Source organism: Lupinus angustifolius, chromosome LG09 (assembly GCF_001865875.1).
Source record: "Lupinus angustifolius cultivar Tanjil chromosome LG09, LupAngTanjil_v1.0, whole genome shotgun sequence".
NCBI lineage: Eukaryota > Viridiplantae > Streptophyta > Magnoliopsida > Fabales > Fabaceae > Lupinus > Lupinus angustifolius.
Genome location: NC_032017.1, coordinates 16,581,034 through 16,648,538, shown reverse-complemented (window position 1 = coordinate 16,648,538; position 67,505 = coordinate 16,581,034). Strand labels below are relative to the sequence as shown.

Below are 67,505 nucleotides of genomic sequence, written 5' to 3'. Positions count from 1 at the left end.
GCCCAGAAAGCGTTTGTACGACCTAGGTCCGGGTAGGACTGTTCCTGAGGGAACCGATCGATCTATTTTTACTTCCTTGCGAGGATATGTTATTTCGGGTGCGTACAAAAAGGCTTGGTATGGGACTTGTACTCTCGATTATTTCTGATTAGGATGTTGGATGGATATTAGTGTAAGGTGGATAATCATGACATATCATGCATACATTATTATTGTGGAAGTGAATTCCCACATGTGAGCTACAAGCATTGTGTATTCCTACGTTTATGCATGTGATATGGTTAAGAGTAAAATGTTGATTATATTATTTGATATATTGGTAATGTTGAAATAAATGGTAAGTTATGTATTACTTCATGAAGTCAATGATAGATGATGAATTATATGCTAAAATATGTTTTATGTCTGGGTGTGATATTCTGAGTAAGTCCACACCGTCAATGAATTTATGTTCATTAGATGTCTTACTCTCTCTATTGTATTGTTTTTGTTTGTGTGTATTCACTATGCAGATGTCCAACAGCAACAGTCACGTTCGAGGTTATCACTTCACCATGTCCCCGATGGGACAATGGAATAGTGATGGGCATAGATACATATACACAGGCTCCTGCAGTTTGTCGTTGCATATGATGTACAACGGGTCATCGATGATGATCCCTCAACCTGACACCTATATTGATGCTTCCTTCATCTTGCCGCCCAAGAGGCCGAGGTCTCCAGAGTTTGGATTGCGATACCCGCCAGTCAGGAGTGATGGCGTTGTTCCCTCCCACGGTCATCGGACATGGTCAGATTGTTTGGATGCTCCGTCATCCAGTAGAGCCCAGAGGAGTCGGGTTCTTGGAGGAGGTCCCTGCAAGAAGGCTCCGGTTTTGAGAATGTCATCCCCTCCGAATTATGCCGCTGGGTTATGGCATAATGAAGTGGAGGAGGACGAGGTCGTCGAGCTCATAAATGTAGAGAGCTCGGTAGAGGTGATCAACCTCGTGTCTGACTCGGAGGAGGAGGAGGACCCGAGTGAGGGGTCCAGCATTCCTGGGATCTTTTGAGTCAGCTTGTGGGCCCGTCGATGTCCCATTTTTGTTTTTGGTTGGGGGTTGAGTTTCTTTTTGATTTTTTATATGTTAATGGCGATGTAGTTTCCGCCTTTGTTGACCTAGTTTGTATGAACTAATTATGACTTAACTGATTATATGCATTGTGTTATTTAGGAAATTGTGAATCAGGTTAAGTTGTCATTCGATAACGATAAGTTGATTTTCCACATTTGAGTTACTTAAAGTGATGTCCCGGAAAAGAAAGGTTTGAAAAGGACGCAATTTTATATAACTCATTTCAAAAAAAAATTACCCATTTTTCCGCAATGTTTTTTAGAAGTATTTTTCGGGGCGTTACAAAATCATGTGAAACAAAGTCAATTAGGCATCAAGAATCATCAATCATGCTAAATTAAGGTTATGAATAGTGTGTAATATATTGTTCATCACCCTATAAGTATTAGAGTTGATGGTTCAACTTAGATATGTGGACTAAAGGGAGCATATCGGTAATTGTGTGGTATCCATACTTGTAGTGAAAATTATCAGGTTTATTTAAGTGTGAAGTCTCATATCAAATATGTGAGAAACAATTTATATGTAAAAAATAATCATCTAACCATTACTTTAAGATTTTTTTTTAAAAGACATAGTGTCTCACTTGTGTTTTTTACTCTTCTCATATCTTAGTAAAATGTGTCTCCTCGGTGGTTGGAGATAGGGGTGAGCATGAACCAACCATATCTTCACTCAGTTTAGCTATACCACGATCGGACCCGAATATGGTTGGCTTTCATCATGTATGAGGTCGATTCAATTTAATATTTAAATTAAAACTAGTTTTAATTAATGTAGTTTTAATATTTAAAATTTGATATTTAACATTATTGAAATGAAATAAATTTTTAAAGTGCGAGTAATGATGTAATACTAATATTTAAAACGAAATATTGACCGTTTCCAACTAAGTATTGGTTCTAATAAAAGGTTTGTAAAGATGATAGTGGATAAAGATTACTCATATGAAAAAAATTTAGGTTTACTCGTATGAGTTATTGGTATAAATTTTGTTTGTACAATAGAAGTGAAACAAACCCTGGTATGGTTTCAATTGGCCAATCCTATTTATTGCGATGAACATATGGAGCTGAAATTGTTTTGCTACTATCACAGCATGCATTATACAGCAGATTATGTGAATCAAATGTTCACAGGTGTTAATTAATACAACTTGCTTTTTGTTAAAGGAAGATTCTTTAACCAATGAGATATTGGTCTAAGAGTGTAAGACTCCACTAATTTCAGAGAATGAACAAAATGTCAAAAATTCGATTCCTGATAGCAACTCTTGTTAGAGACTGTTACATACTCCGAAAGAGATTAGTTCTTTAACAAAAGGTGAAAAATACCATTGATAGTACCATAAAAATTAAGCTTCTTTAAATATTTGTGGCAAATTTCCCAAAAAAATAACTTGATCCAATTAAGATATAAACATTGGAGGCATAAGATAAATTCTTTTTTAATATTAATAAATGAATATCTTGATTTCAATTTTCACTTACAACAAAATAGGGAAGATAAAAATGGTGTATTAAATAAAAATAAAGCAACACAAAAAATAAGAATTATGATAATTAGCAATTAAGATCAAATATTTTATTCAGAATATATTTTATATTCCTAATTTTAAATTTAATTATAACTTTCCTTACTAGTAAATAATATGTTAACAATATAATTTTTTACTAATAATAATGCTTATCCGTCAAAGTCTAAAAATATGAGAGATAAAAGATACTGAAGTCCATGCCTACCATATGCTAGTAAATAATGGTGCAAGTTACACTCCCGGTTATAATATTTAGAATTTTATACAAAAATTAATAAAATACTAAATCAAAATAATGATTAAAAAATAAATTTTTTGAAGTGGTAATTACTCCAATCAAAGTTGAAAAATCAGAATATAAGTATACTTACAAGAAAAGTAAAGCATAACTAACTACACTTTTTTGGATGTATATCAAAGATATTTTTTTTATAAGCAAAAGTATTGGATTAAAAACATATGGGTGCTAACCCATAAAATATAAAGGGAGCAAGACAATTATTCATAGCCTAAGATACAAGCCAAATAGTCAATACACCAACTATCAAACCAATAGAAATTACAAACTTTGTTGGAGGAAAACCATAACCAAGAACCAAGCTTAATAACATACAAGACATCTAATACATTAACCTCCTTGCTCTTAAAGATAGCCTCATTCCTAATAAGCTAATTTGACTAAGCCACAGTGAACCACAACATCCACCACCATTTTGAATATGGAAGATATTGTCCACTGCTTACATTGGAAGACTAATTTCCTTTGACATGTTATAGTCATCAAATTCAGTTTTTTTTGCCAACAAAATATTTTTTACATGGGAGAAACATCAAACTTCTGAAAAAAGCGTGCATAAAAAAACTCAGGTGATTTTACCTAATGTGTTTAATATTGTTGGAACTATAAATAGGCAATAAAACTATAAATATGAAATAATATGTGCAAGGACAATAGCACACTTATTATGTTTGGTGGTGGTTCATATAAAATTTGTAGGTGATATCAGGAAGCCAAAAACATATATAAGGACCTCATCCTTAAAATATTCTTATGGGCTCATCTAAAATAAATAAGTTTAATTTGATAAATTCTGATCATGTAGTAAAAAAAATAATGGTGCATATGAATGCTACAACTCATATATTTTCTTCTTATAGATGAAAATATGAACTTGTTCTATCAACATTTTATCCTAGATGAAACCAATCAATCTATCAGCTGTTTTTTATCAACACGTTATATTCATTAGGTTAGTGGACATAATCTTACATTCTTTCCCTTGAGAATAGGACTTTTTAAAGCATAAATCATTTTCGGTGCTAATAGTTACTGCATAGCCCAACTAAATTAACTCTTGAAACTATATTAGAATAAATCGATTTTTTTTGTACTACCAATGATATCTCTTCAAGTTTTCGGGTAAAGAACTAATCTCTTTTGGGGTGTATGGCTACCTCTCTCAATAAACGTCGGTCTTAGGAATCGAACTCTTGATTGTTTACATGTATAGATTAACTTATTTTGTTTTCAAAAACTAATAATCAAAACTTTGTCGAGAGATTTTTCTCTAAGAAATAGTTGTTTTCAATCACAGGAGTGAAGTTGATATGTAATATCAAGGTACCGGTGTCCTAGACAGGTGGTGGAAACGTTCTTTTAGGACTCTTTTGGGGCCGGCCTAGGCGGTGGGCCTTTATTGGGCCAAACCTTTTAGGGTGTTATCATGATACTAACTTTTCAGTGCCTGACCAAATACTATACACTCCCATCCCTTTTTGGTGCTTAAAAAAGAGAGGCATCAAATTTGATGATTTACATAGGAGCATGGCATTCCTGTGTTCAGATTAAGATCAGTCCAAAAATAAAGTTGAAATGGTAAAAATAGATGAAACCATATAAATCGAATCTGGTTGGATAGATGATGTTAGAATGATTTGTTTTAAAACGATCAGTTCGAGTATTTGTTTCAATATTGGGAATCAGACTGATTCAAACCAAACTAAATTTATGTTGCTGGTCCCCTTGTTGCATCACCATTTTTGTGTTTATTTTTATTCGGCTAGTTTTTAATTCTGTGGTGTTATCTTTATTTTATCCTAGCAGATTCTAATTGTTTCTATGCACCTAAAGTTGGTAAAATATATTAGACATAGACATGTCTATTATTTTGAAGCTGTTTAGTGCAATTTTTTTTATGCATAGTTCACGAGAGAATATGTAATACTTTTATATAAAAAATTTGATTAAAACTAAGTTGAAACCATATATAATTTTTTTATCGTTAATGTAAATTAATCAAATCGGATGGAACACATATTAACCATATATTTAGATCAAATGTGTGATTGCCTAAAGGCTAAAATCCGATACAAACACCCCTACATAGCAGTATAAATTAAGTTAGGGAAATATCGTCTTTAAAATATTAATTGTTATATGGTTGACCTTACAATAAGCATGATTATTCGTCCAAGTGTCTTACCCTTAAAGAAGTTCTTTGCATTTTCATCCTACGTGATAAACTTAAATTATGGAGCAAGTTAGACAAAATTGTCGGGTTTGCATTAAAATAAGCATTGTGTTGAAGAAAAATGGTGCAAAAGATTCTATCATTCTACTCACTCTCTTGTCCAAACATACCGATATTTCTAATGTAATTAATTACTAATTATAATTCATATTTCTCGGTATAAACGGGAAAAGTATAAACAGCTAAGCAATATTGTAATGTTGATCAAAACAAATCACTAGATTTCCGCGTGTTCAACACCAAATAACCTCTAAATATTGGTGAGGAATACATCTTCTATCTCATAAGATATGTGTCATTTTATTTTTATTGGTTAGAAAATATAAAGTCAATATATATCGAATTGTTGTTTATTTTTTAGCCAATAAAAAATAAAAGATACATGAAGTGATACATATTTTTAGGACATAAAATGTTTTGTACCAATTCACAGAAATTGTTCTCATTCATACAGAACTCAAGATTTTTTGTTTTGTTTGAAGGACATAAAGGTTCAAGATTAGTTGTATAAATGTATGGATAATGTAGCAACTAGTGCAAAAATGAAGTACACAGAACTTAGATCCACAATCTGCTGATGGAAATCGACAAATAAATAATCTATTTTTTTTATAAGCAACAAATAAATAATCATTGAGCAACTCTGCAAGATAAAAGTCAGAGCCAGCAAGAATATCATTAAAGAAATGAAACATTGAGGTATGGAAGCTTAGTTGGGAAATTGTCATAAATGGTTTCCATTACATGCAGTCCAAGTGGTCTAAGTACGTGGCCAATGGTGGTGGACCTTCATGAACAAATTAAGATTTCCTCCTCAACAATAAAAAAAGCAAAGAAAATAAAATAGTTTAGATGAGCAAAATCATCTAAAATGGAAATTTTAATTTATAACATACTAATAATTTGTTAGTTTAGTGGTGTAAGGTTTTACTGGAGAGATGACCACATACCCGAAAAGGATTAGTCTATTACCAAAAAATGGTGAAGAAATATCATTGATAGTACAAAAAAATTAGTAAATAGATATTTTAAAAGAAAAAATAGGTGACCATGGTAATACAAATTACAATGGTGTTACTTTTGACTAGAGTGACGAAAAAATATTAGCATTATTATAGAATAATCTTTAGGTAAGGTGATATTTCTTGACGTGTATTCCAAGTCATATTATATGATGCAAATATTTTGTTGCAAACCTTTCTAGGTTGGGATGATGAGCTCATAAGAAAATCATCTATATTCGGCAAATGTTAGAGTACCTTCATGTGATTATGATACAATAATGCATACATTATGGCCCATATCTGAATTATATTGATTAAGTGATAACTACAAGGGGGTATTTAAATCTTTTTCTTGTACTTGAATTAATATAAGAAATATTTGTGATTTAATTTTCTAGTATGTCCAGATCAGAGAAATTGTTTTCTTAATTTTTTCTACATACATCATATTAATTTAAGTCAGCAAAACCCTTAATAATGTGTGTGATGTGCCTCAAACTAGGAATGACAATAGGTTAGGGTTGCGTTTGCACATACCCAAACTCGAAATTGAAAACCCGAAATTGAAAACCCGAACTCAAACTCAATAGGGTTGAAAATAAAAATATCATCCCAAACCCATCGGATTTCGGGTAACCCGAACCCAAAAAACCCGAAAATGATAAAGTATTAAGGAAAATATGATATTATTTTCGTGTAATTTTTCTCTAACATTTCTATTTTCTCTTATATTATTTCATTTCTTTTATGTTTGAAGATCCAATAGTATGTAAAGTAAAATTAGAAATTAAAAACAATTGGCAAATGATAGAAATTTCAATTTTAAATCGAATTATCTTACTTCGGGGCGTGTTCGAGTTAGGGCCTTTGTTATACCGAACCCAAACCCAAAATTTAAACTCGGGTAAAACCCGAACCCGAACTCAATCACATCAGGTTTTCCCATTAAATTCGGGTTCGGTTCGGGCGGGTACCCACAGGTTCGGTTTTTATAGTCATCCCTACCTCAAACTCAAGTTGAATGAAAATAATCATCTCTATTATTGAAGACATACATTATTATTTTTGTATGTAATCACTTCTACAGTACTATAGATGATCCTAATGTTAGACTTTTAAAACTTTTATGAGTCTTTAATGGTTCATAAGAACCCCTTAATTTACGACCTTAACATTATGACATTCACATAAGATGAAAGAATAAAGTAAGAAATATCTTGTTTCATTTGTGTTTCCCTCTATGCACTTTCTGGTTACTTTTGTTCTCACTTCTCCGTCTTCCCTTTATGCGTTCATTGATGATTAGGAACTCAATTTCCTTCTTTCTCTATATGGCAGTGCACTTTCCTTACTCAACCACTAGTGCTTCTATAATTATCTCTTTATATTTCTATTCATGAGATAACAAAGAATGAAATGCTTTTCCAATGCATGAGCATCTCTATTTATAGAAGGGTTTAGGATGAGTTACTGGAGAAAGTAACTAGAGGGGAGGGAGTTAACAACACCCCTGCTAGTTTCATCCATCAATTGTCAACCATCGTCATATTAGACACTTTCATTCAAACTAGTAACTTCCAAGAACATAGACCACTAATTAGAATTAATCTAACAATCTCCCACTTGGTCCATGTGATGACCTGAAGGTTCATGATTTTAATTACGCACTTTAATTGAACCTTACAAATCATCGTTCTTAATTGAATTGAAATGATTGAATCATGGAAGTCGCATATTATATGAGGCAACCTAATCCATTCCATGTATCACAATCAACTCAAATCAACTCAACCAACTTTAATTTGAGTCTTCATTCGCCTTTCGAAAACTCACCAAGTTATCTCATTAAAACCATACAAGTACTTTCTTTAATATGGATAACTTAAACTTTAATTATGGAAATGAAACTTTCATTGAATTCAAATGTGTCATACAATGATAAGCAAACATCTATACATGTATATATACATAATGTAATATCACATTAACAAGGACTTATCTATAATGTCCATCCTTTCTACATGGCCAATATAAATTTTGGGCGGAAGTCCCTTAGTTAATTGATCTGCTATCATTAGATATAGACACTTTCACATTCCGTACTTCTTCTTTAACTGATAGGAACTTTAAATTTATTTGTTTGACACCTCTCGAATACCTGTGATTCTTAGAGAAGAATACAGTTGTGGAATTTTCACAATAAAACTTCAGTGGCCTAGCTACACTATCTATAATGCCAAGCCATGAAGTAAAGTTTCGCAGCCACAATGCATGATTTGTAGTCTCAAAACATGTCACAAACTCAGCCTTCATAGTGGACGTAGCAATTACAGATTGTTTACCACTTCTCCGTGAAATGGCTCCTCCACCCATTAGGAAAACATACCCAAATGTAGATTTCTTTGAGTCCACACATCCTGCATAGTCTGAATCTGAATAACCGATCACCTCAAGATGATCTGACCTTCTATACGTGAGCATGTGAATCTTAGTGCCTTGCAAATATCTGAGAACCTTCTTTGCAGCCTTCCAGTGGTCCATTCTGGGGTTACTTTGATATCAGCCTAATATTCCAACAGCAAAGCTGATATTCGACCGAATGCATGTCTGAACAAACATTAAACTCTCAACCACTAGTGCATAGGGAATTGATTCCCTTTCCTTACGTTCCAAATCATTCCTTGGATATTGCTTTTCACTGAATTTGTCCCATTTCTGGATTGCAACTATCCATGCGGAGCACTTTTCCATTCTGAATCTCTCTAATGCCTTATTGATATATCCTCTTTGATACCAATTGTTAGACTTTTAAAACTTTTATGAGCCTTTAATAGTTCATAAGAATCCCTTAATTTTGGGCCTTAACATTATGACATTCACATGTTATAAAAGAATAGAGTAATGAATACCTGGTTCTATTTGTGTTTCCCTTTATGCACTTTCTGGTTGCTTTTGTTCTCACCTCTCCGCCTTCCCTTTGTGTGTTCCTTGATGATTAGGAACTTAGTTTTCTTCATTCTCTATATGGCAGTACACTTTCCTTACTCAACCACTAGTGCTTCTATAATTCTTTCTTTATATTTTATTCATGATATAGCAAAGAATGGGATGAATGGAATGCTTTTCCAATGCATGAGTGCCTCTATTTATAGAAGGGTTTAGGAGGAGTTATTGGAGAAAGTAGATCCTCTATTTTCATAGAAACTACCCATGAAGTGAGAGGGGAGGAAGTTAACAATACCCCCACTAGTTTGATCCATCAATTGCCAACCATCATCACATTAGACACTTTCATTCAAACTAGTAACTTCCAAGAACATGAAGCACTAATTAGAATTAATCTAACAATCTCCCGCTTGGTCTATATGATGACTTGAAGATTCATGATTTTAATTGTGCACTTTAATTGAACCTTACAAATCATCATTCTTAATTAAATTGAAATGGTTGAATCATGGGGTCACAAATTATATGAGACAACTTAATCCCTTCCATGTATCACAATCAACTCAACCAACTTTAATTTGAGTCTTCATTCGCTTTTTGAAAACTGACCAAATTATCTCATTAAAATTATACAAGTACTTTCTTTATTGAATCATGGATTATTTCCAAACCCTTAAAATTAAAATACCAATCCTGAATTCCAAATTAAATCTACAAATAATTTCGCACTCCAAATAAACTCCTTGCGCTTGATTAGAAAATCAACTTATTTTCCATGAGTTAACTCTTAACTAGATTGTTTTGAATTTATGAAGATGATAAATTGATCATAAAGTTCAACTGATATTTTATGGATATGTTTGACATAATTGATTAATATTTTTAAATTGAATAAAATCTTTTAATTCTTAAATTGTAGAAAATTCTATATAACACCTTAATATTTTTCATGGATTTGCTTGCCCAATTATTTGCTCGCCCAATTATTTGCTCATTCTTTTCTAATCAACTATCCTTATCAAAATTGTTTTTTTTTTATAATTTCATTATAACTATTTTTTAAATCATTTTAAAGTAAATATTATTCTTTGCATTAAACATATCCTAATATACATTGTAATATATATAATTATTGATGACTTTCAACCTATGTGTTAGTATATAGATATTAAATGGAAATAAGGATGAACCCTTTAAATCCTAAAATCGAGCCGATGAAGTTTTATAAATTTTATCATGTCTAATCTTATTCATAACTCTCTAAATATGCCATTTAACATATCCTAAAATCATTAATATAAGCATAACTATTGGTAACTTTTAACTTACGTCATAGTATAATGATATGCATACTAGAAAATGTTATTGTAGAATCAACGGTATTTACGAGGACATCACAATTGTGTATTCATGCTAATCGTTAACAAATTAACCATGCCTAATTGCGTATTTATGTGTTCCATTTCTTTTAAGATTTACCGTGGTGTAATGCTAAGTGATATTTGTTGATTATTACGTTACATGAAGCGAAAATCATTTCAATAAAAAATGAGAATTAAAAACTTTAATGTTACTTGATATTATAGAATAATTTGAAATTGTATTAAAAAACATATTTGATACTAACAAAATGTTGGTGTAGTGGTATAAGATTTTGCTAGATATTCAGGATGACAAAAATGTAAAAGTTCAATTCCTTATAATGACACTTGTTATGAGAAATAATAACGCACCCAAAAAGAATTAGTTCCCGACCCACAAAGGGTGAGAAAATACCTACATAAAAAACTGAAGGGTTTTAAATTAGAGAAAAAGATATATGCACTAACAATGTAAAAGTTTTCTATACTGTCACTACATCATCCACCATTAATTTTTAGTTAGTATTGACTTTTAAATAAAAGTACTGCAAATAAATGGTGGATGATGCATTGACTATGTATTGTTAGAATGGGTAGTTAGTTGGTTTCTATTTTAGGAAAGTATTCAAAAATCAGTTTAGTTAGTTAATGTTTGAGTTGCTATAAATAGCTTGTTGAACAATTGATTGATAATCAATATACATGGAGTGTAATTCATTGAATCATTTTTCTTCTTATCTCTAACTAACCCACACTTAATTCACTCTCATTCTTTCTCTTCTGTTACTGCAACACACCTTCATATTCTGTTTTCTTCTTCTAAGTGCAGTGGCACTTTCTTTCTCCAACAATTGGTATCAAGAGCTAGTTAGATCATCAATCTGCATCACCTTCTTCTTCTTCTCCTCATCATCTTCATCTTCAATGGGACACACGAGTACAAGCTTCCCAGCAAGCTTACCAGTGCTTGATGGAAAGAACTGGAATAGATGGAACATCCAAATGAGAGCAATCATGGGATTTCAAGAAATTACAGACATTGTTGAATTCGGTTACCCTCAATTAGAAGCAGAACCATCAGAACAAGAACGAGTGGCATACAGGGAGAACAAGAGGAAAGATTGCAAGGCTATGTGTCTTCTACATCAATGTGTTGATGAGGCACACTTTGAGAAAATTGCCTCAGCTCAAACATCACAAGAAGCATGGATAATCTTGGAGAAATGTAACAAGGGAGCAGATCAATTGAAGAAAGTCAGACTTCAAACAACGAGGAGACAGTATGAATTGATGCAAATGGAATCAAATGAGAAAATTGCCCAATTCTTCAATAGGGTAATCTGTCTCACAAACCAGATGAAAGCATGTGGAGAAATCATGACAGATCAAGTTGTTATAGATAAAATTTTGAGAACTCTCACCCCCAACTTTGATCACATAGTAGTTGTTATTGAAGAATAAAAAAAACTGGAAGACCTCAAATTAGAAGATCTTCAGGGGTCCCTCGAGGCTCATGAGCAGAGGCTCATTGAGAGGTCAACTGATAAAGTTAACCAAGCACTGCAAGCTCAAACCTTCAAGAAGGGGAGATATCTTGGAAGAAACAATGAAAGAAACCGAGGAAGGGGAAGAGACTTCAGGGGGAAGAATTTGGCTAACTCAGAAGTGCAAGATCAAGAAAGAATTGATCTTGATCAAGCATCAAGCTACTCAAAGAGAGGAGGTGGTAGCAATTGGAGAGGAGGAAAGAAGAGACTTGATAGGAGAAGAATAAAATGCTTTAATTGCAGCAAGATGGGACACTTCTCATCTGAGTGTCAATCTCAGCCAAGACACTCAGATGCTAACAATAGGCAGCACCATGATGAAGCACACATGGTTAAGGAAGACAATGAGTATGCCAATGATGACTCACCAATTTTGCTGATGATGACTACAAGCCAAGGCAACAACAGTGAAGAGATCTGGTATGTAGACTCTGGATGCTCAAACCACATGACAGGACATAGAGAGTGGCTTGTTAACTTTGATTCCAGCAAGAAAAGTAGAGTGAAATTTGCTGACAATAGGACTATACAAGCAGAAGGAATTGGTGATGTTGTAATCAGAAAACAAGATGGCAAGAATGCTCTAATTTCTGAGGTACTATTTGTGCCAAACATGAGTCACAATCTGATTAGTCTTGGCCAACTACTGGAGAAAGGATTCTCTGTGAGCATGCAAGATGGTGAGCTTGAAATATTTGACTCCACCAGAAAGAAAATCATCAAGGCTCCCCTGACTCAAAACAGAACATTCCAGGTAAATCTCAATGCCCTTGAATCTCAATGCCTTAACACTGAGACCCTGAGTGAAGATGTATGGTTATGGCACAAGAGATTGGGTCATCTGAACTTCAAAGACATCAGTCTCATGAAAGCCAAGAATACGGTTCATGGTTTGCCACCAATTCAGATGCCAAACAAAATCTGTGATAGCTGCCAGATAAGTAAACAACCAAGGTCATCATTTGGCAAATTCACTGCCTCAAGGGCCAGTAACCTCTTGCACATTGTGTACTCTGATGTATGTGGTCCCTTTGAGACTACCTCACTTGGTGGCAATAGATACTTTGTCACATTTATTGATGACTTCAGTAGAAAAATATGGTTGCATCTGATTAAGTAGAAAAGTGAGGTGTTCAACATCTTTAAGACCTTCAAGTGTATGACTGAAAAACAATCAGAGAGATCAATCAAAGTATTGAGAACTGATGGAGGAGGTGAATTCACATCCAAGGAGTTTGAAGTATTCTGCACACAGAATGGAATCCTGCATGAAGTAACAGCACCCTACACCCCCCAGCATAATGGTGTGGTTGAGAGGAGGAATAGAACCATCCTCAATATGGTTAGAAGTATGCTAAAGACCAAGAACCTCACACATGGCCTATGGGGTGAAGCTGCAACAACAGCAGCTTATGTCCTTAACCATTGCCCAACCAAGAGACTTGAGTTCAAGGTGCCAGAAGAAGTATGGTCAGGAAGGAAGCCCTCTATCACTCACTTCAGGATCTTTGGGTCAGCCTGTTATAGACACATTCCTGATCAGAAAAGAGGGAAATTGGGGAAATTGGATGACAAAAGTGAGCTGCTAATGTTTGTAGGATACCATCCAACAGGTTCCTACAAATTGTTTAATCCTAAAACCAATCAAGTCTTGTTCAGCAGAGATGTACACTTCAATGAGGCAAGCACCTGGGCTGAAAATCAAGCCAAACCATCATCTACAATTCAAGTTCCACTAGAGTGGGATCCTACTGATCTTATGCCTACTGAGCTCATGAATCAGGATGAGGATGACACACATTCAGAGACTGGAACAAGTGCTAGTGATGCAGGTAGACCCTCTAGGATGAGAAACTTGCCAGCCAGACTGAGGGATTGTGAAATTCTACCTGATAATCTCCTCACAGAAGAAGGAGAACTTGTTCAATACTTGGCTCTCTTTGCAGATACTGAGCCAATATCAATTGATGAAGCACTTAATAGCAAGGTATGGAAGAAAGCTATGGATGAAGAATTGAAGTCAATTGTCAAGAATGAGACTTGGGAACTGGTTCATCTCCCTGAGAATCACAAACCAATATCAGTAAGGTGGGTGTTCAAGACTAAGCTCAATCCAGATGGCTCTGTTGGCAAGTACAAAGCAAGGCTAGTAGCAAAAGGCTTTATGCAAAGGGAAGGTGTTGATTTCTCTGAGGTATTTGCACCTGTAGCCAGGATTGAAACAATCAGACTAATAGTGGCATTGGCAACAAAGAACAATTGGGAGATGTGGCAGCTTGATGTTAAATCAGCCTTCTTAAATGGTTCACTGAATGAGAAAGTCTACATCAAACAACCTCCTGGATTTGTGATAAGAGGCAGTGAACACAAAGTCTACAGATTAAAGAAGGCCCTATATGGGTTGAGGCAAGCTCCAAGAGCTTGGAATAGAAGAATTGATGCATTCTTCTTAAGAGCAGGGTTCAGAAAATGTGAAGTAGAGCATGGTGTTTATGTGAAATGCTCAAGCAGTAATCATGTTCTCATCATCTGCTTGTATGTAGATGATCTCCTAGTAAGTGGAAGCAACTCAGATGGAGTTGAACTGATCAAGCAAGGCCTGAAATCTGAATTCGAAATGTCTGATCTAGGGAGATTATCCTACTTTCTGGGCATAGAATTCAAACAGATTGATGGAGGAATGTTTATGCATCAAAGGAAATATGTTCAAGATGTCTTGAAGAAGTTCAATATGACCAACTGCAATTCAACTGATACACCAGCAGAGCCAAACTTGAAGCTGGACAGAGATAGCAATGAGCCTGCTGCAGATTGTACAGAATTTAGGCAAATGGTTGGATGCTTGAGATTCATTTGTCACACCAGACCTGAAATCTCATTTAGTGTTGGCTTGGTTAGTAGATTCATGAGCAATCCAAGGAAGTCTCACCTTGTAGCAGTCAAAAGAATCCTGAGATATCTTAATGGTACACTTGAATATGGTGTCTTCTTCTCAAAGGACACAGAGAAATGGAGGGAAAAATGCAGGCTACAACTTTCTGCATACTCTGATTCAGATTGGTCTGGTGATTTGGTTGAGAGAAAGAGTACAATGGGCTATGTGTTCATGCTATGTGGCTCTCCTATATCTTGGTGTTCAAAGAAGCAAGAAATTGTTGCTCTCTCTACTTGTGAAGCTGAATATGTTGCTGCTTGTCATGCTGTCTGTCAAGCATTATGGTTGAGTTCTCTACTAGTATTGTTGAACTTGCTATTGACAACAAGTCAACAATTAACTTGGCAAAGAATCCAGTTGGTCATGGAAAGAGCAAGCATATAGAGAGGAAGTATCATTTTCTTAGAAGTCAAGTAGAGAAAGGGAAGATTTGTTTGAAGTATTGTAAAACTGAATTTCAAGTTGCTGATATTTTGACAAAATCTGTCAAAGTTGAAAGATTTATAATGTTAAGGAAGTTGCTGAGTGTGATTTGCTTGTAATGAATGATTTAGAATTAAGGGGGAGTGTTAGAATGGGTAGTTAGTTGGTTTCTATTTTAGGAAAGTATTCAAAAATCAGTTTTGTTAGTTAATGCTTGAGTTGCTATAAATAGCTTGTTGAACAATTGATTGATAATCAATATACATGGAGTGTAATTCATTGAATCATTTTTCTTCTTATCTCTAACTAACCCACACTTAATTCACTCTCATTCTTTCTCTTCTGTTACTGCAACACACCTTCATATTCTGTTTTCTTCTTCTAAGTGTAGTGGCACTTTCTTTCTCCAACATGTATAAATTTTACTGTCAATGCATATATTTTAAACTCTTTAAATTAAGAGTCCAAACTCCATCAAGTTTGGATATGATTCTTAATGTTAGATGTGTATAAGAGAACTAAAATAATGTCTTTATGACATTCAATATTAAAGTTATTTCTAAATTATCCATAATCCTAAAAAATGATATAAAATAGTATATCTCGGTATATTATGGATAAATTATCATAAGAAAAACTAGAATTAAAGATTATATCCTTTTAAGATATATTTATGATATATGGACACATCTGAAGCCGCCAAATTCTCAAGAAGATATCATCAACAATAAAAAAAACTTATGGAGGGAGGAATCCTATTACTTGTACCACATCTTAAAGGTAACAGTTGATTTGATTTGATGTAGATCCTGATTTGAGATAACATAATAACAATCTTATTTAAACTATTGTTTTGTTTATGTTAGTATTTTTTGTATTTATAAAAAGACACATGAAAAATCCAAAGGGAATCGTAAACAAATTAAGTATAATGAAGACGTTTAGAGAACGTGAAGAAAAAAAAATCATGATCACGTGAAGATAATTATAATGAATTTATCATCTCACTAACAAGTGTAAATCTTAAAGTAGAAGTAAACATAACATCTTTCCCTATCAAGAGTGGCCCTAAATCTATGCTAAATATAAAAATATAAATTAATGTTTTTATATTATTTGGTGGAATTTAATTGATTAGGGAAAATACATATTTTTGGAAACATTTTAGGGTATACATATATTGTCTCACGATGTGTATTACTTCATGTACCATGAATTTGTGATTGGTTATAAAAATATATTTAAATTAAAATTTAATTTATAAATATTTTTTGAACAATCACCACTTATAATATAATAAATGACATAAATCATGAGACAAAAATTTATAAGTTTATAGTAGTTTCCTAATGTAAAGTAACAATAAGACATGATCAGTTACACAAGTCACTATCTATGGAAAAAAACATAACCTTTATGTTTGGTTTTCTCCTTCAAGAACAACCACTTCAACCGAAAGTAAAATCTCTCATTTTCTTATACTAAAAAATCTCATTAAAATTTGTCAAAAGAATGCATTATACTTTAATTTCTTATTAGAAGGGTACATTTTTGAATGAATAACTATAATAAAGTAAATTATACACTTAAAAAAATAAGAACTTTTTTCAAAGAAGGCACCTTCGCATGCATGCATAAAGTTTTGCATACTGGACCCTTCTCCAGCTCAAAGAAAACGAAACTATTTTTTAATCCAACAATGATGGGGATATATAGTGGGATTATAGGGCCATCAACCGAATAAAATTTTCATCCATTAATGGTTGTTCACATCATGAGATGCCACCAAATCTCTCTCCACATGGTAGAATTATAAAGTATAACAACCACATAATTAGCACGTTGAGTTGTTTGGTTAAGTTAGGTAATTTTTGTGAGAATTTCATTACTTATTGCTTTACTACTTAAACCTAATGTATTCTTATTGATAAAAAACTAGGATAATATTTAAATTCACTTCCATATATTTATAAGTGTCACATGTATCAAATCCAACGTTTACATAGAAAACATTTGAATTTTCCCTAATGCATTCTCCTTAATTTTAGATTTTGATTTTGGTTCTCACATAAAAACATTTGGTTTTATATCTTTCCAAAATCTAAAATAATACTTTAAATGTTGATATTAAGTTCTTTTTCATTAGTGCTAAGTAATTAAAGGAAGTCTACAATACATTATCAAATATACCATAAGTGATATTAGTACATAAAATAACAAATTTCCATAGAAGGTACTATTTTTATAGAGAATGATAAACTAATTTCGTTTATATATAAATACCAAAATCAAAATTATTATAGAAAAAATATTTAACCTCAATTTTATACTATTCATGGACCATTTATTTTCTTCCATACAATTGATAATGATAAGAAAATCTCCTTGTTTACTTTTGCTTCATATTTTTTTTATATGCATTCTATCTGAATCTTCCCACTTGCATTTCTTCTTCTGTCTCTGTGTGTTTTTGGTGAAATGCTGAGAGACGTTGATTTTGATCAAAGGGTCATTAGTTGTCTGAGAACAAGGTGAGAAACATAAAAAAAAAACGTTTTTTTTATTTCTTTGGTTTCTGATAACAACACAATAAAAACCGATCCTTTTTGCTCTTTTGTGTTAAAACTTACACAAAGGAATCATACCCAGACGAACATGAACTCACAACATTCCATTCCACATCACTCTTCTTTTTTCTGATGCATCTATGGTTATAGGATTGTGTTTGGTGTGTCTTATCCTTTGTTGTTGTCTTTTTAGCTGAAAAGGAAAGAGGGAATGGAATCAGGTAGCGTTGATAAAAGTCTATCTTCATTGATCATGATGGATGAAGCTGAGAATCCACATCAGTTTTCTTCAATCGCTACCAAGCTTCATAGTAATGGACCCACTGCTACTAGTGTCCATGAGCTTCTTGAATGCCCTGTTTGCACCAATTCAATGTACCCTCCAATCCATCAGGTATGTGCTTTTTTCAATTTTACTTCATGGGTTGGGTTGGTTTCTCCAATTTTGTTCTTAATCTATGTTGACCTGTTGCCTGTTGGTACCTTGTTTCTTTGTTTTTTAAGGTATGATGATTGCTTTTGAAGTGTGCAATTTAGTTTAGGAATTATGGGTTGGGTTTTGTTCCATGGATCTTAGGTTTGGTGGCATTTTAGTTTGAATGATTTGGGCAAGTTTGAATATTATAGGGGAAATAAGAGTACTTGAACTTTACAGGGGTTCCTTCTCATCTTTGTTCATGTTTACATAAGGTAAAGATGTAGAGTGATATAATCAGGGATACATTGGATGGAGCAAAGTTTGAGTAGAGCTATTTTTCTTGTTCATCTAGTCCTTTTCTATTGGCACTGCTATAAGAATGCTTTGTGCCATTAGCTTCATTCAATTTTAGAGCCTCATTTTGTTCAAGCTAACTCATGTTTAGATTGCTTTGCAAAGTAAAAGGTGTGTCGGTGTAAAGGGTTGCTCCATGGTGCTTCCAACAATTGTCATTTGTGCTTCTGTTGGTGGTTTTGGTATGAGTGTGAAAAATAATATACAATATGATTTTGTTAACCCAGGGTGTGATGCTCTACTTGGATAACACCATTCTGTTGGATGAGACAATTTAAATGGCTTCAATGAATATAGTTATTACCCCATCCTCTTCATACCAGTGTGTGGTAGGGCAAAGGTATGGTGTGGGTAGTGACTCTGTAAACCCCTTCTCTATCTATCCAAGGGCCATACAAAGGTCTTTGGTGTCCCTTCTGGTCAAGAATTAAGGTCTCATGATGAATGTCAATATTTTTTTATCTCATATCTTTCTTCATTCATGGTTTGATATTGTGGTTCGTAGGCGTAGAGGAACCACACCAATCCATCCCAAACTTGGTGCTGTACTGCAGTGACAATATTGTATGGGATGTCTTGCAGAAAAATAGCTCAAAGAAGGCATTTTTTTTTACAATGCAGGACCTTTGCATGATGCAATTCAGAATTAAGGAAAAATTTAGTTCAAAGGCTATATAACTTATGATTATTCCCTTGAGGGCTTCAATCAACCTCTGTAGATCAACCAGGAACTTAGTTTAAGTTATCATGGCAATGGATACTCAGTCCATGGTTACGAGAGGAATCTATTGAGTGGTATTCTAAATAGGATGGTTTATTATATAAGGATATTAAAAATCTTACAGGACTAAAAGAAAAGCATGTTACTTGCAGCCATGGTACCTAAGTACGCTATCCAGGGAAAGATGGATAAGGCACAAAACCGACATGGAGATACGACAAAAGAAATATAGAATGTTAAAGAATATGGTTAGGACTTAGGAGTTCGACCAAATCTAATGATTTCTTTAATTTCAGGCTTAACTTGTGCTTAATTTTATTTCACAAGTGATTGCATCATGATTCATGACAGATTTTATCTTTATTTTTGTGAGGAACATTTTAGATATCAAGTTTCTTGTCCTCATAGGAATACTGGTAAGTAGATAAATTTGTGTAGTGATGCCTATAATACAGTGACTAATTCTCAAATCTCAAACCAATTCTTTTTTTCCCGCAGTGCCACAATGGACATACCCTTTGTTCAACTTGTAAGACAAGGGTAAACAACAGGTGCCCAACTTGTAGACAGGAACTCGGCGATATAAGGTGTCTGGCATTAGAGAAGATAGCAGAATCACTCGAACTACCTTGCAGATACAGCTCTCTTGGGTGTCCAGAGATATTTCCCTATTACAGCAAACTCAAACATGAGTCCATTTGCAACTTCAGACCTTACAACTGCCCCTACACTGGGTCAGACTGCTCTGTTGTTGGGGATATTCCATACCTTGTTACTCATTTAAGGGATGACCACAGGGTTGATATGCATTCTGGATGCACTTTTAACCATCGCTATGTCAAGTCTAATCCCATGGAAGTAGAAAATGCTACATGGATGCTAACTGTAAGTATATTGTTCTCTGAATGATACACGGGAGAAGAGAAGGAACGAAAATTGTCTGAGACTAGAGAGACAGTAAAACTATATAAGCTTAACTGTTTTAAGCAACCAACAAATGCCAAAGCTTCCTCTCCTTAGCATGATCTACCTCTACCTCCCTTTCATAAAAGAACAGTTATAAATTGCACATATTAGCATTTGGTGCCAGGACATAACCGGGTCGGACAGTATAGAACATGATGCACTGTTCTGTTTACAGAATACACCAATCACAGAATATAACCCATATCTTTTGTTTCGTCTTGTTCTGACATGTATAAGAAACACTATTGTTGATTTCTTATTTATAACTGTTTCATTGTTTCTGTTAGGTCTTCCACTGTTTTGGTCAGTATTTTTGTCTTCATTTTGAAGCCTTCCAGATTGGTACGGCTCCGGTTTACATGGCATTCCTCCGTTTCATGGGTGATGAAAGAGAGGCGCGAACCTATGGTTACAGCTTGGAGGTAGGAGGAAATGGGCGTAAATTAACTTACGAGGGCAGTCCAAGAAGCATCAGAGATAGCCATAAGAAAGTTAGAGACAGTCATGATGGCCTCATTGTATATCGTAACATGGCGCTTTTCTTCTCGGGGGTTGATAAGAAAGAGTTGAAGCTAAGAGTAACAGGAAGGATATGGAAAGAACAACAAAACCCTGAAGGTGGTGTGTGCATACCAAACCTGTGTAGCTAGATTGCTTGTTGATAATTTTGGAAAGTATTTATGGCTGGTGAATGGTAATGGAGTTTTCAACTTACAAAATAAGAAGTTGAACTCCCTTTTCTGCAGTTGTAACCAAGATACTTGTCAAGTCTTTGGTCCTACTACGTGTATGTGAAATTCTTGGAACAGTTTTTCTCTTAAAAGTGCTTAAATTTGGCATTGATAAATGGATTTTTTTGGTTTTTGTTTATCTACATGCTTTCTATAGAATACTTGTATTATCATTCTTTCCAACCATTTTGAAATACTGTGCTATTTGCTGCCTGAGTTTTCCTTCCATTATATCACTTCGAATATTTAAGGAGGTAAAAAGATGCAAGGAAAAAAGATATAAGAAGGAAGAGTGAGAAAGTGATTGGTGAGATGGTAATCAATTTCCATACCTTGGTTATCAGTTATCACAAAAGACCAAAGTTATGAACAAAGTAATCTCACTAGTGGCATTTCCAAATGCTTGATAACACAAGATTCTCACTTATCCTAAACCAATATTGTAATGTAAAATAAAGTACAATTACAAGTTACAACAAGTCTTAATCTTACTACATACACGTCTTAATCTTACTATATGATATCAATTATGAGTATCAAACGACATCATCATAAATATAAAACAAATTAGTGTAATCTAAAATAAATATTAGTATTTGTTACTTAGATTTTCTTAATACTCATTTTCCTTCCATATAAAGTGATTGAGTCCAATTTCAAAAATTAATTGAAAATCACACTTCTTTTATAGTGAACTCATTTAAATGTTTATTCAAACTGAAACCATATATTAGAAAATAAATCAAATATCAGTTAATTAAAATATTGTCCACTTACACCACCACTTCACTTGCAGATTGGCAACATTAAACGACGCCGTGGTGCGTGTTATCATGTCTTTCTGACACTCGAATGTTAACCCCAAAACCTCTTCATTCAGCTATGTTCACATCGTACCTTGTTCATCCATGATGCACATTCTCAATGTTTCAACCACCCCCTTCAACTTTTTCTGCCACCCCAAAACTCTCCACCCGAAATTCCCATCTTACCCTCACAAACCCACCTTCAGATTTCAAAGAAACACGTTCCCACGCTACTTATCAACCTCCACCACCGTAAAGTTTCAAACTTTAGCCCATTTTGGACGACCCACCAATCGCCGCAACTCTTTAAGGAAGAAGCTTCTTCATGATCATAACCAGGTACGCCCCAATCAAGTTGAAATCCAAAACCCATCTTCAATTGTTGACAATGTAGTTGAAAAGGTTGAAATAGAAGAAAAAACAGAACCCAAGCTTTTGGGTGAGTCTGTTTTGTTGAATAAATTAGAGAATTGGCTTGAGCAGTATAAGAAGGATATTGAGTATTGGGGGATAGGGTCTGGTCCTATATTCACTGTTTATCAGGATTCTTTTGGAAATGTCCAAAGGGTCTTAGTAGATGAAGAAGAGATTTTAAGAAGAAGCCGGGTTTTGAGAGAAGTGATTGATGATTTCCCCGAAGTGAGTAATAAGATTTTGTATGCAAAGAACATGGCTAGGGAGATGGAGAATGGTAATAATGTGATTGCTAGGAATAGTTCTGTGGCTAATTTTGTGGTTCAAGGTGAGGAGGGGAAGGGTGATTTTGTTAAGGGTATTCGTGGTTTCGTCGTTCAACCAGGATTTCTCCCGAAGGTTAAGGGAGTTGGAAGCAGGGTGTTGTTTGTCTTGGTTGTCCTGTGGGCAGCGAAGAATTTGTTTAGTTTTGGAGATAAGGAGGTGGAGCACACGGAAAAGGAGAAAGAAATGATGAGGAGGAAGATAAAGGCAAGGAAGGAGAAAGAGATGTTGGTCAAGGGTGCGGTTGAAGTTATTCCTGAAGTTTCGGAGTCATTGGTGATAGACATGAAAAAGCCTAATTTAGATAAGGAACAACTTATGAACAGTATTATAAAAGCTAAGGCTTCTGCAGATAAACTTGTTGTACAGGGTTCATCTGCTAAAGGGGGGAATCGACCAATGGATATGGACTTTAAAGTTCAAGAAATCAGAGAAATGGCTAGGGAAGCACGTAAAATTGAGGGAATAGATTGTTCTCATGTTAGTAGTGATACGGAAATGGATGACCCTGGGATTGAGGAATTATCCAATGAGATGGAAGTCATAAAAATGAATGGTGAACAACATAAAAGTTTAAGCAACCATCAAAATGAAGTTGAAAGGAAAACAAAGGATTGTAATTCAACTCTGCAAACAACATCTGTTGATGTCATTAAGGATATACATAGTTCAACCCTGCCTGAGGTGAATCCTACCGATGAATGCAATTTGCATGCTTCGAATGTCATAGTTCCAGGTGATAACGAAATTAATAAACAGGACATCGAATTTACTGAAAGTAGTGTGCACCTGAAGGATAGAGAATACAACCATCCCTCAGAAACTCCTATTAGTGGTTCCTCTATAAATGAAAGTTCCGTGAACAACAAACCAAGGATCATACGATCCGTTAAGGAAGCTAGGCATTATCTTTCAAAGAAACATGACAAACAAGATCCTGACATAGAATCAAAAATTGAACTTGTGAATGAAAACATTGCTGATTTGAGGTCTTCTAGTGAAATTGATTTTAATGATCGAAAGTGCCAAAATTTGGAGATGGATGCTGTTCTGTCTAGAAATGGTGCTTCAAACGGAATATCAGATTCTAAGCCCACGATAAATGCTTTTGAAGATCCTCATCAAAAGGATAAGGAATTTAGCCCAGAAAAGAATGGCTATGTCAGAGACTCTGCTGTTGAAACTGGACTAGGAGACCTTCAAAAGTCTGAGACCACTTTAGATCATGAAGTTAATGGCATTAGTGCAGATACAAGGCTATCTGTAAAGACAGAAAGTTGTCTAGAAAAAAACTCCCATGAAATTGAACCCTTAAGTAAGCAACAACAAAGTGATGCTTTAAATGGAATATCAGATTCTAAGCCTTCCATAAATCCTAATGAAGATTCTAATCAGAAGGATAAGGAATTTTTACCATCAAAGGATGACTACTTCAAAGACTCAGGTGCTGAACCTGGAGTGGAAGACCTTCAAAAGTTTGAGGCCACTTTAGACCATAAAGTTAATGGTGTCAGTAGTATGGAGACAAAGCTATCTGGAAAGACAGAAAATTGGCTGGAGAAGAACTTCCATGAGGTTGAGCCCATAATTAAGCAAATGCGAGCTGGATTTAGAAATAACTACATGGCTGCAAAAGAGAGAGTTGATCAACCTTTAGATATACCTACGGAGATGGAATCCGGATTTGATGAAGATGGTGGAGAATTAGACTGGATGCAGGACGATCATCTTACAGACATTGTCTTTCGAGTCCGCGAGAATGAACTGTCTGGAAGGGACCCGTTTGATTTGATTAATGCTGAAGATAAAGATGCATTCTTCAGAGGCCTTGAGAAAAAAGTGGAGAAAGAAAATAAAAAACTTTCTCACATCCATGAATGGCTCCATTCAAATATCGAAAATCTTGATTATGGCGCGGGTATTGCTTGTTTTTTAAAATTATATGCTTTAGATAATTTGATCAACTCTTCATTTCTTGTTTTTTTGGCAGTACATGAACATGAAAACATTGTTTGCGTGTTCCTGGATTTCTTACAAAGTTATTTTGTATGTAGTATTTAATTCGTAAGATACACTAGCTAGCGTTATCTTGGAATTTTCATGCTAATAGTTGTCTTTAATTCCTGTAGATGGCATTAGTCTATATGATACACCAGAGAAAATCATACCACGCTGGAAAGGGCCCCCTGCAGAGAAAATTCCTGAATTTCTAAATGAATTCCTGGAACAAAGAAAAACAATTTCCACCAGAAACACGAACCCAATAAAGAAGGATGAAAATGGCTTTGCTGAAAAACCAACTGTTTCCTCTTCACAAGAAAAGGTTGATGGTTCTAAAGCACCCATGAAGAAGGTGAAAAATCCAAAGACTGTTATTGAAGGAAGTGATGGGTCTGTTAAAGCTGGCAAAAAATCAGGGAAGGAATATTGGCAGCACACAAAGAAATGGTCCGAGGGTTTTTTGCAATCTTACAATGCAGAGACGGATCCAGAAATTAAGTCCACAATGAAGGATATTGGGAAGGATTTGGATCGCTGGATCACTGAAAAAGAAACAGAGGAAGCAGCTGATCTGATGAAGAAATTACCTGATAAGAATAAGAGTTTCGTGGAAAAGAAACTCAACAAGGTTAAAAGAGAGATGGAATTGTTTGGTCCACAAGCAGTAGTTAGTAAGTATCGTGAATATGCAGATGATAAAGAAGAAGACTACTTATGGTGGTTAGATCTTCCACATATACTGGTATGTACATAAATTGTATTCTTCGTTTCTACTAGTCTCCGGCAAACATGAAATTAAGGATAGAATATCAATGTTATGTCATTGAATGATAGTTTTGCTAGATCAGAGCTACTTTTACCTGTTGATGCTGAAATAATTTGTTTATTTAATGTCAGTGCATTGAATTGTACACAATCGAAGATGGAGAAGAAAGAGTAGGATTTTATTCATTGGAGATGGCTACAGATCTTGAATTGGAACCGAAGCCATACCACGTGATTGCTTTCCAAGATGCCGGTGACTGCAAAAATCTTTGTTATATAATTCAAGCACATATGGAAATGCTTGGAAATGGCAATGCTTTTGTTGTTGCACGCCCTCCTAAGGTATTTAGTTGTGCATTCTCACCAGTGTTAATTGCTCCATTTCCCGTGTCATGTCATGATGAGGTTTTATTGGTACGACACATAAGCAACCCTGCCTTTTAAATCTCCATTTATTCGGTCAGCTAGGACATCTTTGTTGTTTAATGATATTTTTTCATTCCAGTTTGGGATGTTTTCTGAACTTCTATTTACATGTTATAGGATGCTTTTCGAGAAGCAAAAGCAAATGATTTTGGTGTTACGGTCATCAAGAAAGGTGAACTTCAGCTCAACATAGACCAGACGCTAGAAGAAGTGGAGGAACAAATTACAGAGATTGGCAGCAAAATCTACCATGATATGATTATGAAAGAGCGATCTGTGGATATAAACTCAATAATGAAGGGTGTATTCGGTTTTAATGAAAGCACCACCAAGAGGTAATCATTTTATGTGTAGTTCAGTCTGCAGTGGGATATAATCTTGAGTGGCAACACATTACTTAGAAGTTTAGGTTTGTCGATTTTTATTTATCATTTTATGTGTATCCTCCATTTATTGATTTTGTTTGTCTCAATGAAAGGTTAAACCGAAAGAAGATGAAGAAACCAAGGAAACCCAGAAAGGCATGATGATGACTCCTAAAACCTTTGACAATGTAACCATTTAAAGGCAGTGATAGTCATCTACCTCTTCTGTTGAAGACAGCCATACATGTACTTCTTTAAAGCAGGAGATTTATTTTTTTTTTGCTCATTGAACACCTGCTTATTTCACGCTATTGATACGGGGAATTCGGTCTGTGGCCTTGTCAGCATTAAGTTATTGGCTGGATTTACTCGGCATGTGATGGACATGATCTGTATATATGATCAGAAGTTTGCAGGGTTAAACTGTTGAAGAAAATCACGTCATGCCCGCATGAGTATCTTTCTTCAAACTTGTAGTTTTTATGCTCCTGCACTCAAATCAGAGTTTTTTGTATTATATTAGCGTTACTCTAGGTCTACCTAGACAAATGATGTTGATGGCATACTGAAATTTTCTCAATAGGAAAAGTAAAAAGTAGGGCTTTTCTATTTATTTTACACATATGATTTTGCTTTTTTTTTTGGTTCAATGGCACTGAAGATGCCAAGAACCAATTATCTAAACCGAAGTTGTCATTCTTTGACTTTGTTTCCTGTATTCTGTTTGAGTTGCCAAAAAGGCATCGCAATGTGAAATAGTATCTAATTCCTTGTCCTACTTTTCTCAACTGAATATTATACATAACTTTTCGATAATTAAGTTGACAATTATCTATAGTGCTTACTAGGAAGGTACTATTTCATTGTGGAGATGGACAAATTTTATCTTACAACCACTTGCTCTGACTTTAACAATTGAGTCGTGCACATTTTTGAAGTACTAATTATTCTAGAGTCAAAATTGCACACAACCTATTTTCCCATATTTTATTGGTTGCTTTGTCACTGCCATGGAATAGTGCCAGTTGTCCTTGCCTTAATCCACGCACTACACAATTGTTCCAAGCAGCATCAATATGAGCCAGCTGCACACAAAAGAAGTATTAATTATTTTGCATAGCTACTATAATAATGTATTGTGTAGAAGTACCTTGTAAAATGTTTGCCAAAGCAAATAGAGCATTTGTTTGAAAAGAAAACCCAAGGGCAATTTTTATATGTGAAGGTGTTTTTTTTGTGTAACCAAGGGTATCTTTACTTATTGGTAAAGAATTAATTCATTTTTGAGTTGTGTGATTATCTCTCCCAATAAATAAGTTTCTTTATGTATCTTTTTTAAGAAGGTGTTTCATGTTTGATGTTTCATTTTCCAATTTCATTAATAATTACAAGTAGGCCACTTTCTTTTCACACTGTTTCTTGATTATAAAAAAGAATACAAATCTTTGAAAATAAGAAACAAGAAACATTTTCATAAATCAAACAGACTATAAATTTGCAATAAAATGAGTAATAAGGAAAAAGGATAGAAAATAACCATCTCTAAATTTGTTGCATCCAAGAACTGAACACACCTCACAATTCTCACATGCCTCATTTTACTTCAATAAAGAATTACACCAAATGGTCACTAAAACATAAGGATATTAAACTACAATAAAAAAGGTCAAGAATTTATACCATTAAGGGAATTCAAGGTTAAGAGGGAAATCAAAGCTTGGTGAAAGTATTCTGAAATGTAAGAAAACTACAACAAATCAAGAAAAAGGGACTTATGACTGTAAAAGAATGAAACAACAGTAATCTTGGAGTGACAGATATATACTACAACACTTGTATACAGACATTTATATACCAACTTCTATAGCAGAACTCAATTTCAATTAAGAGGTGGAATTGACAATCTCATCAAGGCGCTGTTCCATGATGTAGGAAACGGCATCGAGAAATGTAGCTTCACTTGTGCCAGGAAGAACAGAATCCAGTGCTTCTTGGACAATGCCCTCAATCACTGAGTCTTTGTTCAAGGATTCTCTGCACATCAGGCTTCCAATGGCAAAGGGGGTCATCCCTCTATCCACTCCTTTCTTCAGAAGCATGGTTGAGATTTGCAGAGTGCGGGCGCATTCAACTGGCAGATCCCATCCGTGAAACTTTAAAAGTGCAATATCTTCTTCAGCATCCAGTGATTTTATATAGTCAATAGTCTCTGGGGAGTATGGTTGGCGAGCTTGAGGCCAATAAAGCCATTCAAAGGTGCAATCTTCAAACTGTTGGAACAGAAAATAAAAACGCACAAAGGTTTAAGGTTTAATCAAGATTCAAGGAAAAACCAACGGGAACTATCGATATTCTGTAATGCAAGCGTCTACCACTCATAACCAAGAAGGATAAAATCAAACTTTACCCTTCACATCAAGAGAACAATAACAATTCAAAAAAGGTGGGAAAAATCGGATACAGGTAAGCTAAAGAAATTAAAATATCAAAGTGTCAACAGGCCATTTAAAAGAGGATGACTTAACAGTAATAAAAGTAAGTTGCTTACACTCGTGGGCAAGCAGTAGCCATGGTCAATTGGAATCAGAACAGCCTGATCATTTTCCTCCTCTTTGCTGATCAAAATATTCCCAGCATGCCTATCGGCATTCGCCAGTCTCAGGTCCAACACGGTAATTTTATGAACTTCGTTCACTGGGAAAGCCCCAGGGCCCATATCCTCACAACTTCCACTGTTCTCCATGAACAATTGCAAGGAACCGATCTTAGCAGTGAAGTTATCTGGATGGTCAAATCCTTTATGCAAGCACTTAACCATAGCAGTTGGGGGAACCCCAGCAAAGCCTTTCTCATCACCAAATAATGAACGACATCCACTGATTGGGTGGTCCAAAATATATGCTGCAACCTCCCTGAATGCTCCTTGGCCAACTCTTGTACCCTTTTTCAAGCCTTCACCATCTAATGACAAAGGCAAACCTCTAGGGTTATTCACAGCCATTGGCTCTTCATCAATAGGCTTAAAAATGGATACACACTTTTGCCCCGTGGAATCAAGCATAAAGTAAGCTCCTCCCGTACCCTCTGCAGATCTGATGGGATATTTTCCACTATCCAGTCCATCATATGAAGAGTTTATCATATTCCAAATCTCTGGAGCTAATTCAACTTTGGGGTTAACAATAACTGGCTCCAAGAGAATATTCCTATGAAGAGATTTTCTTGGCACAATTTGCTCTACCGGTTCATATTCCCTTGTATCTTCTTTACTGGCATCATATTTTCTCCGATAATTGTCTCCATCAACATCATTATTTTTCCTATCATTCAACCCTGTAGCCACAATAGACAACTCATCCATTCCTGTCTTAACTTCTGCATATTTCTCTCTAACAAAAAGATGTATCACTACATCATTATGTTTGCTGCAGATATCATCAATAAGCCACTGGTCCTCAAGAAGTTCCCCATTACACACAACTTCCTGCTGTTCAAAATCAGCAAACCGCTTTTCCTTTTCCGCAATTTGTTGCTTGACATACCCAACATCCCTACATCTTTCCACCTGAAACGAAAACTCCTTCCCGCAAGAAGTTCTCACATTGATGGTCTGAAGATCCGTAGGCCTGATAACCAAATGCAAAACATTCCCTTCTGTAACCCCATAGTCCTTGAGCAGAGAATTGCTCCGTGCTAGCTCTCGTCCACCGCATACCAATTTTTGCTTGTTTGTTAATGAAGGAAGCCCCTCACTCCTTTTGATTTTGAGTTTTACTGACTCAATGGTATCACAAGGTAGAACACGCATCGGAGTCAATGACCCCGAGAAGGAGAGGTATATGAAAATGGATTCATAATCCAAATCCAAGTGAAGTGGAGTATGAAATCCATTTGGAAACAACAAGGGCTCCCTTGGAACGGGGCTAAGAGTGCTTAAACCAGCAGATGACATTTTTACACTATTGAATAATGAAATTGAAAGAAAAAAACTAATGAAGCTTGAGGCTTTGAACCCTCAACTCCGAACAAATTTTCACAACAAGGTAGCCATATAATTTGTACAATTAGATCTACTGGCTGATAACAAACCTACCCAGATGAACAAATAATCTCAAAGGGTAAACTTTCACAAAGAGGAACAATCCTTTGAATGAAAATTTGCGAGAGAAACAAAAAACAGACCCCCAATTGCCCTAGTTCAGATTTTCCCCCAATTACAAGAATCGATCAAAATAATACCAAAGATTTCGAATTCGCATCACATCACATACGGGTAAAAATCAAATACTATTAAGTCATAAGAGGGAACAGATTCTTACCCCTGGAGAAGAAAAAGAAGATAATCAGAAATGAGGAAAATTAGGATATGAGTGGAAGGAAGAGTTTTCAATTTGAACACTTGGGGAAAAAGAGATAGTTGACTTTGACCAAGGAATAAGGATACGTGGGTGTAGCTGCTTGGTCTATGTATACGTAGCGCTACTCGTACATTGCTTATAACTGAAGAAAATGAGTATGTTTATACCATAAGAATACGTATCACACGGGAATTTTATGTTTTCTTATTCTTTCACACGGATTATTATTAATTTACGCGTATTAATTAATCCACGTGTCAGTTTTTGTATGTTATTAGCAGAGTTTTTTCTTTTATTTAACTACAAGATACCCGTGCATCAGCGATGCATGGGACAATACTTCTTTGCTGCAAGATTAATAACACATATTACATGTAAATTTATATGGTTAAGAAACATATCTTACTTGTGCATTCGTATTGTTAAGAACACACATGTGATCCGTGCATTCGCATGACTAAAAACACACATGTTACTTGTACATTCGCATTACTAAGAAAAGACATGTTACTCATGCATTCACATAGTTAAAACACACATGTTACTCATATATTCACATTATTAAGAATACACATCTTACCTATGTATTTGCATATTCAATCAAATAAGAAAAAGAAATGACAATTTTTAATTTGAATTTTCTAATGGAAATAACAAAGTGAAAGTCTGAAACATGATATCATATTATTTTTATTAAAATAAATAATTTAAAATTTATAGAAAATGAAATAATTTTTTCAATTTTAAATACCATTTTTTTAATGAAAAAATGGAAATCAATTCATTATACTAAATGAGTTTTTTTATTAAAAATATATTTAAAAGTTATAAAAAACTTCAATTTTGGAATTTGATTTTTCAATTATAATTGAGAAAAGTTAAAATTCAAAGAATCTGAAATATTAAAATTTAATTGGAAAAGTGTTACAAAACATTGATGAGGTGTAACAATGCAATTATTCTTATATTAATAGTAAACGTTAAATAATATACATACCTTAGTATAAAGAAATAGTTTGGATGTGAAAAATGATTTCAATCTCATCTAATGCTCAATGTTTACTATATTTTAACATAACAAAACATAGGTACAGTAAACACTCAATTTTGGTGGGGTGGCAACATAGACCAATTGCTAAAAATTGTTAACATATAAAATATATAAAAAGTAAGGATAGTGTGGAAATGTATATAGTAATAACATATGACATGAATGAGTTTTTTTTTAATAACTTAGAACATTTTAAGAAGCGAAAATGTGAGGAGAATGTGATATGTGGCATGAAGAGAAAACATGTGAGGATGATGTGACATGTGGCATGAAGGAGTTTTTTACATTTTAAGATGAAAAAATGTGAAGAGAATGTGACATGTGACATGAAGAGAAAACATATGATGATGATGTGACATGTAGCATGAAGGAGTTTTTTTTATTATATTATTAATAGATTTCGGAAAAAAAAAGGAGGAGGAGGGTTCTTCCTGGAACGTTGGTTCCAAAGATACCGTTACGTTAGAAAATGGAGCGGTCTCTCTTAATTTAATAATAATATTAACAATGGGCAGTGACTAACAAATGATAAGGACACGACTCACCACTTACTCATGTTCCCTCATGGCGTCATCATTATTTCAATTTTTAAAATAATACAAATTTGTTTATACTATAAAAACTAACATAAGTGAAGATGTTCTTCTAATGATATAAGATTGGCTAGATCTTTAAGATAGTCAAAACAATAAGGATTTGCTTTCTATAGTCACAAACCCTAAAATGAATTAATTCCTTATTCAAAATGTGAGAGATACTTTTGGTAGTACAAAAAACTAATGTATTTCTACTAACAAGATATTGGTCTAGTGGTATAAGGTCCTACTAGATCCATAAGATCATCAAAATATCAAGGTTCGATTCTTGCGTGCAATATTTGTTAGAAGAGACAATCACACATCAAAATAGATTAATTTCTTACCCAAAAGTATAAAAAAACTGACATATATCACTTACAAACTAATTAATAATAAGTAAAATATGATACGTATATTTAGTTTTTTTTATTGTGTATAAAAAATTTGTAAAATTATATTGATTTTCTTTTTAAACAAATTATCATTTTGACCTATGGGTTACACAGAAATGGGTCCATGTTATTCTTGTGTTAGTAATATTTTTGTACATGTGAGAAGAGTAATGATACTTACTTCTACAGAGGCATATAAATTTTTATGCTTTTTTTCTGATGATACATATTATTTTTACATACATGGAGAAGGATTTATAAAATAATTTTAATGGAGAATTTATCATTTTTGTTAAATGAAAATAATCACTAGTGCACAAGTAACACTAACATCACCCACAACCAATTTCAAAATAAAAAGTCACAACCATTAACAATGAGGATTATTTAATCCAAAAACATATTCCTAATTCTGTTTTATTCTAATAAAATTTGACACTTAATAAAAATTAACATATATATTTTCAACTACTCAAAATTAAGTATTATAATTTTATTGAATTAGAACATGGTTTAGTACAAAATTGATTACAACTAATATATGCATTCAACCATGAACTAGTCTATAATCCGTTAAATGAGTCTGGCTCTGTTTGTTATATAGTTTTCACACTTCCCTAATTTTTTATTTCATTGATACAACTTTACAAAATTTATTAAATATAATTTACAACCCGCCCTACCCATACACTTTATACATATTCCTTGTTTCAGAATTATTACAACCTTATATCAAGAACCAAGCCTTAGTCCTGGACAAATATAAGCTAAATTATATTCGTTCAAAATCACCAGCACCATCTTCTTCACCTATAAATGTTCATAAGTTTTCTGAGTTAAATTAACAGCAATTAATTTTATTTTTTTAATATAAGAGACAAAAAATGTTTCCAGGAAACTTCTGAGTTAGTTAATGCTATGCTTGAAATGTTCTGAGAGAGGAAGGACCTAGATTCATTTTGACAACACCTCATTCCTCATATAAGTTGATTCATGAATTATAAACCAATAATGTATTCAATTCTAAATTACTCTAACGACTCTTATCTATCCAAATTACATATTCAAATTCAATAAATAAGAAAGCAAAATGGTCCAACTAATTTCCTCCTCAAATTGAATAGATGTGAAGAAAACTTGGCTTAACGTATTAGTGGGGCATCCAAAATGGCCAGATTGTGACTTGTGATCATGTTCTTAGTTCAATATATCCACTATGTTTGTTAGACTTCTACTAATGTTTTCTTATGTTTATTGGTACTAACTATGCAAAGTTGTTGGTTTTAGCATACTCCCCCAAAACAGTTGTCATTAGAATTATACACATTCTCTAGGCAAAAGCAACATGGATATGCAGTCAAAAGTTAATCAAAAAATTTGGGAATATTTACATCTTCTCATTCAATATAACAAGTGTGATTTTAGATTTTTAGTCCTTCTAGTTTATTTTTAGTCCTTCATGTTTCCAACTTGTGCATTTAGACCCTCTATTCATCTTCAACCATTTAAGTCCCATGCTAGTAATATTTTCTTTATTGTTCATATTAACAACATTTATCAACCAGATCAAGATGTTGGTTTAGTGGTGTAAGACTCTACTAGATTTTCAAAAGATCAAAATGTCAATGGTTCAATTATTGTGAGCAACACTTATCCTAAAAAAGAATGGTTTCTTACCAAAAAAAGATGAAAGAATACATTTGGTAATACCAAAAAAATATTAACAACATTTGTAACTAATTTTTGCATGGTTCGTTCAATTCCTTTATCTATCACTTCTGAACACACTTACCAACCTATTATTACTTATAGTATTTTAATAATTATTAAACTCTAGATGCCAAATAACAATTTATTAGGTACATATGCATATTTTGTGACTTAAGTTGAAGATTGAAGTGCTAAAAGGAATTAAAATAAATGGGGTATTGGTGACACCATCATAGAGACAAAAAAATTACAATTATGATTAGGACTTCACTTTTTAAAAATTAAGGTAAAAAATTAGAAAGAAATAAATGAAGGAGAAAAAAGAATGTTGGTTAAGTAAGTTAAGTTTAAGTAATAACGAAAAAGGTGACGAACTTTTCAAACGAACAAACAAACATTGAAAATTTCAACCAGGAACAAGTTACCTTCTTCTTCTTCTTCTGATTCTTCATTTCCAGTTTTCAGCATAATCACCGAGTGAGGTCGAATTAATGGAGAATCTGATACAATTGGTGAATAAAATGGAAAGGATTTTTTACCTCGTGGATCTGGTAATTAATTTAGCTTGTTAATGCCTATTGCTATTAGTCTATTACTATATGAATGTATGTAATGTGCTTAATATATGATATGAAGTTATGAACTTGTGGATAGTAAACCTGTCACTGTTTTTTATGTAGGGATTGTTACACGGCGTCCTCTTGTTTTGCAACTTCATAAGATTGATGAAGGGAGAGAATATGGTGAATTTATGCACCTTCCAAAGAAGAAATTCTAGTAGCAACTAACTTGAGCTGGTTTTTGAACAAATGTGTCAAATGTTGGCGATGATAATATCATGACTTGTAGTAGTTTGTAACTTGTATTAACCAAGGAAGATTACATTGATATCCCGTGGCTTAATCAAAATTGATATATCCTTCTTATTTTAAAAGCTATACACATTTTCTATATAGAGTTCAATATAATTTCGATCACCTCTCAAGGGATAAGTCATAAGTGTAATAATAATTGAATCTTCAAGAACTAGTGTATCTTTTGAAACATTGAGAAGTCTAAACTTTAGATATGGCTTACGAAGTTTCTCGTATTAAATTTATGAATTTATGATCTTTATTTTGTCTACTATGTAGCTATTGTTAAGCAAGAGATCACTGATGTGAATGATAGAGAAACAGGTCGCTCCAAGGATATTTCTTCAATCCCTCAAGGTGAGATATAAACATAAGTAAATGTCATTTTATTTATCCGTAGGGTTGTGAGAATTAAGACCATGCATAATTGAGACAGTTTTTAATTTTTAACTTATCAGTTAGGGTTTAACTACCAAAGAGAGCAAATTACATGATTATGAATAATAAACAAAGAAAAGAAGATGAACAAAGTTCTAGATATTTTTCATAATCCACAGCAGTCAGTAGGTTGTAAATACAATAGAAACCCTACCTAGAATACTAGCCATACACTTAGCATTATCTTACTTAATATGTTTTTTTAATAAAGTAGGAAAATAAACAGAATTAGAACTTAGTAAGTAACATAATCGTTCATCCATCCTCGAACAATTTTGGCCCTTTTTGAATTAAGCCCAATTGAGTCAGTCATATTGGAGACTAGGTCCAGCTGCCTATCAATACCTAGCCCATTGAGACCAACCTTGTCCTCAAGGTTGATAGTTGAATTTAGACCCAGGGTAGAATTTGATGACCCGATTGGAGGACTTGTGTTGATTGAAGATTGAGTAGTTGTTGAGAGTGGATGATAATCCCTACGTGCCAAATCTGGATTGGAAGGAATGAATTGCATTGTATTGTGATAAGTTGGACCATTGTTAGTTGAATTTGCAATGGCTGTTGAAATGAGATAAGAACATGGACATGGCACATTTGGATTGGAAGGGATGTATTGCATTGAGGGATAAGAATTCCCTTCAATCTCCTACGGCTGGAAGCCCGTGTGAAGAGAGTGACGTGGCTCCGTTTGGTTGGTGGATTTGGCTGGTTCTGCAGGGATATTTTGTGGGTTAATGCATTGTTTATTTGTTTTGGGCAGTAAACCCATTGGAACCAGGAATGAGCATTAATGTTGGGTGAAGTCTGTGTAATTTGAATTGTAGTCCCCAAAAAAGTACCTGAATTTAATTTTGAGTTGTGGATCCTTTATGAGTACTTTCAAACACAGAGTTCAACACTTTAACTCCCTTTCTTTTTGTTTACCAAATATAGCACCAGTGACCTCCTCCCTATTTCTTTCTTTTGCCACAGTACTAGTGACCTTGTCTCCATTAATTATTTTAGCCAATGAACTCATTTTGTCCCTTTCATTCTGTAACGAGGCTGGAGAGATTCTATCGGAGGTGTACCCTAGAAGGGTCGAAGCTTCGAAACATGAAAATTTGGGTGTACTTGTGACCCTTTCGGTAAGGCCAACTCATAAGCAACCATGCCGACACGGTGGAGGACTTTGAAGGTTCCAAAAAATGTTTTTGTGAGCTTGGGAGAGACATGACAAGCCACTGTGTTTTGCCTATATGGTTGCAATTTCATACAGGCCCATGCACCCACTTCAAAGGTTTGGTCTTGACAACTTTTATCACTCTGAGCTTTCATCCTTTGTTGATCTTCGAATATATTTTGTTTTAGTTGAGTGATCAAAAGTTGTCTTTATTGTAGGGATAAGTCCAACTATGTGTCTATAGCTTTCCCTCGCGTGTAATCAATGATGGAGGGTGGGGATCGGCCATACAAGGCATAAGTTTTTAATTTTTGTATGTTACTATTGGACCCAAAGTATTGTCAACTTTTTATTTTTTGTCAAATAATTTCCACAATGATATAGTTGTTTTCTTCAGACTTAAGTGATGTAGTGAGAATTAAAAATAAATGTTTGCACAATTTTTTCATGGTTTGAACTTTCAAGTAATAACTTGTGATCTGCCGTCGTTGCTGGAGCACTTTGAGTACCCTCGGAACTAGAACCAATCTCGATGGTTGGAATGTTTTGTGTTGACCTAGAGGTTCGGATGCTCAAAGCTCCGTTGTTATTGTTGCTGTAAATTCCTTTCTGCAACAAATAAAATTTCGTACCCAACACAACTAGAAATAAACCTATTGCACATATATGTGGAAGTAGGCCTTTTCCAAAATATGCAGCATCACATTATGTTGTTGAATCATAACTGTTTCCTAGCCCGAACTGGACTGTCCCAGTCTCGAAAGGTAGGTTGATGACCTTGCCTCCCATAATCTGTGCTAGGAGAGTACACGTCATCCATGCAGCATATTTGCCGCAAAGGTATAGACTTTTCATTTTGTCGTCTTCAAAATGTAAATTCTCGTCCACAACCTTTTCCACTAACTTTAGGGAGCCAGTTGCGAAGAGGACGAAGAAAGTGAGCATCAGTTGAAGTTGTTTGTGGTCCACAATGTGAGTGCTCAAGTTTTTCATTGCAGAAAATAAAATAGCTATTGTTATCAAGGTTGTCATTACGGTAATGACAATCTTGATGGTTTGTGGTAGTGTGGTGTTGGGAAGGCTCCACATCTTCAAACTAAGAATGGGAATGATGCAGAAGCATATGTCAGCAGTCGATAGCATATACTTGCCTACGTCTATCATTTTCTGAAAAAAAAATATAGAAAATTGTGAGTTACATGGTAGGGTATATTTTTGCCTATAAGCTACAAACAAAATTTAAATATATAGAACATTGAGGGAATCAGGTTTTTGTGTTATTTGTGATGTCCAGGACTAAAAGGTCTAACACAGAAGAGCTATTTACAGAAATGAAAGAAAAAATAGTTTGTCTCCCTAGTTTACAAGTGAAACTGATTCATTAGCACCGATGCAAACGAAATGAACATAAGAGTCAACATATTCTCTTCTTTGTTCTCTACAAAGCAATTTTAACTATAGAGTACGTGGATATTAAGGCTTAAGACTATATATTCTTTTATTTGTTTTGGGCAGTGAACCCATTGGAAACCGGAATGAGCATTAATGTTGGGTGGAGTCCGTGTAATTTGAAATGGAGTCCCCAAAAAAGTATATGAATTTATTTTTGAGTTGTGGATCCTTTATGAGTACTTTCAAACATAGAGTTCAACACTTTAACTCCCTTTGTTTGTTTCCCAAACATAGCACCAATGACCTTCTCCCTATTTCTTTCTTTTGCCACGGTACTAGTGACCTTGTCTCCATTAATATTTTTAGCCAATGAACTCATTTCGTCTCTTTCATTCTGTAACGAGGCTGAAGAGGTTCTGCCGGAGGTGTACCCTTAAAGGGTTGAAGCTTCGAAACATGAAAAATTGGGTGTACTTGTGACCCTTCCGGTAAGGCCAACTCATAAGCAACCATGTTGACACGGTGGAGGACTTGGAAGGGGCCAAAAAATCTTTTTGTGAGCTTGGGAGAGACCTAACTAGCCACTGTGTTTGGTTGTATGGTTGCAATTTCATACAGGCCCATGCACCTACTTCAAAGGTTCGGTCTTGTCTACTTTTATCACTCTGAGCTTTCATCCTTTGTTGATCTTTGAATATATTTTGTTTTAGTTGAGTGATCAAAAGTTATCTTTGTTGTAGGGATAAGTCCAACTCCGTGTCTATAACTTTCCCTAGCATGTAATCAATGATGGACAGTGAGCATTGGCCATACATGGCTTGAAAATGTGTCATCTCTGTTGAAGAATATCGAGAAGTGTTATACCACTATCCATATTGGAGACTAGGTCGAGCTGCCTATCAGTATATTTCATTTACTATTATCATCTTATTCACTACTGTTTCATATTTGCAATAATCACTAGTTGCTTGCAAAATACAAAACATATAATGACAATTTTGTTCTAATTTGGTACTTCATAGATGCATAGTGCATAAGGTTTTAGTTTCTGTATGTTACTATTGGACCCAAAATATTGTCAACAACAAACAAATTATTATTTTTAAGGCTTAAAGACTAAATATTGTCTACAAAGCAATTTTAACTATAGAGTATATAGATATTAAGGCTTAAGACTATATATTCTTTTTCAACAACAAATTATTATTTTTAAGGCTTAATGGCAATCTTGATTGTCTCTTAAATTTAAATATATAGAACATTTTAGGTCAATAAAGAGGATTAAAAAAAACATTGTTCCAAAATGCCCTAAATTCGTCGAATCAAATCATATATGGGTCAGAAATAATGTTTATAAGTCATAAGAGAGAGAGAAGATTCTTACCATGGATGAAGAATAAGAAGATAATCGGTAATGCAGAAAATGAGGATTTGAGAGGACGAGGGTCTTTCTATTCCTAGTGTTACTCACAAATGACTAGGACATGCGAAGAACAATTGAAGGACCAAAAGAAGTCATAGATGTTATATTATATTCATATCTTTTAAGATTTGTTTTGTTGGGCTTAGCCCAATATTTTGTAATTATGATAAATAAGAGTTCTCCCTCAAGGATTGGACACATTCTTTACATTACAATTCTCTAATTTAGAATTTGGGATCTCTTCTACATCATGAGTGAGTAATTCCCTTTGTTTATAGGATTGGGGCTATGTCATTTTACATTCAATAAATATTTGTTCTTACTTCTATTTCATTGAGTGTTGTTATTTGAAACATTAAACTGAGTTTTATTCGTGTGAGTTGTTTGGCCAACAAATTACACCTCTTAGATACATTGGGGAAGGACCGAAAGGTGAACCCAGCTATCCGACCATTCAGTTATTCAAACTAGAATCATAATTCATGAAAGTGGTATTAGGATTCTCGGGGTTTCTGGAATTCACCTTGGGCTGCTACGAAGTGATTGGATAGAAAGATCCAAGTAAAGGATTTGATTGATAATTGTACCACGAGAGTGGGTGTGACTTCAATTGAGTACACGTGTTGGAGCTCGAGAGAGGATGACACATATCAAAGAGCAATTCACCCTCACAACTTAAAGTTCATGAAAAGGAGCAAAACAAGGATTTGCTAGTGTAAAGGCGGTAACCCTTATCCTAGGAATTCTTCCTAAATTAGATTTCAGTCTCTTTTGATTATCTTCGTAATTATTCTTAGCAATTGTTCTAAATTCAATTTTATTCCTTATTTGAGTTAAGTATAAATTAATTATTATAATTAAAGGAGTTTTCCAGTCCTCGTGAGATCGATATTTTATTACTTGACGACATAATCGTGCACTTGCATTTGCCCTATCACTACTCACAAATGACTAGGACATGACTCACTACTTACTCATGTTCGTCATCATTATTTCAATTTTTATATTAATACAAATTTGTTTATACTATAACAAACTCACATTCGATGGGAGGGATTGGCTAAGTGGTGTCCGTACTAGATTTTCAAAATTACTAAAAGGTGGAAAGTTTTATTTCTGTTAGCGATATTTATAGAAAGTGACAGTTACACTCCTCGATAGAAAATTAGTTCTTTACCTTAGGTAATACAAAAAAACTAACATGTCACTTATAACTAATTAATTAGTAAATAAAATATGATATTCATATTGTTTTTTATTGTGTATAAACATTTGTAAAATTGTATCATTTTTCTTTTTAAAGAAATTATCATTTTGACTTATGGGCTACACACAAATGGTTCCATGTTGTTGTGTTAAAGTGATATTTTTGTACTTACATATACTAAGAATAATGTTACTTACTCCTATAGAATTTGTCTATAGGATAACTAATTAGCAAATGATTAACAAAATAATAGATGAAAGTTCGGATGCTCAATGCTACGTGGTTATTGTTGCGATAAATTCCTTTCCGCAACAAATAATAACTCATTCCCAACACAACTAGAAATAATCCTATTGCACATATATGTGAAAGTATGCCTTTTCCAAGATATGCAGCAACACATTTTGTTGCTGAATCATAAATGTTGCCGCACGAACTGAACTGTCCCAATCTCGAAAGGAAGGTTGATAACCTTGCCTCCCGTAATGTGTGCGAGTAGAGTAAACGTAATCCATGCGGCATATTTGCCGCAAGGGTAAATACTTTTCATGACGTCGTCTTGAAAATATAAATTCTCGTCCACGACCTTTTCCACTAATTTTAGGGAACCGGTTGCTAGGAGGACGAAGAAAGTGAGTTTCAGCTGAAGGTGGTTCTGCTCCACAATGTGAGTGCTCAAGATTTTCATTGCAGATAGTGAAATAACGATTGTGATCAAGATTGTCGTTATGATAATAACAATCTTGACTATTTCGGGTACTGTGGTGATGGGAATGCTCCACATCTTCAAAGTAAGTGTGGGAATGGTGTCGAAGCATAGATAAGCAAGCAATAGCATCAATTTGTCTACCCCTTGCATTTTCTGAAAATAAATAATGGAAAATTGTGAGTTACAAACATAATTTAAAATGTAGAACATTAAAGAAATCAAGTTTGTGTTATTTTTAAGTATGTAGAACCAATGTAGGTCAATGATGAGGATTAAAATACTATTTTGGGGTTGAAATAAAGTTGAGAAGTCAGAGCGAAAAAATTCTTACCCTAGATGAAGACTAAGAAGGTAATCAGTGATGTGGAAATTGGGGATGTGAGATGATTAAAAAACTCAATGCCCTACATTCATGGAATCAAGTCATGTAGTAGTCAGAGATAAAATTTATAATTCATAAAGAGAGAGAGAGAGCGAAAAGATTACCATGGATGAAAAAGAAGATAAATAGGAAATGCTGAAAATTGGATTTGAGAGAAGAAGGTCTTCATATTTCTAGTGCTGGCAAATGACTAGGAAGGACTCACTTCTTTGTGTTTGCTAAAATGTAGAACATTAAAGAAATCAAGTTTGTGTTAATTTTTAAGTATGTAGAACCAATGTAGGTCAATGATGAGGATTAAAATACTATTTTGGGGTTGAGATAAAGTTGATAAGTCAGAGCGGAAAAATTCTTACCCTAGATGAAGACTAAGAAGGTAATTAGTGATGTGGAAATTGGGGATTTGAGATGATTTAAAAAACTCAATGCCCTACATTCATGGAATCAAGTCATGTAGTAGTGAGAGATAAAATTTATAATTCATAAAGAGAGAGAGCGAAAAGATTACCATGGATGAAGAAGAAGGTAAATAGGTAATGCTGAAAATTAGATTTGAGAGAAGAAGGTCTTCAGATTTCTAGTGCTGGCAAATGACTAGGAAGGACTCACTTCTTTGTGTTTGCTATTTTTTTTTTTTTTTAATTCAATAAATTATTTTAACATCCATTTCATGCGTTGAATTATTGTGTATTGTATTATTTTGTAACTGATCCCAAAAAAATGAATTTTATATTTCTTTATGACATTTAAAATATATTGGTTTAATTATTTATTTATCGATTTAATTAAAAGTGTGTATTAAGTTTCTAATGTTATAACCGTTAATATGCTCAATTAATCTTGCACATTATGAAATTCAATGAATCACGATAGATTGTAGCTTAATAAATCCAAATTATTGAATTCATGTAAAACATTAATGGATAGATATTACTCAATTAATTTTCCACAAATTTGTTAATTATAATTCAGCAAATTTATATTCCATTTTTATAACTGATCCATAAACTTAAATAAAATAAAATATAAATTGAATTAAATATTAATGTTCCGTAAATTTATTATTTACAGTTCTACAAATTTAAATGCATAATGAGAAATGCTTAAAATTAGTTAATCATAAATAATTTAATCAAATTAATTGATTATCACAATCAAATCAATTTGCTTTAATATTTTAATTGTTATATCTTATTAAAGATAAAAGAGAAATTTAATCCAAAAACATAATCAAAAATAAAATCACAAAATTAATTAAGAGAAACAACTATTCATTTTTGACACTATTTTTTTTTAATTTTATTGTTTCCTTATGATATTAAAAATAATATTATTTAATTATTTCTCTATAAATATAAATATAATATTTGTATTAAATTTTCAATGTTAAACTAACCGTGCAGTATACTTAATTAATCGTACATGTTGTGGAATTCAATGAATTAAGACAACTTATAGGTTAATGTTCCAAATTTAAACAAATTATCGTAAATGATATAAAATATTGATGAGTGGATATTACTAAATTAATATTCCGTAAATTTATTAGTTATAATTCTACAAATATACATTCCATTTTTGTAACTGGTCCCTAAATTCAAACAAAATAGAATATAAAGGAATAGATATGAATATATTCCGCAAATTTATTATTTACAATTCTGCAAATTTATATCTATAATGAGTCTAACTTAAAATTAGGGAATCATAAATAATTTATTCAAAATATAAATCAAATCAATTGATTATCACAATCATATCAAATTGTTTTAAGAGTTAATGATAATTAAAAATAAATTGTAGATGATAGACTCATAATTTGTAAAATTCTTAATTGAAGTTGAATATAAAACAATGATCAAATATACAAGAAAGTAACCTACATCATAAAGTGATACTTTATTTACTAGTGATTAATTAACCAGTAACAAATGTCACAAGAAAGAGTATTCAGATTTCCACAAATTGCTAATTTGCTACCTCTTGCCTTTTTCTACCACTCAACTTTAATTCTTGTTGTTTGAGTTTTATATATGTTCATTAGATAATATATAGCTATCTTTACTAAGCCTTATGACCCATGGAAAATACTTCATTGAGATTATTGGCCCATATAAAATAAAAAAAATGTTTTCTTTTATTTATGCATTGTAAAAAATGAGTACACCTTATTGTCATGATTATGACTCTAAAAATGGGTTAACTGGCAATTGATTTGTTATGAAGAGAACTTAGGTAATTGATAACAATCATATTGAAGCATAATGATAATTATTGTATCAGTTCTAAGGCATTAATAAAGGAAGGTACAATTTAAAGCACCATTGTAATCTGATACATAAGATTCTCTACTGTACATAAAACAAATCGGTCATATTTATTGGTTTAATACCTTAGAAGCAGCATAAAAAACACTTGGCAACAAAACATTACTTGAGTATCCTTCAAATTCTGACTTTACTATACAAAGGTGCATCTTTTTTTTTTGATCAGAACAAGAAAAGGATATGAGGGTCTTGAACAGGTAAATAAGTTTCATGGGTATAAAATCATTTCACTTATCAGCATTGATTCCGAAAATTCGGACCTTGTGCATATTGGGAAACTTTGCAACAACAAGCACAATCACTGCAAGGGTGTTGAAGAAGAGCAATGGATGTTGATAATCAGTTGTGTGAGAAGCTATCAAGTACCTAACAAGGACAAAACAACAACATTGAAATATTAAATAATAATTGACTTCTAAATCATATATACATTATCAAGATGATGAAACACATTGCCAAAGCTTATTATGGAAGTCTCCAGCAGAAGTATAATCATAGAGAAGCTGCAGATAAAAGTGATTGATTGAACTTTTTCCATATAAAGTGATTGCTTTACTTTAAAATTTTGAAGCTTTTTACTAACTTTAAAACCAAGATGTGTACACTCTTGATCTAGATCAGCTACCATCAACTTCAGGATTTTATTAGGCAATAAGAAGGGAGGGTCTTAAAATGAATAGGACGGGCATGCCCGAGACTCTCATCTAGTAGGGTCTGAGGATGGTAGATACAAACAGCCTTACCATCACAAGCGAAGAGGTTGTTTTTAGCATTTGTACCCATGACCTCGAGGTTATATGGCAAGCAACCTTACCATTGCGTTGAGGTTCGCGCTTAAGGTCTCTATGGCAATGTGCTTTAGTTTATATGCTAACCAATGAAGTATTTGGTATCCAAAATGCTGGTATTTTCAAGAATATCATCCAAGCAACAAATCTGAGATGGTACACGATCATCTTTTTTGGCCTCTCTTTGGTTGGTGCTCGCTACATAGTTTGTTCGTTTTTATTTTGTGCCTTTGTTAGGAAAAAAAATCGTATCCTCCTCATTTGTACTCTTTTCAACACATATCTAAGAATGTTTCTTCTAACAAAACGTTTTTCTGGAAGAACTAAGCACCTCTAGATCTTTAAAGTAGAAGTCAGGAAGCCAAGTGGATTGTCCCCAAAAGAAAGAAGATAACAGATCAAGTCAAGCCCAAGACACCATGGAAAATTCATTTTAAGATATCATAATAAGGATATAGGTTTGGGCCACCATAGAATGTTAAAATCGATCCAGTCTGAAGTCGTTATAAAAAGAACTAAAAAATCTAGGTTTTCAGAAACCAGGTCTTGTGCAGCCCGACCTGCATAAACAAACTTTTAACCGGTGCTCATCTATTGTTGTTTATATAACAAGTCTGCATATCAAAAAATCATATTCACAGCTTAACCTAGTTATTAGTAACAGACACACTTTTAAAATGAACAGTGATTCGAAGTCGAAATATAAAAATGCTAGCTTGCAAGTTGAATAACTTCCAGCAAGACATTATCAGTTTGACCTATGGGCTATAGAGTAATGGATCCCTTGTTGTGATAAAGTGATATTTTTGTATTAAAGAGCATCTCCATTCATACATTTTTTAGCAATTTTTATTGAATATCTTCATTCATTTGTTGATTTTTATTTATTAAGAATAATCCTTAAAGCCTATAGGTGTGCCACAAGTGAATTTGGATCCTCTCCATTACCGGAGAATCTATTACCATGTTGATATCATGACACGTGGCAAAAATAAAAATCCAATAGTCTTAATTTTAACTCATTTTTCAATAAAATAAATTATAACTATTGTTTCCCCTTAAAATCCAGTACTGGACTCTCCAGTACTGGAGAGGAGTTGGACTCGCCACAAGTGTGCTGCACATTGTCCAAAGTTAATGAAGGCTCCAAATATTGTTTATTTAAGCGGAGAAAATCTCATAAAAATGTGCTCTCTAATTAGTACTATCATTAAATATGAAAAAAAAGTATATATTATATTCTCATGAAGCCTCTATTATTCAAAATTTATTGTATAAATATTACATAATTAAATTATTTGATATCCGAGTTTGGTATAATTAAGGTAGGGGCTAAATTTTTTCTCACTCCAAGTCTACAAAATCTCAAGATACCCCTGACAAAAACATTCTTAGGCTTATACCTATAAGAAAATGTGGGGCCCAAATATAAAGGAGAATAGAAAAACCATTTGTTATTATAAAAGATAAAAGTGTGAGTAAGTTATGAGATTCAAATAAAAAAATAATATTTGTTATTTTGAAAAAACTAAATATTATTCTTACATGTTAGAAGAAAATAATAAATTATAAAATAATTTTCCAGCTGCTCTTACATGTCAGAAGAAAAATGATTCCTATTAAATTTGTCTATAATAACTAATTAGCAAATTATTAACATTTAATACATATTATTTTTACATGTATACGGAACGATTCATAAATTGATTCTGCAGAGAATATATCATATTTCTTAGATGAAAAATAATGTTAGTGCACAACTAATTAACACCAATATCATCCACAACCACGTTTCAAAATTAAAAAGTCACAACCATACTATAGTATATAATCTCTTAAATGAGTCTCTTATTATTTAAGTAACTTGCCTAATTTTTCATTTCATTCATACAACTTCACAAAATTTCTTAAATATAATTTACAACTCGCCCTACCCATACAGTTTGCACATTTTCTTTTTTCTCTTTACTTTTAGTATACTTAGTGATCATATTCTTAGTTCAATATCCACTATGTTTATACACATTCTCTAGGCAAGAATAACATGGATATGCAGTCAAAAGTTGATGAATTTTTTTGGGAATATTTACCTCTTCCCATTCAACATAAGAAGTGTGATTTTGGTCCTTCTATTTTATTTTGATCACTTTTAGTCCTCATGTTTCCAACTTGTGCATTTAGTCCTTCTATTCATCTTCAACTATTTAAGTCACAAAACTTAAGTAGATAGTACATTCCCACTTGATGTAGAAGTAGGGTGCTAATATGATTATGTATTCATATTAGAGAAAAAGATATATACACCGGTAGTACAAATGTTTTTTATATTGTCACTACATTATTCCTCATTGGTTTTTAGTCATTATTGACTTTTAAATAAAAGTATTGTAAATGAATGGTGAATAATGCACTGACTATATATAAATTTTTACACTGTCAGTATACACATTTTACACTCTTCATATTAATATTTTTTAGTATAACCAATGGTATTATTTACTTTTTTTGTAAGGAACTAATCCTACTGAGTTAATTTCTGGGATCAAGTGAGGCCTTATCATCCTATTAATACTTATTATAGTATTTTAGTTTTATTATTTTAATAATTAACAAAGTCTAAAGGCCAAATAACAATTTATTACCTACATAGGCAAATTTTGCAACTTAATTGGAATAAAGGCACTAATAATGTCTAAGTTGAAGAGTTGAGTGCCAAAAGGAATCAAAATAAATGGGGAATTAAAGTCACACCATTATATAAAAGATTAGTATAGACACAAATTTACAATTAGGACTTAAATACCGAAGTTGTTAATTTCGAAGAAGTGAAGGTAAAAAATTAGAAATAAATGAACGAGAAAAAAGAAGGTTGGTTGTTATGTTTACGTAATAACGGGAAAGGTGACGAACTTTTCAAAGGAACAAACATTGAAAATTTCAACTTGGAACAAGTTACCTTTTTCTTCTTCTTCTGATTCTTCATTTCCAGTTTTCAGCATAATCACCGAGTGAGGTCGAATTATGGAGAATCTGATACAATTGGTGAATAAAATACAAAGAGCATGCACCGCCCTCGGTGATCACGGTGAAGAATCTGCATTGCCCACTCTCTGGGACGCTCTTCCCTCCATCGCCGTCGTCGGTGGCCAGGTCTCCTTATCTTACATTATCCATTTTATATTTCATGTTTTCCTAACCTTTTATTTTAATTCATTCCTATTATGTCCGAACATATGATATAACATTATCGCGTCGTTCTGTGTAGCCGATCTTACCTATTGAGATTTATGCTTGATTATTGTTGTTGTTACGTTAATAAATTTATTGATATTGCAGAGCTCTGGAAAATCTTCAGTTTTGGAGAGTATTGTTGGAAAGGATTTTTTACCTCGTGGATCTGGTAATTAATTTAGTTTGTTAATGCCTATTGCCATCATTAGCCTATTACTATATGAATGTATGTAATGTACTGAATATATGGTATGAACTTGTGGATAGTAAACCTGTCACTGTCTTTTATGTAGGGATTGTTACACGGCGTCCTCTTGTTTTGCAACTTCATAAGATTGATGAAGGGAGAGAATATGGTGAATTTATGCACCTTCCAAAGAAGAAATTCACTGATTTTGGTATCATATCTGTCTACACACTTTTCTCACACTAATAGCATTATGTGTATTGCACTTAACATCAGTCTAGTAGCAACTAACTTTATCTGGTTTCTTAACAAATATTGATCATAATGATGTGTAGAAGTGTGTGTTAATTTTTGTGTGTCAAATGTTGATGATGATAATATAATGACTTGTAGTAGTTTGTATTAACCAAGGAAGATTACATTGATATCCCTTGGCTTTTAATCATACTTGATATCCTTCTTTTTTCAAAAGCTATACTTACATTTCCTTAAGAAAGGTCCATATGATTTAATCACTTCTCCATAGGGGATAAGTGTAATAATGATTGAATCTTAAAGAATGAGTGTAGTTTTTAAAACAATGAAACTACTGAGTGTAATTAATCTAAACCTTAGTTGTGACTAATGAAGTTTCTCCTGTTAAAAATTTCTGAATTTATGATCTTTATTTTGCCTGCTCTTAGCTGCTCTTAGGCAGGAGATCGCCGATGAGACCGATAGAGAAACAGGTCGCTCCAAGGGTATTTCTTCAGTTCCCATCCATCTGAGTATCTACTCCCCTCATGGTGAGATATAAATATTAGCAAGTAAATATTATTTTATCTATAGGTTGTGAGAATTAAGACCATGCATAGCTCAGTCATTTTCTAAGTTTTAACTTTTTAGGTTACATTTCATTTCATATTATCATCTTGTTGACTACTGTTTCTATATTTTTATTAATCACTGCTTACTTGCATAATACAATGATGCATAGTGCATAAGTTTTTTTATTTTGGATGTTGCTATTTAAGTCAAATAATTTAAATAATGATGAGTAACAAAAATAACTAGAGTTCAGTAGCAACAAGGCTTATCTTTCACTTCCGTATACTTACACTCTTGTCCCATGAGACATTTTCCAGATAGACAATATTTTGGTGGTGGGAAATAATTCCTTCTCCACATAGAGCTTCTTTGTGTTTGCTATTACTGTTTTTAAATTCAATGTAAATATTTAAGCACCCATTCATGCATTGAATATTTTAACTTTTCAGTTGTAAATCTTACATTGGTTGATCTTCCCGGGCTTACAAAAGTTGCCGTCGGTGAGTTTCTAGATTGAATTTTTGCTTTGCCGTTAAAGATAAAATTAAATTTCCAAGTACAATTTCATCATAAATACAGAGTAATGGCATAATGTTGTTGGGGTATTGCAGAGGGTCAACCTGATAGCATTGTGCAAGACATCGAAAATATGGTTCGGGCCTTTATCGAAAAGGTAATTATTCTTATATACAACAAGTGAGTGCAAGCTTGCATAAGTTGCATGCATACATCCAGGAAAGGTTTGATGCATATGGGAACATATTTGTTTGCTATGAGGTTTAGAGAAGTTAAATGCAATGATTATATCAAGTTTTGTATAAAAACATTTGCTTAATGCTCATGACATTATATTCAATTTCAGCCATTCATACCGGTGGCTATAAAAAGCTCGTCTAACTCTAAAAATAGATAAATCCTTCTACTATGATTTATTTATTTATTTAGATGAATGAGCACCTATGGTACAAGCTAAACTTCCATAGCATGACATCACTGAATGCAATACTTAAAGCTATCACTTATTGCAGCCAAATTGCATTATTTTGGCAATATCTCCTGCCAATCAAGATATTGCTACCTCAGATGCAATTAAGATTTCCCGTGAAGTAGACCCTAAAGGTATGATGCTGAACATAATTTGTTTTTGTTTTTTATATAGTATTGGAGCTGAGGAAATGTGTATACGAAGTTAGCTGTATTAAGTAATTTCATAAGTTAGCTAAAGCTTAAAGACTTGAACTATAGATGATAAAATTAAAATTGTAGGAAGGCTTGCAACATATTTTTCTATTGGGCCTCTTTGATCAATAAATTATCATATCTACATAGAACGCCAATTACAATTTTCCTTGATACACAATGATTGGCATTAAGATGGGTAAATTCAACTTGATTGAACACCAAGTTATGTGACTGAGATTCTAAGCAATTATTTTCTTCAGACTTCAGAGATGTATTGAGTATTTTCTTCACAATCTTTTCATGGTTTGAACTTTGAAGTTATAACTTATGAGAAGATGGTAAGACTTCTTGATGAATTTTCTGAGACATGGTAGCTTTGTTTCTTAAAGTTTATACCGTTGGTTATTTATTGAGCATATTCAAATTTTTGGTCACTTTCATGCTTCTTGATTGTGAATGATTCAATGTCAGTATATCTTGGCCTTTATATAAGGAGACAACTCAAATATTTTCAAGATTAGTTTACTAGTGATTGGATTAAATTGTAGCTTAAGATCAATTGTTTTTCAAGCATTATGGCTTATCAAAATTTTCAGGTGAAAGGACATTTGGAGTTTTGACAAAGATTGATCTTATGGACAAGGGTACTGATGCAGTTGATGTAAGCATTCTCTTCCCCTTCTCAAATACAGAAATAGTATGCTGCAGTGGAAGGTTTACATCATGCAAAATTATTTCCTTCATGTCCTCGAGTCGACGTTTCGGTATGGGAAGAGTTATTTTGTAATCACATAAAAGCAGTATAAGCTAAGATTGTAGTATACACATAAACTTAAAATTATATGGTAGAAATGTGGCGGAAAATCTTTTTTTTCCTTATGTGTAAGCATCATGCTACTTAATGGAATGGAAGATGGGAATAATATCATCTTGCACTTGTTTAATGAGATTTATGTTTTGGCTTATATTTTCCCTTACATGTCTTAACATCAGTAATTAAATTTTAGAATCACACAATCAACTGTTTCCCTATTGGTAAAACTTCCTTGTTTCACCTTTTCTTCTTGTAAGCTTAAATTACTAGATTCAAATTTGTCGAGTTCATGAAGTGACTTTCCACTTAATGTTTTCTCTCTTCTGTTCCCTTTTCTAGATGCTTGAAGGGAGAGCATATAAGCTAAATTTCCCTTGGATTGGTGTTGTTAACCGCTCTCAAGCTGATATCAATAAAAATGTTGATATGATTGCTGCTCGGCGTAGAGAGAATGAATATTTTGCTAGCACACCAGAATATAGACATCTTGCTAGCAGAATGGGCTCTGTGCATCTAGGAAAGGTGCTATCTAAGGTATGCTGAATTGCCAACCTCTTCCTGATGTAATACTTGAAATTTTAATGACATTGATTTTGGAGGTACTATCATATTGCTGAGTTGATTAAAGTCCTTTTCTTTTATTGTTTTATCAAATATGGTTTTAAATTTTCAGCATTTGGAATCTGTCATCAAGTCTCGGATCCCTAGCCTTCAGTCACTTATTAGCAAGACTATTATTGACTTGGAGTCCGAACTTAGCCGTATTGGGAAACCGATTGCTGCTGATACTGGAGTAAGCTAATTCCTCCAACTCTTCACCCATACCCTCCCTAACAAGTAACAACTAAAGAAATAAGAAGATTTTTAATTTGCAAATTTTTTACAAGTGCAAACTGCTCTTCACATATAGGTTGTCCTGTTTTTTTTGTTGGTTTGTTTCCACACCTCACTGCCTACCATTTGCATTTACAAGTGCATGAATAATTAATGTTCTTTCTCCATTTTCAGGGGAAGTTGTACGTGGTAATGGAAATCTGTCGAACTTTTGATCAGATATTTAAAGATCATCTTGATGGCATGTATGTCCGTTTCCCCTGTTGTGTAGTCTATATAACAAATTAAAATGCAATTCTTCCATTCAGACAGATCCATTTTGATCTTGGAAGTGATTGAATGTATACAGACGTCCTGGCGGTGAGAAAATTTACCAAGTATTTGACAATCAATTTCCAGCAGCTCTAAAAAGACTGCAGTTTGATAAACATCTGTCACTGGACACTGTGCGAAAGCTAATAACTGAAGCAGATGGATATCAACCTCATCTCATCGCTCCCGAGCAAGGATATCGTCGCCTTATTGAATCTTGCTTAGTATCGATTAGGGGCCCTGCTGAAGCAGCTGTAGATACGGTATATATTTATGCACAAAAAACAGTGATTATTTTTCAAAGAAATGCATTTTGGAACATGTTCCTTTAAAGAAACTATGTGTGACAAATCTGTATTTATCTCTAAAATTTTAGTCTGGACTACTTATTATAAGACAAAGATGAAGCTAATTTTGGAGAATTGTCTTCAGAAGATTTTAGTTTTAGCGTTATGAGTTATTCAGTTAATAACTTACTTGTCTAATGTTTCAGGTTCATGGAATTTTGAAGGATTTGATTCAGAAATCTATGAATGGGACAGTGGCAAGTAGCAAAATTCTTATTTTTATGTATTTCTCTACATGTTTAAGCCTGCATAGCTGTTTTATTAACTTAGCAAAATGTCTAAGTTAGTACATTGTTGTTTCATTGTCTTAAATCTTAATGGTTGCAGTTTTCTCTTAATTGTAGGAATTAAAACAATATCCCACCTTGAGAGTAGAACTTGGAAGTGCAGCTGTTGAATCATTGGAGAGGATGAGAGAAGAAAGTAAGAAAGCGACTCTGCTGTTGGTAGACATGGAAAGTGGTTATTTGACTGTTGAATTTTTTCGCAAACTTCCCCAAGACGCGGAGAAAGGAGGAAATCCAACTCACTCACTATTTGACAGATATAATGATGCTTATCTTCGTCGAATTGGTAAGTAGTTGAATTTAGCTAAGAATTACACCCCACGTGTTCACATTTTATGTCTTATAGCTCTACCAAGTGAGTTACGCATACATGACTTATTTAATCTTAATGGAATAATTCAAATAAGAAAGAAGTCCAGTAATAGCCTATGATAGTTGTGTTCATCATATTAAGTACATTACCCAACATATGTTCATGAAATTTGAAGCATTGTTTCCCTCATTCTTTCCTTTACTGATATTCTTTGAAATACAACAGCCACTACTGTCTTGTCCTATGTGAACATGGTATGCAGCGGCCTGAGGCATACTATTCCCAAATCTGTAGTTTATTGCCAAGTGCGTGAGGCTAAGCGCAGCTTACTTGATCATTTCTTTACAGAGTTGGGGAAAAGGGAGGTGAGCTTTTCTTTAATTTTTTTCTTCAGCAATACAATAGCCATGTTTCGAGTATGAGCCTCGGCTTAAATATAAGGTTGTTCACCATGTGATCTGGATGTTATGTATTCAAATCCTGAATACATTTTTTGTTTGTGAGAGTAAGACTATTTATTGTACATGCATTCTCCCCATACCATATTAAGAAGGAGCCTCATATATTGAGCCACTTTTTTAATACAATAGTCATGTTTTGCATGTTCTTCATCTCACATATTGATTTTGCAGGGAAAACAACTAGCTTCATTGCTAAATGAGGATCCTGCAATCATGCAGCGACGAACGAACCTTTCAAAGAGGCTAGAGCTATACAGAAGTGCACTATCAGAAATTGAGGCAGTTGCATGGGATAAATAGGAAGCACCGGTGCTATTTCTCAGAGTTTGAATTTTAGTTTTATGGGGACAATTTTTATTTTCTTTCTAATTCATGATACAATTCTTTATACGTTGACAAAGTATAGTTTTTGACTAGGATCAGTGAAAGTCACTTTCATGCTCACGGCTCATGAGATGGTTGATTTTGTAGATCCATTCACTTTACTAGCTAGTTAATAATAAAATTATTAAATTATTATTCTCTATGCTTATTCTATCTTTTTGTGGTTGAAATAATGGTATGAAGAACCTCCTTGAAAAGACTGAATAGATGCAAGAGTAAATAAGAGTTCAAAATTTTAACATCTATTGATTCAGCCTCTTAAAAATAAAAAATCTAAAATGTTTCTAAAATATATTAAGTGTATGTTGAATAAATTCTTTTTAGTATGTTTTATAACACTCAATAAAGATTATTTTGACTTTTACTAGCTGTTACTAATTCAGTTTTGTTTAGGATCAAATTACTTTACATGAAATTATTTATGCACTTATTGGGTATGCACTCTAGATGTAATAATAATAATCAAACAGACAATCTGATAGGGAGGCAAACATATATGTATTTTTTTTGGTAAAACAAGCATATGTATTTTTTTTTTTGGTAAAACAAGCATATGCAATTTTTTTTGGTAAAACAAGCATATGTAATTTTTTTTGGGTAAAACAAGCATATGTGTAATTTGTTTTGGTAAAACAAGCATATATGTAATAATGGTAATGGAGAATATTTCGATACTCCAAAGTTGTAGTAGCCTTTGAGGATTCTTTATTCCAGCTTTTCACTTTACCGCTCATCAAAATTATAACAGTGGCCTCGTTAAAATACATCTTAATTACTTTAAGATTTAGAAGAAAATAAAAAACAATGGAGATGCGGGGAATCGAACCCCGTGCCTCTCGCATGCGAAGCGAGCGCTCTACCATATGAGCTACATCCCCACTTTGATATTTTAACCAATATAAAACATCTTTGGCTTATTAGAAAATAATATAATTTACATAATAACGAGAAAAGGTCGTTCAAACGTTGAAAATTTTCAACATGCTATTCTTGTATTGTGATTCTACATTTCAGTTTTACCATGATCAAGGAGTGTGAGGATAAATAATAAATTATATGAACTAACTAGTATGTCTTTACATGTTTTAGGTAACTACATTTCACTTCATTGATCCAAACAAGCAATACACATCAACATGAAGGAAGCTGGAAGAAAGTGCTAGAAGAATATGGCCAGTAGTAGTCTAAGTTGCTCCTTGACATCAAGTGCTTACTCCTTGACACCACAAGCACCACAAGCACAAATGCCTTTACTCAATCTCATTGTTTTGGCATTGGTTTATGCAGCAGAGTATTTGTTTCATATAATCAGACGTGCATAATGCAATTATGCACATGTTTCACATTATGCTTGTGTAGTTAAGAGTTAGTTTAGAGTTAGTTAAAGGCTATTACTTTGTATTCTTGCTTTCTTGGTTTCCTTCCTATTATAAAAGGAAAGCTTGACTTTGTAAATCATTAAGCAATTCAATCAATAAAAGTAATATACATTTTCTTTCTATACATCTCTGAAAACAAGAATAAAAGGTCATGAACTTTTCTAATAAACAAACAAACATTGAAAATTTTAACATTGAACAAGTTACTTTTTTTCTTACTCTGATTCTACATTTCATGGTTCACCATAAACACTGAGTGAGGTTAAATTAAGAGAGAATGTGATGCAATTGGTGAACAAAATAGAGAGAGCATGCACCGCCCTCGGTGGTCACCGTCAAGAAAATGCATTGTCCACTCTCTGAGACGCTCTTCCCTCTATCGCCGTTGATGGTGCTCAGGTCTCTTTTCTCATTTTCTCTCTTATTTCATCTTACATTATCTATTTTATATATAAATTCATGTTTTCCTAAGATATAATTTTAATGCATTCTAGTTATATTTAGACATGATTTATGACATTGCATGGTATAGTTTGATGTGTTTAGTGAGTGAAATTAAGATTTGATTATTGTTGTTATTTTAATTATTTATTTATGTTGCAGAGTCCCTAGAAATCTTCAGTTTTGGGGAGTATTGTTGGAAAAGACTTTTTACCTAGTAGATCAGGTAACTAATTTAGTTTGTTTACTATTTAACAAAATAAACTCTCACCACCTCATCAATTGTCACATGACATCTTCTCCTACACGTCAACTCATCAATTGCCACATGTCATCCCCCTTCATTTTTTCCTCCTCTTGAATGGTTCCATAGTGTTCCTATCCGGCGAACCAAAGGTCATGTTTAGACGCCGAGGTGGCCCCATTTGTTGGGACCACCGAAGTTGACCCAGGAGACAACATGCCTTCCGTACTCCACCAACCTACCTGCCAGCGCAACAGACGGGTTGCAGAGCAGGCTAAGAGACAAGAAGGGCACAGTGTACGACCCAACAGGCCGCCTGACATGGGAAAAGCAGCTCCAGACAGCACCTTTGGTCGGCCACGCGTCGCACCACCAGCCAAGAGCCCAAGGTCAACTCTCACTCCTATAAATAGGAGTACCCACCAACAGGAAGTATCTTAACTTCAACTCCTAGACTCTCTAATATTATTCTTCTTGTCACTCACTCTCTACTTCATATACTGACTTGATCGTCGGAGAGCCTTTTCAGGTACCTCCACCGGCGGTCCAACTCTTTGCTGCCTTCAGTCACCTTGACGATCGCTTCCTACCTCTTCATCAACATCTGACTCACCATTGTCCGTACTCTTGTGTTCTGATAAAGAACACATAGTAATCATGTGTAGCTTCTCACACAATATTTGTCTTTTCTTGACAATTATTGCATTTTTATGGATACATCTTAAATTTCATTTTGAATTGTCATTGAGGTCTATGTCTCTCTCTTCCAACATTTTTTCTCTCAACAATCTTTTTCTCCAGATTCATTTCCTTATGTCTCTTCATTATCATCATCTTTCTTTCTCTTTCAATCATCCTCTTTAAAATGCATTTTTTATTACATTTTCATTGATTTTTTTGTTTATTTTGTAGATCTGCTCTTATTTTATCATTGATTTTTTGTATATTTTTTTATTGATTTCCTTATATTATAGATGTGTTCTCACTAATTTCATTATTTTGTAGATATATTCTTCCAACAATTTTCTCCTTTAGCGTCTGATAAGCAAAGGTATCTCCTCAATACCTATTACATTTGTATGGTATGTACGCAATCTCCATTGTATTATACATATATTCGCTTACAATATTACATTTATTTGTCTATTTATTTTTGTTAATAATATATTTATCTCCTCATCTTATCTCATTGTTATCATTCTCTTTTTTTATTTATAGTTTGCTTCTCCACTGAAACATCTCTGCAAGTTAATTTTCTCATAAATACCTAGAGTGTATCATTCTCTAAAATAGGGTAAAAATCATGTTTAGTTATTGGTAACTTCATTTTTTGCTTCATCATTAGTTATTCAATCACTTATGAGTGTTTTATTTTATTTTCTCTATTCAATGATTTTTATTATATATGTTGTTTAATACACTCATCTTGGCTCAATATTTGTTGTCTTGGAAATTTTACTTAAACCTCATTACCTTATTTAATTGTTTGCTTAGAAATTTGTATTGTTTGAATTATCAACAACATAATAAAATGTATTTGTTATTTGTTTCTCAATTTTTAGCATTCATATATATGAAGAAGAATAATGTCTTCATTTTTATTTGATTTATATTTTTTTAATTTAATTATGATTTCCAAATTTTAAGCAATCCTTGAACATAAATTTTCATAATTATAACTAATAAATTTTTATTGTGATAATCAATTAGTTTGATTTATATTTTGTTTAAATTATTTATGATTTCTAAATTTTAGGTAATGTTAATTATGTAGATAAATTTGTAGAATTATAACTAATAAATTAGTGCAATAATAATTAATTTCATTTATATTTTATTTTGTTTGAACATCATAAATAATATAACATATGATTCAAAACTCATAAAGAAATAAAATAGTTTGAATTTTTTATAAGTTAAAGAAGTAGAATATAAATTTGTGAATCAGTTACAAAACAGAAAGAATCAGTTACCAACATATATCAAAACAGATTAGAAATAACAGTTATTATAAATTTACTTATGATTTTCAATTAATGCTAATAATATCCTCTTTATTAACATTTTTTTGTTGCCTAGATTTTTTATTTTGTGAGTCACCTTAAAATTAGGCATTAAAGTTGAAACTGAATTATTCTCTTGGTCGTTGATCAAGGAGGAAAACGGATTAACATCTCCCAATTTAATGCTAATAAATTTTTATTTTGTGAGTCACCTTAAAATTAGGCATTAAAGTTGAAACCGAATTATTTTCTTGGTCGTTGGCCAATGAGGAAAACGGAATAACATCTTCCAAGTTTGAATTTTTTTTTAAGTTATAGAAATAAAATATAAATTTACGAATCAGTTACCAACATAAATCAAAATATATTAGAAATAACAGTTAATACAAATTTACTTATGATTTCCAAATTTTAAGCAATACTCATTATGAACATAAATTTGTAGAATTATAACTAATAAATTTAGACTGTGATAATCAATTGATTTGATTTATATTTTGTTTAAATTATTTATGCTTCTAAATTTTAGACAATGTTAATTATGTATATAAATTTGTAGAATTATAATTAATAAATAGTCCAATAATAATTAATTTCATTTATATTTCATTTTGTTTGAGTATCATAAATAATATAACATATGATTCAAAACTCATGAAGAAATATAATAGTTTGACTTTTTTTATAAGTTACAGAAATATAAATATAAATTTGTGAATCAGTTACAAAATAGAAAGAATCAGTTACCAACATAAATCAAAACATATTAGAAATAACAGTTATTATAAATTATAATGTAATATAACGTAAATCATTCGTTATAAACATGTATTAATTATGATTTAGTTTCTACTTTAAAATTATGTATTAAAGTTGTTATGAAATTTTGAAAATTATCTTAAATACATAAATGAAATATGTTGTAATTATACATTTAAATAGATCTTAAAATGTTATCAATTAATATCATTTAATCAATTTTAAAACATAAATAGTAGAAAACTAATCTTATCTATTACCTATATAATAATAAAAACTTCATCATGACATGTGTCAATCTCTCAAGCTCTCATGACATGTGTCAACCTCTCATCAAAACTCATGACATGTGTTAATCTCTTATCAAAATCAAAGCTCCTCATGACATGTGTCAATCTCTCAAGCCCTCATGACATGTGTCAACCTCTCATCAAAACTAAAGCTCCCTCATGACATGTGTCAATCTCTTAAGCCCTCATGACATGTGTCAACCTCTCATCAAAACTCAAGGTCCCTCATGACATGTGTCAATCTCTCAATCAAAACTTTCCCTCCAAAACATGTCAATCATTCATTTTTGTTCATTGTACAATTTAATTCTAATAATTAATGAGCTCATTTGTTTTTTATTCTATAAAAAAATTACATCTCACAATAAGGGGGATTGAATCCTTTTTCACATATGAATTACTTCTCCACCATTATTATTTCATATTCCATATTCTTCTCTCCCTTTCATTTAATATTTCTCTCTTCTTCTCTCACATGTCTACAATCCAATGTTTTATTTGTCAATCTTCATTTCATTAAACTTAATATGATGGCTTCTGTATCCCGATACTAAATCTTCATCATTGTAATTTGTTCTTATTTTATAAATATGTTGTTTAAAGTGTATTTTTTTGATTTTTTCATTCATTAACTTCATCATTGTAGATTTGTTCTTATTTTATAAATATGTTATTTAAAGTGTATTTTTATCGAGCAAGATGTTAAACCAGAAGAGGTCCCATATTAAGTTTATCCGATTTAAACAGTTAAACCGTATGATTTTATATATAACTAATATTTTTAACAATATGAATACAGTGGTAACATATATGGTTTTAGTCATGCGAATGTAAGAAACATACATATTCTTAATCATAAATGCACATGTAATATGTCTTCTTAATCATGCGGCAAAAAAATACCGTCCCGTGCAAATGCACGGGTAACTTGCTAGTTACTAATAGAAAGAATAAACTACGATATTATAATTAATATGGAAATTTATTGAAAATTGACTTCACATAAAAATGATAGATAATGAATTTATTTCATAAAAATAACAATTTTTAATACTAATTATAAGAAATGTAGATAGTTCTCTTACGTTTTTGTAATCAAGGAATTTGGGGCATTAATAACGAAATAAAGAATTTGGAGCAATAATAACGATGTTTGAGAGTCGTATGATGACATGGTGGTTAATGTGAAAGAGTTTAAGGAATGAACTCGATGAAGTTGTGGGTTCGAGCCTCACCCATAGCAAACTTAAAACAATAAAAAATGAGTTACAATGTGGTTTGATTGTTAGGGATGGAGTGAATGAGATTTAAGGTTTAATTATCACCCACAACAAATGTTAACATACTAATTATTATTAATTGAAAGAATGTGTTATCATATTACAATTAATAAGGGCATCTTTTGTTATTATGTCCGGCATAAAAATGATAGACATTAAATTTATTTCTTAAAAATAATAATTTCTAATATTAATTATTGAAATAGATTTTAAAACATTCTCATTTAATTATTTTTATAAACTTTAATATCATAAATCCAATATTTATTAATAGAGTGAACTATGATATTAGAATTAATAAAGAGATCTCTTGATATTTAATTTATTTCATAAAAATAATTATTTTTAATATTAATTAGAAGAAAAATTGATAATTCCTAAATGTTCTTTTTCCTATAATTAAGGAATTTAGGACACTAATTATGTTGTGAAGACTTACTTCGATACTTCAAGAGTAAGTTTTTTCCACTTACTCCTCATCCTAGCCATCAATTGAAAGGATAACTAATGGTTTAGATATACTCACCAAATCAAACCATTGAATTTCTCTAGAATTGATGGCTAGGATGAGTAGTAAGTTTAAAAAAACCTAAGTTCTATTTTTAACCCTCTTAATTATGATGATTTAATTTCTATTTTAAAATTATATATTAAAGTTGTTAGGAAAATTTGAAAACATATTTTAATTATAGTAAATTGAGTATGTAGTAATTACACATTTAAATAGATATTAAAACATTCTCAATTAATATCATTTATTCATTTTATGTGTCATGTATCATTCCCTACATATCATTAAAATATTATTGTAGAAAAATTATATGGACGAAAACATATAATCAAGACAATGATACAATTTGAAAATATTATAATAAAATATTGTAATTGTACATAATCGCTAACACAAAAAACATAATCATTAGGATGTATTAGTTAAATTATATTATTTATTTTTTCTTTATAATTCTCGTATCTACATCATTCCATGCCTAATGACATATACATTTGTTAATTTTGATAATACAATAGATGTCATAGTTCAAACTTCAAAGTACTTATCTAGATCTACAAGATCGCTAAAAATGAAGAATTTTTATAACCAAGGATAATATTTGCATCAACTATTGAAATTATTGAACAAATAAATGAATTTTTTAGTTTAATTCCAAATAAAAAAATTTATAATTCAATTCAATCACTTCTTAATATGAAGCAAATATTTGTAAATTTCATGATATTATGTAATAAAAATGAATATAATAGTTCTGATTCTATTAATATGTGTAATACTAATGAGGGCCAAAATTCAACTTATTAACTCATTAATTTTTAAATACATTTGCAATTTTTGGTTTTTCTAATCATATAATCAAGTTTTTCCATAATATGATATTGTGTATATTTAATATTTGTGAGGTTGAACAATGAAGACTATTGAATTTTGAAAGATATATCAATTTCAAAATAAAAAAAATTGAAGTTGTTTCTTATCTTAACAAAACAATATAGATATAATATATATGTTCTTAATCATGTAGTTAAAAAGTACCGAAATGCACGAGTAACTTACTAGTTATTAGTATATGAATATATGTAACGCACTCACTAGATAATAGGATTTGTATCTTTACCAACAATTATCAACAACTCAGAAAACACATAAATGCTCAAATGCACCAACATTAATGAGTGAATCTGAGTTATTATCACAGTGAGAGGGAAGACGTATCATCCAATGGTTGTGATTGAGTTGGCGCTAAAAAACACTCCTTCAATGGACACTAAGAATAGGGATAGGTTGTACATTTTTTGGTGTCTCATTGTATCCCAATCTAATAGAAATTTGACACATTTAAAAAGAAAATTAAAAAAATATATAAAATAATATTTTGGTATAATTTGGTGAGATACGATTAGTTTGATACATGAGAACGGAAAACTTTTAGGACATATGATCTTGATTCAGGTATTAATGCAGGGTTGTTGGGTTTGGCCAAACATTGACTTTGACTGCACGGTTCATTGGGAAGCGTGTTGTACTGTCCAAGGACTGCTCCTTCAATAATGTTGCAACTGTGTCCAAATCATCCAACAGATATGAAGTCAGCGACACATCTAACGACCCAGAGTGAAAAGGGCTGTTAACTCCCTTTGTTGGCACGTGATAGCCCACTTTAATGGGTTCAGAAATCCCTTTATAATTCCCATCCACAACTACTTTCTCATCTCTGTACTTTTCTCTTCATGGATTTTTTTCTTTTTGCCTGTATACTTTTAAGACTCTCTCCGTGGCATGTAACTCCAAATTCATGAGCACATTCCCGTTTGTATCAACCAGTGTATCCACCTTCTTTCCATCAAAGGATGGTGAAGATGAAACTTGGAACTCATTAAACCGGCGCAGCAAGGAAACGTGATGTGTTTTGGTCGTGATTGGAAGGACGATTTCATATGCCACTTGCCCCCATTAAATTTTGTTTGTAGCTTATAGGCAAAAATATACTCTACCATGTAACTCACAATTTTCTATTTTTATTTTCAGAAAATGATTGACATATACAAGTATATGTTATCGACTGCTTACATATGCTTCTGCATCATTCCCACTCTTAGTTTGAAGATGTGGAGCCTTCCCAACACCACACTACCACAAACCATCAAGATTGTCATTACCGTAATGACAATCTTGATAACAATCGCTATTTCATTTTCTGCAATGAAAAACTTGAGCACTCACATTGTGGACCACAAACAACTTCAACTGATGCTCACTTTCTTCGTCCTCTTCGCAACCGTCCCTAAAATTAGTGGAAAAGGTTGTGGACGAGAATTTACATTTTCAAGACGACAAAATGAAAAGTCTATACCATTGCGGCAAATATGCTGCATGGATGACATGTACTCTCCTAGCACAGATTATGGGAGGCAAGGTCATCAACCTACCTTTCGAGACTGGGACAGTCCAGTTCGGGCTAGGAAACAGTTATGATTCAACAACATAATGTGATGCTGCATATTTTGGAAAAGACATACTTCCACATATATGTGCAATAGGTTTATTTCTAGTTGTGTTGAGTACATAATTTTATATGTTGCAGAAAGGAATTTACATCAACAATAATAATGGAGTTTTGAGCATCCGAACCTCCAGGTCAACACAAAACATTTCGACCATCGAGATTGGTTCTGGTTCCGGGGTACTCAAAGTGCTCTAGCAACGACGGCAGATCCCAACACCAGAGATAATCTTTAGACGACTTTACTTTATAATTAATGCATAGGCAGTTGGTTTAGATTGCAAACTCTCCCTAGCATGTAAATGATGTCAATTCAATCGTCTAACCATCTTCTCACAAGTTATTACTTGAAAGTTCAAACCATGAAAAAATTATGCAACCATTTATTTATTATTTCTCACTACATCACTTAAGTCTGAAGAAAACAACTGCATCATTGTGGAAATTATTTGACAGAAAATAAAATATTGACAATATTTTTGGTCCAATAGTAATATCTATGTTTGAAAGTACTCATAAAGGAACCACAATTCAAAAGTAAATTCACTAGATTCAATGGGTTCACCCAAAATTAACGCTCATTCTGATTTCCAATGGGTTCACTGCCCAAAACAAATAAAATAATATATAGGCAAAAATATATCTTACCGTATATCTCACAATCTTCTATTCTTATTTCCATAAAATTATTTTCAATAGATCCACTAATGTATATGTATGAAACAAATATGTTCCCATATGCATGAAATCTTTTGAGTAAAAGCCCCAATAATATTGTCGATAGATACACAATAGAATATCAATAAAAATAAGTGCAGAAAAGAAAATACACAGTACTATGGTCCAACAATGACTTTCCACTTAACGTTTTACTATCTTCTGATCCCTTTTTGTATGTGCTTTAAGAGAGAGAATATAAGCTAAATTCCCTTGGATTAGTGTTGTTAACCTCTCTGAAGTTGATATCAATAAAAACGTTGATATGATTGCTGCTCCGCATAGAGAGAATTTTGCTAATAAACCATAATATAGACATCTTGCTATCATAATGGGCTCGATGCATATGAGAAATGTGTTATCTAAGGTGTGATGAATTTAAATCTCTGCATGTTAATATGTTTGAAATTTTAATGTCATTAATTTTGGAGGTACTATTGTAATGCTGAGTTGATTAAAGTCATTTTCTTTTAATGTTTTGTCGAATATGCTTTTAAATTTTCCCATCATCAAGTCTGGGATCCTAAAGTCACTTCGAGTATATTTGTGAGTTTAATTTTGTAGTGGAAGGAAATAAATGAGAAGTCTTCATAATCATTTTACAAGTGTATTTTATGATTCTTAAGCTTTCATTTCCTTTCATTCTGATATATACCAGAAGAACTTAAGTCAAATATAGAACCGATGAAATAGAATTTGTGCATACAATTAGTGTATTACTTCCAATATTAGATTGCAAAATTGCAAGGTATTATGTCATAAAAATAAGTGCATAAAAGAAAATACACAGTGCTATGGGAATAATCCCTTTTACTCTAGTGAGAGTGGTCACTCCTCATTTTCACCAAATATTTGCCTCCCTCTATTCCCCCACTGTGCCTTCTTCTTCACCTTTTCTTATGATTTCAAAATCTTCCTTTCCATTCTCTTGCTGCCACGTGTCCAATTTGTTAGAGACATGTGTAACTAACCCATTTGCATTTGTTCCTCTTTTCCCTCTCTCTCTTTCCTTCTTCTTTGGTACACCTTTGTAATTATGGGTTTACCACATTCCCTTCAAAATCCAAGTTACAAATATACCCTTATTAGCTCGTCCATTATTGACTTGGAGTCTAAAATAGCCCTACTTGAAAACCTATATCCTATGATACTAAAATACATTAGTTACCCCAACTCTTACCACTCCTACCCTCCCTAACAACTTAAGAAATAATAGGTGACGAGTTAATGTTGATCGTTAACCATTTTTCCACTTCGATAAATAACAGAAACAATACAAGTCACTATGATTGTTTCTCAGCTCGAAGTGGGAATTAAAATAGGACACAATATGTAACCTCACTATTAAACTCTTAAAATAATTTTATAATAAGCCATTATCTAGTTATTTAAATTTTCTACATGTTTCCCCATAAATACATAAAAGTAAAAAATAAATTTACTTACATAAGGAGACTAGGGATGGGCCTTTACAGCAGGGCTTTTTATAACACCATTTTCTATTAAGTATGAAGTATATAAGTGTATATACACAACACAAATGTTGAAAACTTAGAACCAAACAAAAAAAGAAAAGGGGCACCGAAACCCTAGGATATGCATCAGCCCCCTTTTGAGAGGAAAATATGCAGACGCATACATGGAGGCGGCGGCCATCGAAGGAGGCAGTCATGGAAGACTCATAGCGCGGACTGTCACACGTTCCCTCTATTTACTTTTAGACACAAACAATAAGGTGGTTTCTTTTTCACTTCCAAATTCCCAAAGCAAAAAAACTTTTTAGTTATGGCTTCTTTGGTAATGGGTTTTCGGGTTTCACCCTTTTCTGCTGTATGCACGTTGTGAGTAGTAGAAGACAAAGGTTTAGATTTCAAGCTCAGAGTTTAGATGGTGTAAGAAACTCAACTGTGTTATCATCTAAATCAGTGAATGTAAATGGTATAGGTTCTTCTTATGTGATTGTTGTGAATGAGACACATAAAAATGTTTATTTATTAAGTACTATAGTTGAAAAATATAAGATTATAAATACTAATATTTTGGAAGAAGAAGAAAAGATAGCACCACTTTGGAATGCTCGGTATGAGAGTAGAAGTGTATAAGATTACTTCGATGCAGCAACAGAGATAAACAAGTTTAATGATATTGGTCCACCAAGGTGGATTTGTCACATAAGTTTCAGAATTAGAGTTTGTGGATTCTTTTTGAAACTTAAGAAACATGCAGTGGTAATTTTGATAGAGTTCACGCACATAAGCAGTCTGTTTCTGCATCTGTGTGGACAGTTTCTTAGAAAAGTAAGCAATTGGGTGTTTAGCTTGGCTAAGTACAACTCCAATGCTAGAACCCGAAGCATCTGTTTCGAGAATAAATTGATGAGTAAAATCTGGAAGGGCTAGAACTGGCGCGGATGTAATGGCTGTCTTGAGTTGATTGAAAGCAATTGTTGCTGTATTACTCCATTGGAAGGCATCTTTTTTCAAAAGTGATGTCAATGGTGCAGCAATAGAAGCATATCCCTTAATGAAGCGGCGGTAGTAACCGGATAACCCAAGAAAACCACGTAATTGTTTAATATTAGAGGGAATAGGCCAATCCAAAACCGCTTTTATTTTGGACTCATCCATTTCGACACCATGGCTGGAAATTGTGTGACCCAAATAATCAACCTTTTCAACCCAAAGCAACACTTAGACAATTTAGCAAATAAGGAATGATGTCTTAGCAAGGTAAGAACCACTTTTAAATGTTCAAGGTGGGATTCCCAAGAGGGACTGTAAACCAGTATATCATCGAAAAACACCAATACAAAAGTTTCAGAATTAGAGTTTGTGGATTCTGTTTGAAACTTAAGAAACATGCAGTGGTAAGTTTTGATAGAAAAGAAAATATGCCTCTCATAAGTGAGTACAAACTTGCATATGATGCAACTTGCATGCATTCATCCTGGCAAGGTTTCATGCATATGGAAACATATTTGTTTGTTATGAGTTTTAGAGAAGTTAACTATGCAATCAGTATATGAAGATTTGTATTAATTCATTTGTTTAATGCTCATGAGACTACCTTCAATTTCAGCCATTCATACCAGTTGCTATAATAAGCTACTGTAACTCTAAAAATAGAAGAATCGTTCTACTATGATTTAATTATTTAGATGTATGAGCACCTGTTGTATAAGCTAAACT

The 67,505-nt window shown here is 32.9% G+C and overlaps 4 protein-coding genes, 2 long non-coding RNA genes and 1 other non-coding gene across 9 annotated transcripts; 4 read left to right on the top strand and 3 right to left on the bottom strand.

Moving 5' to 3' along the window:
- On the top strand, positions 17,789–21,276 carry LOC109357390 (E3 ubiquitin-protein ligase SINAT5-like). The gene is made up of 4 exons (XM_019601328.1): positions 17,789–17,930; positions 18,160–18,360; positions 19,958–20,344; positions 20,713–21,276. Exons 2-4 carry the CDS (start codon positions 18,178–18,180, stop codon positions 21,073–21,075), a joined length of 933 nt encoding a protein of 310 aa, XP_019456873.1. The 5' UTR covers positions 17,789–17,930; positions 18,160–18,177; the 3' UTR covers positions 21,076–21,276.
- On the top strand, positions 21,951–27,035 carry LOC109356989. Its single transcript, XM_019600662.1, has 5 exons — positions 21,951–24,618; positions 24,830–25,443; positions 25,599–25,808; positions 26,010–26,227; positions 26,371–27,035. The coding sequence occupies exons 1-5, from the start codon at positions 22,065–22,067 to the stop codon at positions 26,417–26,419; spliced, it is 3,645 nt and encodes a 1,214-aa protein (XP_019456207.1). The 5' UTR covers positions 21,951–22,064; the 3' UTR covers positions 26,420–27,035.
- On the top strand, positions 27,766–28,033 carry LOC109357052. Its single transcript, XR_002108821.1, has 2 exons — positions 27,766–27,883; positions 27,923–28,033. It is a non-coding gene; the product is annotated as an uncharacterized LOC109357052 (long non-coding RNA).
- LOC109357051 (phosphatidylinositol 4-kinase gamma 4-like) lies at positions 27,916–30,745 on the bottom strand. Its single transcript, XM_019600753.1, has 2 exons — positions 28,806–30,745; positions 27,916–28,527 (listed from the first exon to the last, which is right to left on the bottom strand). Exons 1-2 carry the CDS (start codon positions 30,207–30,209, stop codon positions 28,141–28,143), a joined length of 1,791 nt encoding a protein of 596 aa, XP_019456298.1. The 5' UTR covers positions 30,210–30,745; the 3' UTR covers positions 27,916–28,140.
- LOC109357513 lies at positions 35,004–48,675 on the bottom strand. The gene is made up of 2 exons (XR_002108869.1): positions 48,630–48,675; positions 35,004–35,103 (listed from the first exon to the last, which is right to left on the bottom strand). It is a non-coding gene; the product is annotated as an uncharacterized LOC109357513 (long non-coding RNA).
- On the top strand, positions 35,069–54,277 carry LOC109357512 (dynamin-related protein 1B-like). 3 transcript variants are annotated; one of them, XM_019601516.1, is made up of 16 exons: positions 47,902–48,178; positions 48,365–48,428; positions 48,553–48,657; positions 49,130–49,231; positions 49,703–49,753; positions 49,865–49,926; positions 50,282–50,372; positions 51,032–51,096; positions 51,589–51,783; positions 51,923–52,042; positions 52,258–52,328; positions 52,433–52,658; positions 52,889–52,939; positions 53,087–53,315; positions 53,568–53,707; positions 53,975–54,277. In XM_019601516.1, exons 1-16 carry the CDS (start codon positions 48,050–48,052, stop codon positions 54,101–54,103), a joined length of 1,830 nt encoding a protein of 609 aa, XP_019457061.1. In that variant the 5' UTR covers positions 47,902–48,049; the 3' UTR covers positions 54,104–54,277. The 3 variants fall into 3 exon arrangements, with proteins under 3 accessions (XP_019457063.1, XP_019457061.1, XP_019457062.1); XM_019601518.1 differs by lacking the exons at positions 47,902–48,178; positions 48,365–48,428 and adding an exon at positions 35,069–35,117 and having other exon boundaries at positions 48,644–48,657; XM_019601517.1 differs by lacking the exon at positions 49,703–49,753.
- TRNAA-CGC lies at positions 54,993–55,065 on the bottom strand. The gene has a single exon. It is a non-coding gene; the product is annotated as a tRNA-Ala (tRNA).

Bases quoted from the DNA above. Each gene is read 5' to 3' on its own strand.
- LOC109357390 (XM_019601328.1), top strand. From the start codon at position 18,178: ATGGAATCAGGTAGCGTTGATAAAAGTCTATCTTCATTGATCATGATG. The intron at 18,361-19,957 runs GTATGTGCTTTT...TTTTTCCCGCAG, and splicing joins TGTACCCTCCAATCCATCAG to TGCCACAATGGACATACCCT. The intron at 20,345-20,712 runs GTAAGTATATTG...TGTTTCTGTTAG, and splicing joins ATGCTACATGGATGCTAACT to GTCTTCCACTGTTTTGGTCA.
- LOC109356989 (XM_019600662.1), top strand. From the start codon at position 22,065: ATGATGCACATTCTCAATGTTTCAACCACCCCCTTCAACTTTTTCTGC. The intron at 25,809-26,009 runs GTATTTAGTTGT...TACATGTTATAG, and splicing joins TTGTTGCACGCCCTCCTAAG to GATGCTTTTCGAGAAGCAAA. The intron at 26,228-26,370 runs GTAATCATTTTA...TCTCAATGAAAG, and splicing joins AATGAAAGCACCACCAAGAG to GTTAAACCGAAAGAAGATGA.
- LOC109357051 (XM_019600753.1), bottom strand. From the start codon at position 30,209: ATGTCATCTGCTGGTTTAAGCACTCTTAGCCCCGTTCCAAGGGAGCCC. The intron at 28,528-28,805 runs GTAAGCAACTTA...CTGTTCCAACAG, and splicing joins GCTACTGCTTGCCCACGAGT to TTTGAAGATTGCACCTTTGA.
- LOC109357512 (XM_019601516.1), top strand. From the start codon at position 48,050: ATGGAGAATCTGATACAATTGGTGAATAAAATACAAAGAGCATGCACC. The intron at 48,658-49,129 runs GTATCATATCTG...GCCTGCTCTTAG, and splicing joins GAAGAAATTCACTGATTTTG to CTGCTCTTAGGCAGGAGATC. The intron at 52,940-53,086 runs GCAAGTAGCAAA...TCTTAATTGTAG, and splicing joins AATCTATGAATGGGACAGTG to GAATTAAAACAATATCCCAC.